This window comes from Vicia villosa, linkage group LG6, assembly GCF_029867415.1.
Source record: "Vicia villosa cultivar HV-30 ecotype Madison, WI linkage group LG6, Vvil1.0, whole genome shotgun sequence".
NCBI classification, from domain to species: Eukaryota; Viridiplantae; Streptophyta; class Magnoliopsida; order Fabales; family Fabaceae; genus Vicia; species Vicia villosa.
Window position 1 is genome coordinate 122,859,409 of NC_081185.1, and position 72,089 is coordinate 122,931,497.

Here is a 72,089-nt window from a genome sequence, read left to right on the forward strand (position 1 = left end):
AGTTGCAAAAACTTTATAAGACACACCTCCAAGACACACAATCACTCAATGCATAAAAGCTTATGAATGATTGGTAGAACTTACAACTCAAAAACATTGTCCTACTATTCTAGCAGGTATGATATTAGAGAGGCTCATAATTCACAAGACTTCACAAACCTTAACATAAGCTACAGTATAAGTTCCACACCACAGGTATGTATGTTGGTTTCTATTTAAAGAAATATTCTAGACTGGATTGGGCTTTCAAATTGCAATAGGGTATTGCAAAAAATACTCCAAAATCTTCTCCATGAAGATAGGGCTTCAATCATTAGTTTCCTAAATATTCTTTATATTTTGAAACTAATTATTCATCTTGAAAACAGAGAAAATATCTTATCCCTTAATCAAGAGCCACATCGGATTGCACAATATTCTAAAATATTCTTCAATTATAACTTGTAATGGACTTCAATAGATCCAGCTGTACCTAACAATCACGATGTCGGATGATCCTGCATAGGACATGTTCGGTTAAAGTGAATAAAACATCTTGTTCAACATGTTTCCATAAATTACTTTTACCAAACGTAATGCTAACCATATAAATTAGAGAATTAAAACAATCCATATTCAAGGTGATAGAATGATGTTGTCGACTTATTTGAGGAACAATACATCCCATATCAAAGGTTTGACGAAGACCCTATCGACCCATTCAAACTTCCTTTGACAACAAATTTCGGTTTGGTTTAAACGAAAGTGATGTTTTAATCGAAGAACTTACAACTTTTAATGCAACCGATCCACAGTCGATAAGAATTTATTTAATATTTCTGACCATACTTTTGAATGTCATAGTGGATCTATACAATATGGTTTATAGTCGATCAATACAGTATGGCTCATAGTCGACCAATACAATATGGTTCATAGTCGATGAAGACAGTATGGTTAATTGTGGATAAATACAATATGGTCGAAACAGGATCAACATATATAACATGGTTCATAGCTGATCAACACAACATGGTTCATATTTGATCAATAAAATATGGTTCATAGTGGATCAACACAACATGGTTCATAGTGGATCAATACAATATGGTTCATAGTCGACCAATATAATATGGCTCATAGTGGGTCAATACAACGTGGTTTATAGTTAATCAATACAATATGTATGGTTCATAGTTGATTAATACAATATGGTTCATAGTCGATCAATACAGTATGGTTCATAGTCGATCAATATAATATGGTTCATAGTCGATCAAGACAGTATGATTCATAGTGGATCAAAACAGTATGACTCATAGAGGATGAAGACAATATGGTTCATAATGTATGGTTCATCGTGGATTAATACAATATGGTTCATAGTCGATCAATACAATATGGTTCATAGTTGATCAATACAATACGGTTCATAGTCGATCAAGAAAATATGGTTCATAATGGATCAATACAGTATGGTTTAGAGTGGAGCAACACAACATGGTTCATAGTGGACCAATACGATACGGTTCATAGTTGATCAAGACAATATGGTTTATAGTAGATCTATACACTATGGTTCAGAGTGGATCAATATAAGAAGGTTCATAGTTGATTAATACAATATGGTTCATAGTCGATCAAGACTTTATGGTTCATAGTGGATCAATACAACATGGTTCATAGTCGATCAAGATAGTATGGTTCAAAGTGGTTAAACACAACATGGTTTATGGTGGATCAATATAGTATGATTCATAGTCAATCAACATAATATGGTTCAATATGGTTGATAGTCGACCAATACAATATGGTTCATAGTCGACAAATAGAGTATGGTTCAAAGTGGATAAATATAGTATAGTTTATAGCCTATCAACACAACATGGTTCATAATGGATCAATACACTATGGTTTATAGACGAACAATACTGTCATACCCCAAAATTTGCCCATCTTATTTCTCTTGAATCAAACTCCTATCAAAGTTCAAGACTCAAAGACATCCCACCTAAACAAAGGCTCAAGAAACTAGGGTTTGTGGTTTCCTGAAGAAAATTAATGAACCAAAGGCTCCAAAGCATCTCATATGGCTTATAATGTTTCAAACTACCTCTATGAAAAAATTCAGGCTTTAATTCATAGGATTGACCACTCAATTACTCAGAAAGTCAACAATCGACTAGTTTAACCTAAAAGTCAACTGTGGTCAAAGTACAGTCAAAACTCCTGATTTTTTGTCAACAACCTCATTTTGAAGTATCATTTATCATTTGATCAAGGATTGATCATGGTTCATCAAGAAAAGATCAGAAATCAACAAATTCAAAAGTTTCTAAATTAGGGTATTTATAGCAGAAAGTCAACTGAACTTTGACCAGCCATAACTCCTACATGGAACATCAGAAATTTCCCATCCAAAGCTCATTTTGAAGGAAATTGGATTATCTACAATTTTGTCTCTCACAAGCCAAGTCCAAAAATGCTTCATTTGAGAGATATGGATTAAAAGATTATAGGTCCTTTTTGAAAGTCGACCAAAAGCAGTTTTTTGTCAAAGCCAATATCATCAATATAAATTCTTCAAATGGAAAAAAGCTTCCAAAGTGGCTTGTATAGGACATCTTGAGGTTTCCAAAAAGTCCTAGAAATCTTCCATATCTTAAAAATTGAGGGAGATATGCCTTGTCAAAGTTGGTCGATTTTAAGAGAAAAAATGTGAAATAAAAGGCCTCAAAACGGATTTCTTTGCAAAGAGGCCCAACTTTTTATGGCCCAATCTTGTTTCCTAAGTCATCAAAGATACTCAATTTCAAAGCCACGAATTCATGGCATTTATTTGATTTTTTATTGATTTTTATTCATTAAAAATGATTTAAATCAAATAAAAGGACTAAATATCAAAGATTTGTGTTGATTTTATTTTTAAAATCAATTCCAATCATCAAATTGTCACAAAATAGGTCCAATTTCGTGCTAATAGAGATTGGGAAGAGAAATCAAAATTTTGCCAATTTTGGAAAGATTGAAGAATAAGTTATCATCAAATTTCAAGCTTTGATTCTATGGAGATTTGATACAAGTGGTTACTCTAATCCACTCTATTATATATACACAACATTACCAAATGCAGAAGAGATTTTTATAAGGATTATTGGCAGCCTCAAAAACTACAAACAAGCTTAAAAAAAACCGTATACTCAGGTGCCATTGCAGACCACGTTTTCAATCAATTCAAGCCGTTCCAGGGATTCTAACAGTCTAATCGGAGCTCTCTAAAGGATTCTAGTCCATCTTCACGCATCAAAAACTCTGGAAACGTAAACATAGGCTCACGTTTGAGCCATATATTTCTTGACTTCGATTGCATACATCCATGCATTTTTAATAAGATTTGATTGTGTAATTGTGTTTATAATGAAGTTTCTGTGCTTTCTGAATGATTTAATTGAAGATTAAGTACATGTTTTGAGATCAGCCATTGTTAGATTTCTTAAGATCCGATTTAGGGTTTTTCGCGTGAGGCAAAATTAGAACAAACCGAGGGCACCGTTGAGTTCAGGACGTTGATCCCAATCGTTTCATGTCCTTGTAACTTATTTATATTGTGTATATCTTGATGTTTGATTGGCAGGTTTTTGGCTACGGTGAGAATTCCGTCACTTTAGCCTTTGGCCACAGTTTTGACTGTAGGTAAAGGGCGTTTAATTCAGACCACGAATTGAGGAAGGAGATGGAGAGGTGGCAAGATGCGATTGGTTCAATTCAAAATACTCCCTGGGCGCGCGCTTTTTGGATCTATTTTTTTAACTTTATTTTATAACTATTTGCGTGCCATTTATTAACAGAAAAAGCGTGTTGTACCATTGGTAGGAGACCTTTGTTGGTGAGCAAAACGACCCCAATTCGATCCTTGGGTCCAACGTATTTTTTTTGGAATAATATGCTACCAGATTTCCTGCGTGTCACAAGAAGAAACTCTTGGTGCACCATCACACCAATGCTGTTGGATCCTCAGGTAGTTAGATCTGACGCTCCAGGAATACCCTCCCACAATGTACCCTCACCCAGCCTACCACACAGGATCAGCTAAGTGATCAGTGGTTTTTCCATATTTATTTACCGTTGATTTTAGTCGTCTTTGCTTTATATTGTCAAGTATTTTACTTCACTCTTCTACATTTTATGCTTTGGTTGTGTATTTTACTGTTTGCAGGCTCAAAGGAATAAATCGAGACAAATCAATGCGAAAAAGTACAAAAAGGGGAGTTTCGAAGGAAGTGAAAAATCAAGCTAAATGAGGTCTGACACGACCACCTGTGTCACCTGAAACTGGCCGTGTTAGGATGAAGCGTGGCCAAGAAAATGCAAAAGAGATTAAAGTCGCGGGGCTGACACGGCTCGTGTTAGCAAGTGTGAGATCTGGAAATTTTCAGCATGTTTCTCATCGTGACAGGCGTGTAGTATTTTGATCATAACTAGAGCTTCGTAACTCGGAATGACGCGGTTCCGGTGGTAAAATTTCGCTAACGAAAAGGGCTACAACTTTGCTGAAGAACTCAAAGCCAAATTCTGAAGTTAAGGGCTGACACAGCCCGTGTTACCTAACACGGGCACCCGTGTCAGCAGTGCTGGGAGTGATTTCGAGAATTTAAGTTCAGAGGGCCAACACGGCCAGCCGTGTTGCCTGACACGGGCAGTGTTGGCTAAAATGCTGATTTTACTGATTTTTGTGATTTTTTATAGTGTTGACCCAAGGGCATTTTGGGTACTTCCAACCAACCTAAGTGAGTCTGCAGTATTTAGAAGAGTTTTAACGTTGAATTAGAGGACTTTTTGGCGAGGAGAAGACACGATTGAAGATTGGAGAAAACAAGGGTTTGGGAGAGAAGAAGGTTTTCATGAACGGAAGCGATTGAAGATCAACTTTCATCTCAATTCTTGTAATGTCTCTATTTTATATTTTGTTTTCTTTGAACGATAGTAACTAAACCCTAATGCCAGGGGGTGTCCCTGATTTGATTATATAATGATTTTGAATTTCTGAGTTCATCAATAGATTTGTTTTCTTATTTAATTTAATTGTACAAGGTTCTTATGCTTTCTTTATCGAACCAACAAAATTGATTTACGGTTAACAACCAGCTGGACAGCGGTTGTTAAGGTTTTTGTACGATTAGACTATAGTAGATATCACCTAGGACTAGGGATACCCTATAGTTACCGATTAACTCTTGATAACATAAAGGCTTGATTTGATCATAATTCTCTAAGGACTTAGGATTTACGATGAATGTTCAAAGGTTTTCCCACTAAGGACTTAGGGGAAAATAATCTAAAGGGCGGTAATTAAAGGTTATGAACTTGTTGAAGAAATCAAAATTCAAGGTTATTAGAGGGCAAATCATACACTTTACCCTAGCATAATACTCATATTTGTCAAAAAGCCAATTTACTTTTCTGCTTATTTTAATTATTGTTTAGTTGCAATTTGCAAACACAACCCCAACATTAGTTTTTGTTTAATTGAACTATAATTTGAACTCGATATTACTACGCAGTCCTTGAGATCGACATTCGGGGAATTTCCCTATTATTACTACAGAGGCAAAATAGTACACTTGCTATTTTTCCGATCAAGATTTTGGCGCCGTTGCCGGGGATTGCCAAAATATAGAGTTTTAATTTTAGTTCAATTGAAATTTTGTTGCTCGTTAACTAAAATTTTGTTTTCAGTTTTTGTTTATTTGAATTTGATTTTATTATAAAAAAAAAAGAAAAAAAAGGTTGATAAATTTTGCTTCATGAATTCTTCTATACTTTGCTACTAACAAATTGTCTGAGTTTTGTAGCTATGTATTGTTTCGATATATTGCCACCTGTATCTCCTGCATGTTGGTCACCTGATTCAGGAGTCACCTTGGAAGAGGCGACTAAATTTTTTGAAGCATATAAGAGAGAGGTAAGAATCCTTATGAATGAATGTAAGGAAGCTAACTTTTATCCATATAGGTTTATTTGGAGAAAGTTAGAGTTGGAAGAAGAATATGTGGAACCAGAAGAAAAATGCATAATATCAGATGAAGAGGATGCAGTAAGAATAGAAGAATTTGAAGTAAAAAAGAAATATGGGGAAGAAGAAATAAGGAAACTTGAAGATGATCGAGTTTTGGATAAAACCACAAATTTAACAATTTGTGAAGATGTGGTCACCCAACAAGAAAATCTTCAACAAGAGAGTATCCCAAAAACTATTTTTACAACAAGGCAGATGAAAGACAAGAAATTGACAAAGTACTGGAAGACATTTATGCCTTGTTCAATAAAATCAAGCTAAAATGGATTTGGCAGCAACATCATCAATACTTTAAGTTCATGGGATTGCTACCAAACAAAAGAAAGAAAAAAGATGATGTGTTCTTTGTGTCATATATGCCACCCTAACAAGGGGAATGGATCGTCGAGCCATGCGACGTTAAACGAAGCGCTTCGTGGGAGGCAACCCATGCTTTTAACAACTTAGTTTTATTTTTGTATTTGCTTGTTTTTTGTTTCAGGAAATAAAAAGGGGGACTTTCTGGTGAATGCTAGGAAGCTGCAGTTAGAGTTGCACTACCCTCTGTGAGTCACCCCTCTCGGGCTTGTTCTGAAACATTGGGGCCAATGTTTAGTTCAAGTTTGGGGGAGGATTTAATCTTGCATTTTTCTTTTTATGTTTTTGTTATGATGTGTAAAACCAAACATTGAGTTCTTCCCAAATTTTGACCGAAATTTTAATTTTTGTTGAAGAGTTTTGATCTTAAAGAGCGATTGGAAATAGTATATAGAGATGAAGGGAGGATTGTTTGAGGACAAGAAGTTCGGAATAATGTGACAAGAAGAGGTTTGTTTAAACACCCTTGGTTCCCTAAAAGAAATACGAGTCTTACGTGTAGATTTGCACCATAGTACTTGTCTCCTAAGAAGTACTCCTCGAGTAGTTTATTAATACAGTCTGGCATAATTCAGATTCACATGCATGATGACTGGTTGAGAAAAAAATTGATAAAGTTGGCACCAGATGATGAAAAGGCGGTAAAAGGCAACCGACTCGCTAAGTTGGGTAACCCTCACCCGGTTATTCAGCCCAAAGGAGGTTGATCCCCAAACGTCGTCTAAAAAGGACAATATATAACTGCAAAGTTTGAAAATTTCATCGGTAATTAAAAGTAGCAAATGTTGCTCGTTTGGTGCCAGAAAAAGAAAATAAAAAGCCTTGATTCGCCTCATGCATGTGACGATCATTATAAGAAATGCAGTTCCTTAATGTGATTGTCCGAATGAAGAGGAGGAAAATCGGAAAGAGACTTAAGTTCAAAGCATAGTTGGAGAGGTATCCGAGAGGGGAGCTTAAGGTTTAATGTTTTAGCAGAAACTCGTCGCGTCATGTGAATACCGGACCAACTATTTCTTGATCAATACAAACGGATATCTCACGTATGAACACCGGTGTGTCTGGGAGGTCATTTTAACTTGTAATTGTCGCTTGAGGTCAAGCAACAGTTTAAGTTTGGGGGAGTTTGATCAGTGGTTTTTCCACGTTTATTTACCGTTGATTTTAGTCGTCTTTGCTTTATATTGTCAAGAGTTTTACTTCATTATTCTACATTTTATGCTTTGGTTGTGTATTTTACTGTTTGCAGGCTCAAAGGAATAAATCGAGACAAATCAATGCGAAAAAGTACAAAAAGGGGAGTTTCGAAGGAAGTGAAAAATCAAGCTACATGAGGTCTGACACGACCACCTATGTCACCTGAAACTGGCCGTGTTAGGATGAAGCGTGGCCAAGAAAATGCAAAAGAGATGAAAGTCACGGGGCTGACACGGCTCGTGTTAGCAAGTGTGAGATCTGGAAATTTTCAGCATGTTTCTCATCGTGACAGGCGTGTAGTATTTTGATCATAACTAGAGCTTCGTAACTCGGAATGACGCGGTTCCGGTGGCAAAATTTCGCTAACAAAAAGGGCTACAACTTTGCTGAAGAACTCAAAGCCAAATTCTGAAGTTAGGGGCTGACACGGCCCGCGTTACCTAACACGGGCACCCGTGTCAGCAGTGCTGGGAGTGATTTCGAGAATTTAAGTTCAGAGGGCCAACACGGCCACCCGTGTTACCTGACACGGGCAGTGTTGGCTAAAACGCTGATTTTGCTGATTTCAGTGTTGACCCAAGGGCATTTTGGGTACTTCCAACCAACCTAAGTGAGTCTGCAGTATTTAGAAGAGTTTTAACGATGAATTAGAGGACTTTTTGGCGAGGAGAAGACACGATTGAAGATTGGAGAAAACAAGGGTTTGGGAGAGAAGAAGGTTTTCATGAACGGAAGCGATTGAAGATCAACTTTCATCTCAATTCTTGTAATGTCTCTATTTTATATTTTGTTTTCTTTGAACGATGGTAACTAAACCCTAATGCCAGGGGGTGTCCCTGATTTGATTATGTAATGATTTTGAATTTCTGAGTTCATCAATAGATTTGTTTTCTTATTTAATTTAATTGTACAAGGTTCTTATGCTTTCTTTGTCGAATCAACAAGATTGATTTACGATTAACAACCAGCTGGACAGCGGTTGTTAAGGTTTTTGTACGATTAGACTATAGTAGAAATCACCTAGGACTAGGGATACCCTATAGTTACCGATTAACTCTTGATAACATAAAGGCTTATTTCATCATAATTCTCTAAGGACTTAGGATTTACGATGAATGTTCAAAGGTTTTCCCGCTAAGGACTTAGGGGAAAATAAACTAAAGGGCGGTAATTAAAGGTTATGAACTTGTTGAAGAAATCAAAATTCAAGGTTATTAGAGGGCAAATCATACACTTTACCCTAGCATGCTCTCATATTTGTTAAAACCACTTAGTCAATTTTCTGTCATTTTTATTTATTGTTAATTTATAATTGCAAATCAAAACTCCAAATATAGTTTTTGTTTAATTGAACCACTATTGAAACTCGATATTAACGTGCAGTCCTTGAGATCGACATTCGGGGAATTTCCCTATTATTACTACAAAGGAAAAATAGTACACTTGCTATTTTACCGATCACTAAGTTCTTCTTTTTTTTTCTAAAATTTTATTTATTTATTTAATTATATAACTTGTCTTTGTTGTTTTATTTTTATTATTAGTAAATCATTTTTAAAAAATCTTTTTAAATAACAAAACTTCTTTAAAATTTCTCTTTCTTCATAAAAGACATAAAAATAAAAACATTTATTTTAATTGTTAATAATAATGTTATTTAATTTAAATAATTAAATATTTTAAATTAATTTAATGGTTTAATTATTTAATTAATTATCAATTTTTTTATTAATTGATTAAAATACACAATAGGTTAGGATATTTAATCGAAATCTTATTTCTTGCCGATTTAATTAATTTGGTTTTTTTTATTATTCTATTAACCATAGCTAACTTGTTCCCGAATCAGGGTTTATCATTTGATCAGTCATACACTAAGAAATTTTCTTTTTCTTTGTGCAGTTTTTCAGGTTACCATTAGGGTTTGTCCGACTACACGCCATCTCAGATCAAAAGCTAAGTCCTGATTCTGTATTTATTTTAATATTTGTTATTTTGCCTCTTTTATTTAAAATTAGGGTTTACCTTCAAATGATAATGAACTCCGCCTACACTCATCCTTTTGTTTCTTTTTCCTTTTTCAATTTTCAGGGTTAGCCAGCCGGTCAAAGCTCGATTAGTCGGTAACCCTAAAACTCAATTTATTTTAATTTCTTTTTATTATTACTTATGTCATCCCTTATTGCTTTACTAGGGTTTTATTATTGCCTTTTTCCTCCATCCCCATGACTTATTATGTAACTGCTTCCTGGGTGTATTGTGTGGCCTTGAAGGCACTTAAATTGTGATATATTATATTATTACTACGTGGTTAGTAACTTAGGGAGTGTAACCTCGAATTGAAATAGAATCATTAATTTTACAAGATAAATTATTTTGAATCTGATCACGTGATTGTTGCACCCACACACCTTTTATGGTACCCCTCTTGTTGCATGTTGCCTGTTGCCTTATGTTTTTCAGTGCAGAATAGCCAAGTCCCTCGAATACGAGGATACCTCAACAATGTTGCCCTCAGTTCATTCAGATCATAAGTCCCTAATGATGCTGCCTTCAATTCGCTAATATGATCTCGTCCCTCGAAGTTGCCTATGAAGCGTTGAGGTATCCTCCAGTTGCCTAAAAGTAAATGGCTATTCTGATCCTTCCCTTAGACTACTTGCCCCTCTATGGCAGGGACAGTCTTGTGGCGAACGATGATTCGACGACCCTTCAACCTCCAAATAAAAGGACTTCCCTACCCTCCTATGGTATGGATAGCCCTGAAAGGCTAAAAGAACATTTTTCATCTAACCAGGTAATTTACCCCTAATTGCTTTGCTCTGGTTTAAAAATCTTTTTATTACACTTTTTCTTAAAAAAAAACTTCAATAAGGCTACGCTCATTTACGAGCTAAAGTCCTTATTTTTCTTCTTCTACATTTCTAAACTTTTGGTTTCAAAACTAAAGAGAAAAGCAATTAAGAGCCCATGGAAAACCATGGATGCAAAGGGTGCCTTACACCTTCCCTTTGCATAAATTACCCCCTGAACTCAGTTTTCATTTAAAAGGTTTTTTCTGTTCTTTTAGCCTTTCTGTTAATTTGGATAAATAAAAGTCGGTGGCGACTCATGCTTAACCGCGACATTTCGATAAAGTCAGTTCACCGTATTACAAATACAATTTGGTTCATATTCGATCAAGACATAATGGTTTATATTAGATCAATACAATATGTATAGGTCTTAGTTTATCAATACAAAATGGTTCATAGGGTATCAACACAACATGGTTCACAGTGGATAAATACAGTATGGTTCATAGTCGACCAATACATTATGGTTCATATTCTATCAATACATTATGGTTCATAGGGAATCAATACAACATGGTTCATATTAGATCAATAAAATATGGTTCATAGTGAATCAACACAACATGGTTCACAGTGGATCAATACAATATGGTTCATAGTGGATCAATACAATATGGTTCATAGTCGATTTATACACTATGTATGGTTCCTAATCGATCAATACAATATTCTTCATAGTCGATCAATTCAATATGGTTTTTAGTCGATCAAGACATTATGGTTCATATATAGTGGATCAACACAACATGGTTTATAGTGGATCAATACAATATGGTTCACAATGGATGAACACAACATGGTTCATCGTGGATCAATACAATTTAGTTCATCGTGGATCAATAGAGTATGGTTCATAATCGTTTAATACGATATGGTTCATAGTCGATCAATACAATATGGTTCATATTCAATTAATATGGTATGATTCATAGTCGATCAATATAGTATGGTTCAGAGTGGATCAATACAACATGGTTGATAGTGGATCAAGACAATATGGTTCATAGTGGATCAATACAATATGGTTCATAGTGGACCAATACATTATGGTTCATAATCGATCAATATATTATGATTCATAGTTAATCAAGACAATATGCTTCATAGTGGATCAATACAGTATGGTTCAGATTGGAGCAACACAATATGGTTCATAATCGATCAATACAATATGGTTCATAGTCGATCAAGACAATATGGTTCATAATCGACCAATACAAGATGGTTCATAGTCGATCAAGAAAATATGGTTCATAGTGATTAATACAATTTGGTTCATAGTCGATCAAGACAGTATGGTTCATAGTCGATCAAGACTATATGGTTCATACACCGCGAATGTAGGATAAATTGGATGCATGAGATAAATTTTGGCTTTCACCATACACCGCCCGATCAAGATCTACCAACTTTGATTTAAATTTCATAATTTTTTTATAAATTAAAAGTGTTTTTAATGATCCGCACAATTCAGATCAAACGGTCATCATTATTTTCACTTCGTGAATGTAGGATAAATTGAATGTAGGAGATTAAATCTGTCCATAACTAAATATGACTCAATAAACATAACTACACCATCTTTAATCATTCATTCGTTCCAGAAAAATACTCCATAATCTTTCATTTAAAAAAACTTCCACAAAAAATGTGTTTCTTAAATATCAGTGGAAATTCCGTGAGAGGTCCAAGCCAACTGCAATACATAAAGTTACTATGTTTTTGTAATAGAGTTGCAGTTCTCAAGATTTCCGGAACTAAGAAAAATCCTAGAAAATTTTACTACACATATAGGGACAATTGTTGCATCTTCTGGATATGGGCACTTCCAACAAATATTTCTACCAATGATTCATACATTACTTAAAGTTCTGACCACGGTGTTCAACATGCCACCTTTGAATCAATCAAGAGAGATCTCCAAAATACAAATAAGAAAGTCACTGTTGTAAAAAAAACTTCTTAAGTTTCTCAATTCATTTCTGTTGTCATTGTTGTAATTCTTAACTTTATCGTTAACTATTGATATGAACTTGGTTGTTTTAACTTTTAAATGAATGATTAAGTAATATTTATTTATTACTATTGAGAATGATCACTGAAACCTTCTCCATATATATATATATATATATATATATATATATATATATATATATATATATATATATATATATATATATATATATATATATATGAGGAGGATTATATTTACTCCAAAAGTAAGTTATAACTAGGGGTGGCAAAACGGGCCCGGTCCGTTGGGCATGCCCGTTTTACCCGCACTTTAGTGCGGGGCGGGCCAAAGTTTTAGGCCCTCACCCTCTAATGTGACCGCCCCGCCCCGCCCCGTTTTCAACGCGGGCTTTTGCGGGCATGTGCATTTTCATAAATTTTTATGTTTTTAGGCTTAAAAGGTGCAATGCCCGCGGGCTTTGCCCGCCCCGCCCTAATTTTTTTGCGGGGCGGGGCTAGGTTTTAGGCCCGCATCTTCAACTATGCCCGCCCCGTCCCGCCCCGTTTATTTGCGGGCTTTTGCGGGGCGGGCTAAACGGGCGCGGGCATGCCCGTTTGCCACCCCTAGTTATAACACTTACTCCCCATCTTGACCATTAATTATTTTCAATGTAATGGTTAAAATTAATGAGTAATTAAATATGGAGAGAGAAAATCAGTACTCATTAATTTTAACCATTAGATTGAGAAGAATTAATGGTCAAGATAGGGAGTAAGTGTTGATAACTTACTCTTGGAGTAAATATAACCCTCCTCATATATATATATATATATATATATATATATATATATATATATATATATATATATATATATATATATATATATATATATATATATATATATATACTCTTGGAGTAAATATAACCCTCCTCATATATATATATATATATATATATATATATATATATATATATATATATATATATATATATATATATATATATATATATATATATATATATATATATATATATATATATATATATATATATATATATATATATATATATATATATATATATATATATATATATATATATATATATATATATAACCGATTGATTCCACACCAACTCCATGATTATGATGTTGATGGATGTCTCATCACGTCCGAAAGATAATGTATCTTCACGTTTAGAACCCACTTCTCTGATGACCATCGAAATCTAAAGATGATGGGACAATAGTCTACACAAAAATCTACTAGTACTTGTATCCCTCATGTTGCATTGGTATATGAATTATCCACTCCCTAGATTTTTTTTTCCAATCAAATGAGCTTTTATTAATGTAAATGCATTTTTTTTTGTTTTTAATATATATAAGTACCATTTTTTATTCCAATCCGTGATGGTGTAGTATTTCCATACCATTTTTAACCTCATGGATTTTAAATGCAACACAACCTTTCCTAATTCCTAAATGTTCAAAAAAAGAAAACTGGATTTGAACTTAAATGCAACACAACCCTTCCAAATTCCTAAATACTTCAATTCAACTTATAGAAACCAATCGTCTATGCACAACTCTCTAGACATCTTTGGCTTTGAAATCATTTAAAACACCACCATAAAATGTCATTCGTATGTGAAAATTCTAATAACACACGCTCGATGTCTTACTGGATGTTATGACATCCAAAATTACACAACACATATAACTATAACAGAACAACATAAAAATAATAAAGAACACGTAGAATTGTTTACCCAGTTCGATTCAAACAACCTACTCTGGGGGCTACCAAGCCAAGGAAGGAATGCAATATAAGCATAATTAATTCGGAGTTAAACTCCCTAGTTTACAACTCCTCACTTAAAACCTACCCAATGCAATTCCAACCTATTCTTAGACCTGAGTATCTCCACTCACTCCCCCTCAATCACAGCAGTGATTACACACAAACATAAACAATTACTGAGAGAAGACACTCTTCAAAAACACACCTTGATCTGCTTAAAAGCTTCAATCAAGAGACACACACTCGTGCTTAAAAGCTTAGAGTGAAAACAAACACACACAACCTATTCCAACGCAATCATCAAGGACAATTGCTTGGATCACAAGAGACAGCTACAGAACAACAGTTCTTCATAATACACAAACACAGAGAAACTACTCCAAAGCAATCATCAATATGATAATTGTTTGGATCATAAAAAACACACACACAGTGGAAACACAGAGAGTTTAATAATCTTTCACGCTTAAAACTTTGCCTCTGAAAGTAGGATTTGCAGTCTTTATATAGTCAGCAGGCAGAAGGGCTTGGGCCATGGGCCTTCCATACAAACATTAGGGTTAACCATGTTAACCTAAATTTCACATCATCAGGATTTTCACATAAGTTGTAATTCGGGATATTTTAGCACAAATCAAATAGCACACAATATATAGTTTCCTAAAAAGATACCTGAGATAAAAAGGAAACCTCTCAACTAAAAGGTAACAACTACTACTGTCAGACACAGATGTCATGACATCGAGTATGACATCCATTGAATAATTGTACTAGCTCAAACATATAATCCTGCATAATTCCACACACATACACCGGGAATGTTTTACCACAAAATACAGCCAATTTAAAACATCTACAATCTCCCCCTTTGCCAAATTTTTGGCTAAAACATTTTGTTGCCATGACATCAGAGATTCTTTGCAACAGAGAAAGAACAGACACACATATAAACTAGCAGGAGTAGATTAAAACAGCTTACCAACACATACCAGTTAACTTATAAGCATAAGCTTCATTCCGAATAAACAAATTAGTTGTCCAAGACAAGCAAAACAAAACACAACAAAATACATTACCATTTACCATTACTCCCCCTTTTTACCATAAATGTTGCCAAAGCATTCTTAAAAAAAAAACAAAACACCACACTAGGAAAGATCACCATACACATCTGCTTCAGTCTTCAGACTCAGAGCTACTGAGTCCAACACTTTCATCAGTGCCATCATCAGGACCGGCTTCTTTATCAATATCACTGTCTGATCCACCATTATCTCCACCCTGTTCCTCCACATCAGTATCTGCAGACTTGACTCCTTCATTCGATTCAAGGGAGCTGATCAATTTTTCAAGAGCCAATTTTCCGGACTCCAGCTCCTTACATGTCTCTCTGAGCATTGAAATCATGGCAGCTTTACTCATAATTGTGCTCTCTTTGGATGGTACAGCTGATGTTGTGACAACATCATGAACATGTGTTCCTTGAAAAAGCTTATGATGAAAGAGTAAAGGACTTGCTCTTTTGCACACATCATCTTTGTCATTCAGAATATTGGGAAATTGAGTTAAGATGATTCCACAAATAAGGGAAGGGAAGGCAATGGGGCCTTTGACACTATAGCTACCAGCATGCTTTAAATTTTGCTCAAAAATATAGGTTCCATAATTAACTTTGGTCTTAGTACCAATAGCAAAGATGAATTTACCTAGGATAGCAGAAATTGTTGACTTGCGTTGAGTTGGCACCTCCAATCATGTGAAGTATATCATACTTCACACTTAGTTTGCTCGCAGTTAGTTTCCCTTTGACAGGCCATGTCTTTACTTGTCCAGCAGTAATTTCTTTGCACATTTGATTATCAGACACTTCCAGCTCTGGTTGAGCTTCATTTGCCCTTTCCAGAAATTTGTTGATCACAGTGGGAGAGAAGTTACCACATTTTCCCCTGACAAACACTTTTAAATACTCCTTAGTTTCCTTATTGCCACAGTCTTTATGTAGGTTCACAATGAACTCCTTCACAAGAACTTCATAACACTTAGAGAGTTGAGTCACAGTTTTCATCAGACCAGCCTCATGAATAAGATGCATAATGTCTTCATACTCAAGAGCATTCTGAGCAAGTTCTGTCTCTAAGGCCAGTCTTTTCTAATAGACAAATTTCCATCTGAGTACACTGGAGGGATAGTGAAAGGAAATGTTATCAATAGGTACTTCAGGGACACTAGCAGCAAGCTTGCTAGTAGATACCTTCTTCTTGGGATGAATGCCATTGACATCCTGTTTACGATGATTTCCGGTAAACAACCGATAGTCTTCCAAACTATAAAATATACTTTGGTTACTCGCAGGATCGACTAGATTGATCCTAGGACATAGTCAAACAATTGTCTTTTGATATGATTTGGTTCATATTTGTTTGTTCTTGCTTCGAAAGTTTGTTTGCGATGTGATCATATGACTACTCATGTGAAACAACACTTGTTATACATGTTAATATAACTTCGACAATGAAACATAGAAAGCGTGTAAATTGCAGAAATATAAAGTGCAAGAATATAAAGTGCAGAAATGTAAAATGCTTCGAATGAAAGTTAAACAAAAGATAAAGGAATTGAAAAGATACTTGAATAAAGAAAGATACAAAAGTATTTAAAATGGTGCTGGTGTCATACGTACATTTCTCAGCGAACTCGTTCTCTTAACGCTTGATACTTGAGTAATTTGTGAGTGATTTGTACAAAATGAACACCCAGAATCCTAACATTAAGACCCTTATTTATACTAATTTCGACCCTAACGGTCCTACACTAATATGATGCCACGTTGCTCACATGCATACGCTTCGAATCCCTGGGATGCCATCTGTCCTTGTTCGGTTACACAGACTATTTCGAAATTCAAATCCTCCCGCCTGAATCCTCTTCCGATACGTGGCAACATGATCAAAACCGAGAATGCTTACGGAAATGCGCCAAGCTTCAATACTCTTTGTGTTTCGTAAAAAACGTTTAAGTCTTAGAGACAATTTATTTCGAACTAGCTTCAATCTTCATCATCTTCACCTCAACTTAAACAACATCCTCGAAACATGGCCATCAGTAGGCATTTTTAATCTCAGAAATGGTCATCAGTAACCATCCTTCTTCAAACTCTAACTCTTCAAAGAATATTTTCTTCCAACGAAATCTCTAGCTAACACATCCACAACAACATCAGAATCTGACTCATTCTCTGCAATGCTTCTGGCTTTTCTTTTCTTAGGCACCACTTTACTCCATGGTTTTTTAGGTCCAACAGAAGCGGGCTTAGCCACTGCCCTTTTCTTTTGATAGTCCTCAGCTACAACTTGCTTTCCTTCCTCCTCATTAGCCTTCTGGCTATGCTTGGATTGATAGAAGCAACCAGGTCATCATCAGAGAGATCAGCAAGGTTGATTACTTTGTCAGCCTGAATCTTCTCTGGTTCTTTTTCTTCAGTTTGACCATCTTTAGTGTGGTTTATGCACTTATCAGCAGAAACATTGCTGGGTGCCTCTTCATTGTGCACAACACCACCAGGAATTTCAATGTGAGCAACACTAACATCATCCTGACCAACAGTGACTTTTACTCCATCATTTCTTTTATTTTCACTCACATGCACATTCATATTCACATCATCAATGCCTTCATTAACATTTGCATTCCTATCATTATTTGCTGGGACATAGGTGCCAGCATTGTCACTAACATGCCCAATGACATTTGACTCAGGAAGCACAGAATTCACAGGAGCAAGGATCCTAGATGTAACATTGTTCTCATTTAGGATTTGGGTAACAATTTTGGTAATGGCGTTGTGATTAGACCTTCAGCCTTCTTTAGTTGGTTCTTCCCTAAAGGGAGGAACAGACGATTACAAAAGGAAATTCAAAGCTCTGCAGCTGTCCAATGGAAGCTCTGATACAATTGATTACAAAAGGAAATTCAAAGCTCTGCAGCTGTCCAATGGAAGCTCTGAAGAGAAGCTCTGAATATTCTGAAGTTCTATTTTTACGTGAAAGTCTCAACTGAAATGGAAAAATACTCAGGGAAGTCTTTTATTTATAAATTCTTCTAGTATTAATTTCAGGGGGAGATTGTTAATCTCAGGGGGAGACATATTCACACACTCTAATTATATGCTTATGCTATATCTGTGTAATTGTTTTTGTTCATCTGATATTCTAAATACAAATTCATATCAATTATATATGTTTTTGTCATCATCAAAAAGGGGGAGATTGTTAGAACAAGATTTGTTCTGATCAATATTCTGTGTTTTGATGATAACATTATATATGAATTTTGTATAAGATAATGTGGTACTCTAATCCTTTGCATTTTCCATTTCAGGAAATATATAAACAGTATGCACAAATCAGCGCTCAGAAGCAACTGACTCAGAAGGTTCTGGATGGCTTCATCAGAACATGCTCTGGCAAGACATCAGAAGATGGTCAAGCAGAGTCAGAACATGAACTGAAAGCATCAGAAAAACAAAGTCAGAAGCAGAAGCACTGAAGTTCTGAATGGTATCACGCTCAAAGCTCTTCAAAGTCAGAAGACAAGAAGATGCTCTGCACCAAAGCTGTTGACTCTGATATTCAAACGTTTGTTTCATACAAAATATGAGTCCAGAAGAAATTACAAGATGAAAGGCTGAAACGTCTAATCTCTGACTGACAAAAGGAACGTTAGAAGCTACAAAAGGCAAAGTCAGTAAAAGCTGGAAAAGCAAGGCTCGAGGTAGTTGACAAAAGTGTGAAACATTAAATGCAACGCTGTACTATTCACGCAAAGCATTAAATGCTCCCAACGGTCATTTCCTCTCAACGCCTAAAAATAGAAGTTCTGATCAGAAGCAAAGTAGAACACTTGTGAAAAATACTGAAATGCTGTCAAAATCAAAGCTCACGAACTTCATCTTCAACCTCACAAACTCTTGTAATATTTAGTGAGTGTTAAGCTTAGAACTTAAGATAAATATCACTGTTGTGATTACAGATTTATTAGAAGCAGTCTATACTCTTGTAAACATTATTTTACATTGTTTGTAAAAGGTATCTAGAATGATCAAGTTGTGATCTGTAGACTCTAGAAGAATTTCTAGAGTGATCAAGTTGTGATCTGTATACTCTAGAAGACTTAGAAGGTTTCTATGTGGATAACCATTGTAATCAGTTGGATTAGTGGATTAAATCCTCAGTTGAGGTAAATCACTCTAAGGGGATGGACTGGAGTAGTTTCGTTAACAACGAACCAGGATAAAAATAATTGTGTTCATTGTTTTTATCTTCCAAGTTTGTGAAGTCACACTTATTCAATCTGCCCTTTCTAAGTGTTTTTCTATCCTTCAGCCTCCGCCTATATTGGTGTTATTTTTAGGTACCAAAACCAATAACAATGGCGTTAAAGCTTTTTCGGAAGGTTCAGCCACTGGGAAATGTTGTTTAGCGTAGCATAGGCAATGAATATTGTCATCTCCGTCGGGATTATCATGGCCAATAAACAACTCATGTCTAACAATGGCTATGTTTTCAGCTTTGGTCAGCTTCTCTCTTTATCTTTTTTGTATTTAGATCTTAGATATCTTATCTTTAGATTGATATTATTCATTGTTGATTTTATATTTTCAGCGAGCACGTTAACTGGATTCCATTTTACTGTTACTACTCTCGTTGGTACAGTGTCCAATGCTATTGGTTACTCGACATCAAAGCATGTTTCTATGTGGGAGCTTCTTTGGTTCTCTATGGTCGTCAATATGTTTATCACTGGCATGAATTTTAGCCTCATGCTCAACTCCGTTGGATTCTACCAAGTATTTTTTTTTAATCTCTCTCTATTGTTAACTGTTTATTCTCTCTATTTTTTAAGTCATAAGCAATGCATCTATATACATTAGAGTGCCGTCTGTCATATACTATGTAGCAATGAAACCTCTGATGAAAGACGTGACTGAGTCCATTTCTGTGTCAAACACATACACCAATACTTACGTTTAATATATTTTTAAAAAAAGAAAGGTACGAAATATAACAAAAAGAAATAATCAAATTTTATATATTAAACTACAATTTAAATTATTTATTTGTATATTTATTTTACTTTTGGATTTCAGACTTGCAGCATTTCAAGGCCCAGAGCTTAGCCTCATATCATGTGGGTGGAGCAATCTTGGAATATGGGGTTTGATTATTGCAACTCTGCTGTTTCACTATATGCCATGTTATCTCTTGCTAAGTATTCAGAAAATGTGGTGGTTCCAACTTCAGTTGTGCAATTTGGACCTTATCGCTGGGTGCGCCATCCAATATATTCATTAACAAAGCTTTTATTTATGACATATTGCTTTGCGCTTCGAGTACCGCTGAGTCTGCTATTCATTGTAGTTATTTGTTTGTTATATTATAAGCAAAAGGCAGATATGAAGGAGGTTTGATGGTTGAGTCTTTGGCCAGAGATACACCGAATATGCAAGCAAAGTTAGTACAAGTTTATTCCATTTATCTATTAGCCTGTCTCCAGAATTGTAGTTGTCAAAATTTCATTAGAATGTCTGGTATAGGCAAAAGATGTTGTAACTTATTGAAGTTTAAGATAGTGTATGCCGTTGTTTACTCTTTATATTGTAATCTTTGGTGTGTTAAACTTCGGTCCCAATACACTTGTGGTGAACTTGGTTTCCAATGTCTTATTTTCATTGTTTAACTTTATTAATTTTGAAAGTTTTTAATTTTTTATTACTTCTTAGTATATGAAATACAAAGATATGATTAAATGTGATAACTAAATATAATATAACTTGTTAATCATAAACAGTGTAAATTATATTTAAAAAGGGTGTAGCTAAGAACGTATTTACACCCGATTTTTATTAAAATAGGGTGTAGCTAAGAACGTATTTACACACGATTTTTATTAAAATAAGGTGTAATTAAGAACGTATTTACACCCAATTTTAAATAAAATAGGGTGTAATTAAGAACGTATTTACACCCAATTTTAATAAAACAAGGTGTAATTAAAAATGTATTTACACTCGATTTTTAATAAAATAGGGTGTAATTAAGAACGTATTTACTCCTGATTTTTAATAAAATAGGGTATAATTAAGAACATATTTACACCCGATTTTTAATAAAATAAGGTGTTATTAAGAATGTATTTACACCCGATTTTTAATAAAAATAAGGTGTAATTAAGAACATATTTACACCCGATTTTTATTAAAAAATGGTGTAATTAAGAACGTATTTGCATCCGATTTTTAATAAAAAAAGGGTGTAACATAGCATGTATTTACACTCGATTTTAAACGGGTGTAAATTTGTTAGACATTTCTCACCCGGTGGATATACACCCGTTTTTTATTTAAAAAAACGGGTGTAAATTTAATAAAAAAGGGTGTAAATTAACGTTTTTGTACTAGTGCCACGACCCATATGGGCTAGCCCTAATGGGTAGCGGGGTTTTCAGGGCTGGGCTAAAAAGGCTCTGAAAAATATGAGCTCTAATTTTAAGTCCCAAGCCCTATGATTTATCGGGCCTGGTGGACCGACCTATATGGACTAGCCCATTTTGACAGTTTTACTTCTTCCATTGGGGTCGTTGATAATATGCATTCAACAATTTCGCATGCTCCACATATGTTATAGATGCTCACTACTAGAATTTTATCTTTTAATATCACCACTTCAATTCAATAGCGCTTTTTAGTAAAGTGCTATTAAAAAATTGACAGAAAGACCTATAATAACAGTTTTTAGTCCCGCGTTATTATAGAGTTTGCGTTGATAAAAAAATTTAAAATTAATAAAGGGCTTTACTAGAACTTTTTGATAAAACGCTATTATAGGAATGCTGCTTTGTTAGTGTTTTCTATAAGTGCTATTATACTTATGTCCGACAAAAATTATAAAATACTCATGCATCAATTTTCATTCTACACCGTTCACGTAATTCACTCCTCTATCTTCTAATCTGAAACCTTCTCCATCAATAACTCACCATGAACACGAAGGAGTTTGCTTATGTTTTGTCTAGAAGCGTGGATGTTTTTGGTAATGAGGCGTGTTCGGAGACCTCTCTTGTTCCTGATTCGTTTGACTCTGCTATGGCAAAAGGACCTGCTTGTGTTTATGTAGCAGTAGTGGACGGTAGGACCAATAACGGGAAAGCGTCTTCTATTCAGATGTTACGAGGTAGGAGCTGCAACGGTATATCCCCGAAGACTCGGAAATGCAGGAACCGCAAATGTCCCATTTCTTCTGCTGGTTCTTTGAATCATTTTCTATTTAACTCTAAAAGGAGGAAGCTGGGTGTTTTCAAGAAAAAAGGAAAATGTGTTGGAGGAAAAGATAATTCTGCTCCTACCGTTTCTTTGGTTCTGGTGTGTCATACCCAAAAATTTTCCCTCCATATTTCAAGATATTTTGGCTCAAGCAGTCTCCTCAGACTCATATGATCTCCAGCTGCTCAAGGCCACACAAATATTGAGCACACCTATTTTTCTCCTAAGCAATGAGTCTCTAACCATGGTTTTGTTTCTTTTCAGGGAAATGGGACTTCTGATACCTCAAGTGGACTCCATGCTATCCCAGGTGCATCAAAGTATTCTCATACAAAGTTTCAAGCCTCACAATACAAGATTGCTCAGTCAAATGCCCAAATGATCAATAGTCGACTATGCTAGGTTAAAAGTCAAATGTGGTCAACATACAGTCAAAACTCTTGATTTTTGGTCAAAATCAACATTTTGAAGTTATATTCATCATTTGATCAAGGGTTGATCATGATTCATCAAGGAAAGTTCAGAAATCAACAAAACTCAAAGTTTCTAAATTAGGGTTTTTAACTAAAAGTCAACTAAACTTTGACCAGCCATAACTTTCATATGGCTCATCATAAATTTTCCAACGAAATCTTATTTTGAAGGATATTCAATTCTCTACAACTTTGTCTCTCATAGAGAAAGGCCAAAAATGCTTCATTTAGGAGATATGAGCCAAAATATTACAAGTATTTTTTGGAAGTCCACCAAAAGCTGTTTTTTTTTCAAAGCCAATATCATTAAGATAAAATCTCCAAATTTCCAAAAGCTGTCTTTTTTGGACATGCCATCAACATTTACTACAATGATTGATACGTTAGGCTTAATGAGATGGACAACATGGGTGATTATTACACCTGGTCCAATAAGCATACTGAAGGAACCATTTATTCTATAATTGATAGGCTTTTGTGTAATGTAGAGTGGTTTCAAAACCATATAGATAGTATTCTCAAAATTCTTCCCCCAAGTCTATCTGATCATGCTCTTTCGTATGTGACAAAGTAGAACATGGTTAAATGCAAGAAGTCTTATTTCAAGTTCATAATCTATGTTGTAGAAATGGATGGGCATGAAGAAAATGTTACTAGGAGTTGGGAGGAACCAATAGAGGGAAAACATATGTATGTTCTGTGGGAAAAGTTAAAATGGCTGCAACATGTGTTGAGGAAATTTAGAAAACCTGTGCTTCATTTGCATCAGAATGTTATGAAGGTGCTCAATTGAGCATGGAAGAAGTTAAAGTTTAATTGTCCCTGTTAGTGAAGATGAAATCACCAAGGTTCTAAATGGCATAGGTGATACGAAGTTCCCCAATATTTATGGATATGAAGCAAAGTTTTTCAAAGCAAGTTGGCAAACTGTCAAGAAGGATGTGGTACCTGCAACCAATGACTTTTTTTTGGGAAATTTAGATTGCATAAAGCTTTCAACAACACTGTTGTTACTCTTATCCCTAAGAGTGATGAGGCTATCTCTATGAAATACTGTAGAACCATTTTAGTCATTCTCTTCTGCTTTGTCATGTTTCTTTCTTGGTGGTGAAAGAGGTGGCCGATTGGATTGGTTTCGAGGGTTTTGAATCCAATAGTTTTATGGATAGTTTCTTGCGGTGGAACTGTTTTTGCAAGGGGAGAGGAGTGAAAAGTGGCAAGGAAGGTTGTATTTGGCTAGTGATTTGTTGGAATCTTTGGTTTCTTAGAAATGGTATTATTTTTAACAACTCCTCTTGAAATGTTTTGGATGTGGTGTGAAACATCAAGGTGTTGGTTTGGAGATGGTCTTTCATCGGAAAAAATACTCATCCAATTTGTAACTTTTACGAGTTTAAAATTTTGTTTTATTTATCGAAAATTTCAGCTGGATTGTAATCTTCTTTTTGTCCTAGCTTTGCCTCGATCCTTTTTGTATTCAGGTTTGAGAACCGTTAGTTCTCGTTTCAATATAGCTTGCTTACAATCTTACTTTAGTGTGGAAACCATATATATATATATATATATATATATATATATATATATATATATATATATATATATATATATATATATATATATATATATATATATATATATATATATATATATATATATATATATATATAAACTAGAATTTACGACATGTCAATTTATCAATGATTAATATTAGTAATACATGGATAGACGAATCATTACACGACATCTTTGTACTTTCCTGAAACACAAAAAAGAGAGACAAATGACGAGCATCTGTTTGCTTATGGTTTTTCCTCAACTGATTCTCCTAATGTCTTGAACTCTCTTCAGATAGATAGAAGAGATTATTTGCAAACATATGGTATATTGGTGATCATAGTCTATATATAAGATGATGTCCCATTAGAGTTCTCATTATTTCAAAATAGGTCATTATGACGTCCACTAATATTTTAGGTCATATCTAACTAATTAATCAATTAATTATTAAATTGACATCTAATTAATATTTTAACTCTATTTGACCACTCAGCTCTGATAAATAACTAACATAATTAATACAAATATACATGCCCAAATAGTAAGTATTAATAAATAAATATTATTTAAATATAAAATATTTCAACAGCATGTATCATGAACGTGTGCTATAGTGAGCGTTACATCATCTACATTAGTGAATGTATGGTTATATATTCTTAATCTTTATGGATTTTAATGACACTTAAACTTTGGGAACTTAAAAACTTTCTACTCCATGGGCAAAACATTTTTAAGAACTTAAAATAGGTTCCCACAAGTTACCCTACATAGGATGTTTGATGTTATGTATAGATATACTATTTTTAAAGAATTTATAAGATGAACATACTCTAGAAGAACAAGAGCAGGTTTTACAAGATGAATATTTCTTAAGCTCCCTTTAATAACTATACATGTCTCACAAATAGGTTGTTGCATAGAGGATTTTCATTTTGGTAATTTTTCTTTGAATCTTTACTTAATTTGTTGGATGAGAGTCAAATTTTAGTTTGAAATGTTCTTTCATCGTCAAAAATGCCATACTCCCTTTAAAATCTAATATTATTGATGAACATGTTGATTGACATGCTGGTAAGATGTAAACTTTGTAGTAATGATGTATAGAAGTATTCTGATGAAGGATGTTTTTCAATGTAAAATTAAGTGCTATTGAGATTGTATGCCCTAAACTGAATATGGATATTCTTGAAGATTTAGCTTTTGCACTTTCAAGGTTAAGAGAACAAACAATATCAATTTGCTGAAGATATTTTGCATGAAACTACTGTCATTAGCATTATAGATATACACGTTTCTTATTGGAAAAAAATTCAGAAATAGTTGGATTGCATTTCTTGAAAATTAAATCCTCAGACATAGGTTTGTTGAATCATTTAATTATTATTGATGTAATAAGCAGAAAATGGCAAGGTTCAAATAAAGATAAAAGAATAAAGAGGACCACTTGAGTCTGATGGATGAAACAATGACAATTTTTAAATCAAGAAATATATTGCAAAATACACTAAATATGAAGCATCTTTGCTTACAAAAAAAAAAATAGTGATCAAATTTGGTGTGGTTGCATGAGCTGATATGGGTGATGCAAATGTAAACATCCCTACATTAAAGGTATATAGAGAGTATGAGTGAGTTCACGAGATAATTTACTTTGTTAAATCATTTCATAGTTGACTCGTGAAACAATATTTCTCCCAGTACATCTAACTTGCTGACTATCACTTAAATTTCTATCTTTTTTCCTCTTCCATTTAGCCGGAAATGGACACAAGTTGAAGGAGATTCTTCTTGTGACCTTGTCTTAGAACTTTGCATCATGGATGACATTTCTGTTGGAATAAGGTTTAATAGGGTGAAGAATGATGGTTATCTTAAATTCGTTTGAATATTTCTATAACATGGTTATTTATTACTTTAACGTTAAGATCCGCATTTTCTTTTTTATTTAATTTAAAAAAATATATAAAAGAGATATCACTACTGATTTTTTATACAACTGTTGTGATATATATATATATATATATATATATATATATATATATATATATATATATATATATATATATATATATATATATATATATATATATATATATATATATATATATATATATAAGCGAATAAACTCTCGCTTTTTGACAGTATTATCCTAACATCTTTTTTTTCTCTTCTTTTCGTCATTAGCTTTTCTATTCTATATGAGTGTTTTTCAGATAAGTGATACCAATTTATCTTGTTCGTCATACATAAATATATTCTTCGTCTTCCTTGTTCTCTCATGATAACAATTTAAATTGTGATGCAATGAACTGAATCCTTCAATACATCGATATCTTCTCTTATATTTTAATTTGAATAAATCTAATTACTGATTGGGTCTACCTCATTGTCCTTTCTTATCATCTTGATTGTTATGATGATAAGTTATCATAACAGTCATGATGATAAGCGACGACAATGAGGTAGACTCAGCTAACAAAGGGATGTTGTTCAAATTAAACTAGAATCGAAGAAATCAATGCAATAAAGGAATAAAACTATTGACCCATATTTTATGTGTAAAAGAGCAGGAAATAAATGATGAGAGACATCCAATTCGGAAAACAATAGAACCTGTGACCTTTAGGTCTATCACCATGGTTGAGTTAACTAACCGTTGTGACATAACGGTTCCAGGATCGTGATTGTAAGTAACGCATTTACAGTAACACTCTACGTAACAACGCTTTGTCCTGCATGATTATATATATTTTCCAATCGTTGTTAAATGGATTTTCTGTTGTATTGCGATACTCAGTTAGAGGAGCCTTAGTTGCTGCTTGAGTTGGAGGACGAAGTAGTTGGTCTTTTTCATTGTTCATCATTTTTTAGTTTATTTAGTGTCTGTGTCCCTGTGATAATGTAACAGTGGGATAGGTTACCTTTCTATTTTGGGTTTGAGAGTTATTGAACTTATTATGTTATGATTTAAAATGAAGTTGTTTTTTAATTATGAGACAATTAAAGTGGAGTTGTTATTATCTAAATTCCGCTGCTATAATTTGATACTTGAGAAAATGTTAATGCTGAGAAAATGTGACACCTTTTTTTCAGTAAATTAAGTGTTTCAAGTTTAGGGTGTTATAGTGATTGGAAAAAAATTAAAAAAAGAATCAATACATGTTACTTTTAATTTTTTACCAATCACAGAAATAACCTTTTCCCTTAGTTTAATTAAAGAACCGAGGGGTATATTTACTCAGGTAACCAACAAAGAATTTATGCCCAACATTTACAAAGCAACAAGAGTCAAGACATATATTTTCAATACATCAATCTGCATGAAACCCACTACATCCAATAAGAACTTGAACACCAGCATTATATAACTTGGACACTATCTTATGAAACTCAAACATTGATGATGAAATAATTTTCCACCAAAACAGTGAAAATATTGGTAATTAAAAATTGGAACAGATTTGTAGGATGAATTGCTATTTCAAAAGAAAAAAAGTGTGTTCGAAAGTTGGTTTTCTAACATAATATCTTATCTTTTAACTGAAATTTTATATTGTGTATCTAACTTTTATTATGTTATATCAGAAATTGGATGCATGCAAAACTATTCCACTTGAAAAGCAATAGGTATGCAACAAAATACCGCTTCGTTGTTTTAAAAACTTGTAACTTGGTGTAAGGGTTGCACGCCTAGTGCGATTTCTTTTTCCATTATTCAATTGCCTATAAAAAAATGTTGATTTCTTATTCTCTAAAAATAACAGCGATGATGAATCAAGATTGTCAAAATCTGAATTTGTTGTTCTCCAATAATAAAAATCATAGTATTATAATAAAAAAAAGGATATTTGTAAACTATGTAATTTAATATTATGCGTAAACAAATTAATTTATATTTTAATATATATATATATATATATATATATATATATATATATATTTCACTTCGGTTTTTAATAGAAACCTTTTTAATACAACTTGCTTAAAAAAAAAAGAAACTGAGAGGTATGTTGCGTTAATTTTAAAAATATTAAAATATTATTGTTGGGGATCAAACTAGTAACCATTTCAACTATCTCCAAGTGGGAGGTGGCGTGGTTGGTTGGTATTCCATTAAGTACCGCTTATCCGGATTTATATGAGGCTTCCCTCCTTAAAGGGGTAGCGGTTGGGGCGATGGGAGGATGGATAGAAGGCAAATGGGTGTGGGGTGACCTCGGTCTTCCCGAAAATCTTTTGGTGGAAAGGGGTTTGGAGAGGAATTATTTGTTACTTCGGGAGTCTTTGTTGCACTCCGTAGGTCCGAAGGACTCTTTGGTGTCGGATGAAGTGTGGTGGAAGGGGGATGTCGAAGCGGAGTTCACGGTGGCATCTTAGTACGATTTTTATGAAAGGTGTTTAATACCTTTCGGTCCTTATGGCAAGCATGATGAGGCTTTTCGCTTGGTGTGGAAAGCGGATGTCCCTTACAATATAAAAGCCTTTGGATGGAGGCTTCTCCTTGATAGGCTTCCAACTAAAGAGTCTTTGGTTCGTAGAGGCATCCCTTTATCTTTTGAAAATTCTTGTTGTACTTTGTGTGATATTGAGGTTGAAAATAGAAAGCATTTCTTTTTTGGTTGTAAAGTGGTTAAAGAGATTTGGAATGAAATAGCTCTTTGGTTGGGTAAAGTGGGTGGAAAGGAAGAAGAGTGTCTTTCTAACTTTATGGATTGACACCATTTTTTTCGATCTCATAAGGTGAAGGAAAACAAACTAGATGTTGTGTGGCTTGCGACTAATTGGTCTTTATGGGGTGTTAGGAATGGTGTTTGCTTTTGGGAGGAGGAATGGAATTTCAACGATATAGTTTGGAATATTAAGACTTTAGTGTGGAAGTGGTCTTTTTGTGGGAAAATTACCCATGCCAATTATTCTTTTTATGAGTTTAGTAGAGATCCCATACTATTTCTCTCATAATCTTAATTGGTTTGTAATTTTTTTTTTGTGGGGTTTTGGTTTTGTGGCCCTTTTGTAAATAGGTTGGAGAACCCTTAGTTCTCCATCTTATTAATATATTACTATTCTCTTGCCTTTAAAAAAAAACTATCTCCAAGTGGGTAAAGATTAATTTTCATGACACCATTTGTTTCTCGCATGTGTAACTTCGCGCCAAAGATAAAATATATATTTTTGTAGTAATACTGCAAAATTAATGGAAGCCGAGGTGAAATATCCATAGGCCATTAAAGAGTTAGCATGTGTTGACTAAACCAAGTATTGTGAAATGACAAAACCAATTATTATGATTACAAATAAATCAGATTAGCAAAATCTGAAATATAATTGCTTATTTGTATTATTCAAATTCTTATTGAGTACATAAACAAAACACAATTTCATAAAAACTAAAATTAGAAACATAAAAAGATGTCTGATGCCTGTAGGACAATTACAAATGAATTCCTTAAACTAAAATGATGGTCTGAGGCAACTATTAATATCTAAATTTAATGCATTGAAACATGATGAGTTCATGGAGAAGAAGTGTTGGCTGATTCATTTTCATCCTCCATTATTGAATTAGTCACAACTCGAGTAGTAACTTTCTTCTTAGAGACTCGATATGCACCTAAATACGACATCTGCATTAAATTTGAGCTAAAAATTCAGTCACTATATTTTGCATAAAAGTAGCATGATTTTCAACTCCAGATACAAAAATAAATTATTATAATTAATTTAATGTTTTTTTTACCCTGTGAGGATGAAGAATTGGACTGATGCGAAACTCCTCCATCATCCATTTACTTTTCACAAGTTGTGTTCCCTCCATCTTCCAATACTCAAAAGTGAACTTACTCCCTATGAAGTAAATGCTTCTTCTGAGAGAAACTTCTTTTCGTTTTTCTATCACTCTCCATTCACCATTACCAGCTCTTCTTATTTCCGTGTTTTCAAACCTATAGTTCCTCAAATCAAAGAAATAGTACCTCCTATCACTGAAAGAGTTTCTAGTATCTGCAAAAACAAAGTTCGTTATCAAGATTCACAATAAAAGTCATAAAAAGTTGATTTAATTGCTCAAAGAACATAAAATATAAATAAAATGCTTTTTTACTCACCAAATGGCAGCATCCATGGTTCAGTTTGGAACACATCAAACTGAAGAATTCCATGACGTGGAAGAGGTTGCTTATAGATCTTCTTCCTCAGATAAAAGCTTATGAGATCATCATCTGTTGGATCGAACCTGTATCCAACAGGAAATTGAGAAGCACAATCTATCGAATCATAATCAACATATCCGTTCACAGCCATGGATATCTCCAAAAAGTCTAATTCTTAGCTTGTTGTGAGTAACTCTTTGGATATGAGTCTTTGTGAAGCAAAAGCATCTTCTTAGGACTTAAATTTATAGGTAGAAGAAGAAATATAGTGTCTTCCATATTATGTTGAATGCAAGAGAGAGATAATGGTGAAATTGAAACTGAAAAGGAAGAATCATAACTATAATACTAATATGTAAAGAAGTTTGAAATTCTAATTGACTTAAGTTTTTTTCTTTATTTTATTATTTTCCTAAGAAGGGCATGCAATTTTATAGGACAAGTACGGTGAATCATTATATCTAATATATGTTCAAAATTCAATTTTTGACTAGTCTATAGAAATATATTATAAATAATAAAGTTAAATTCGGAAATAAAAAAACTAATCTATTAATATATTCATCATAAAAATATTATTCTTCATTACATTATGATTTATATCAAAAATTGCATGTATAAGATTTTAAATTATAATTTTCAAAACATGCTTTTTTAAAACTTTTCTATGGATATTAAATACTTGATTAATATAAAATTTTATCAATACTTTTTCCTATTTATTCTAACATTTAAAATCACTATTATAGTAGTATTTAAATTTTGTTTAGAATAAAATTTTATTATGAACTTTTTCCTATTTACTTATCTTTTAAATTAAAATAATATTATATTAGTATTTAAGGTAATCAGCAACTTGAGAAAAAAGAAAAAAAATAAGGTAAGATTTTAGCTAGAATGAATTAAAGATTTCTTTTTACAAAGAATAAATTAATTTATATTATTAAAATATAAAATCTATTACAAATTTTTTATAATTAATTACCTAGTTATTGTTAATTTATTATCTGTTAACTAGCGGGATACTTGTGCGTCCGCACGGGTACTGTGGACCGCAGAATTGTCACCAGATTGTTATGAGAATTTAAACAAATTAAAAAAAATAATCAAAATATTATTAAAAAAAATTAAAAATAGACTGAAAGATAATTATATAAGTTATTAAAAATAACTATTGTTAAGATAAATTTTTAAGCACATACTTTGTAAAAACAATAATTAAAAAAAAAAAGTAAAATAAAGTTTAATAAATTAGACAAATATATAATTAGTTGAAAATCAATAGAAAAAAATCTTCAATTTAAGTACCATGGATTCTAAATCATTGAGAGAGGATCTAAGTTGAGAGATGAGAGAGGAGAGAGGAGAGAAGAGAGAGGTGGGGTTCGGGTACATGCAGACAAAGCAAATGATGAAGGTGGGTGGTCGTTGGTTACCAAAAGAAGTAAAAGGTCTAAGCCGTGGGACAATGCCGGTGAGAGGAGGGGTGTCAACGGTAAGAGGCGCATTTCTTCGTTTTTTGTTTCGTCTTTCCCAGAGAGTTTCATGGCCAAGGACCTGTATAAGGTGTTTGCAAAATACGGGGATATTGATGAGGTGGTGATTCTGCGGAAAAAGGATATCAGAGGGAATCGTTATGGTTTTGAACTTTTTTTCGACGTGGAAGATGAGAGGCTCTTGGCTATCAAATTGGATAGCATTTTCATTGAAGAGAAGAAGATTAGGGCTAACATCCCAAAGTTTAATAGAGGTGGGCGTGTCGATCCTGGAAGGTTGGTGGAGCAGGATTTGAGAAAGAAGCTGGGTAGAAAATCTTTGTTTGGGTGTGTGGGTGGAGGGCGTTCGAGGATGGAGGACCGAAAGATTGTCAAAAGACTCAAATTTGTTGTTATCAAAGGTGACGACAAATCCTACGTCCAAGCTGCGATGAGGGAAGTGCTGGACTCGAAATTATCGGTTTGTGGTGGCGGGAGTAATTCGTTGAGCAAGTTGGTCTTTGATGAGGTATGCGAGGATCGTTCAGCTATGTTGGCAAAGGCTATGGTGGGAGTGCTGAAGGAGGAATGGAAAATTGTTGACCTTGTTAATGTGATGCAAAGAGAAAGGTGTTTTCTTATTAGTGTGATCCCTTTGGGAGCAGAGAAATGCTTATTGTTAGAAAAGGAAAATGGGGCTTTAGAGGATTTGATGAAGGAGGGAGAGATGCCCTTTAAAGAGTGGTTCCATTGTCTCAAGCGTTGGGAACCAGGAGATGTTGATTCTAAACGGGTGGCTTGGATACGTTTCTATGGCATACCTTGTCACGTTTGGGGGGAGAAGTTTTTCAGGTTTGTGTCCTAGGAGGTGGGTGATTATGTTTCCATGGATGCTAATACCATGAACATGAAAACTCTGGAGGCTGCTCGTTTTTGTGTCAAAACAGATAGTTTAAGTCAGCTGAACCAAACGGTGGAGGTTTCAATCAAAGGCATTCTGTTTGCCATCAGCATGATTGAGGAGTTTAGATATGAAGCGGAACCGGTGGCAGACGTTGGTTCTGTGAGCGGGTCCGATGACTCCCTCGATTAGAGTGAGGATGAAGTCAATGAGCTTTTTGAGGAGGGGAAAAGTGGATGGTATGTTTGATAATAACGTGTCAAATTTTGGAGGTACTCTTTCATGCAAGTCAACCTCGGAGCCGGCGGAGGCAGTGGTGTCAGGGGATGATAGGGTGCTGGGTACTGTGCATGAAAAAGGTGATATTTTAGAGGATAAAGGTTGTGATGGTGACGGATCGTCTGCTGCCCTTGAGACACGCGCATATATGCTTTTAAACAAAGGGCACAAGGGGCAGAAATGTGTTGACCTCAATGTTTTGTCTTATACGGCAAAAAAAATCTTCTTTGTTTAATGGATAGCTGGCAACCAATTTAATGGGGTTTGAAGAAAAGGTTTTGGGCTAGAATGTGGGCCGAATGGTGGATGAAGGCCATAGCCCATTGGGGGTCACAGATTTCATTTCCAGTTTTCATGATAGGGAGGCCCAAGGTGAATTTGAAGATTCCTTTCGTGATGAGGAATCTAGGGATTCCATTTCTTCGTTCAGTCCCAATCCTAAAATTGCCGTTAAGCAGAAGAGTCAGGGGGAAATGGAGAAGTCCTTTGTTAGCGAAATGGCATGTTCTGGAGTTTTCGCGTCTGATTCAGATGTGGCTAGATGTAACAGAAGATTGAAGGGGAGCCCCAATTTGGATGTGGCGGCAGTGGTGTGGAACAAAGCTCAAGCTCTTGGTATCTCGGGAGGTGGGTCGGTATCACATCAGATTGAAGCAATCAGGAATTTGGAAGAGGCAGCTCATAGAGTCAGAATTTTGAAGGATGCTCCTAACAATATGGTGGCTCAATGATTGTTCTATCTTACAATCTGAGGGGGTGTGGAAGTGTAGTCAAGAGAAGGAGTCTTCGTGATCTTATTCGCTCTGTGCAGGTTGACATTTGTCTCATTCAAGAGTCAAAATTATGTAGCTTTGATTCTGTGAACGTTCGGTCCTTGTGGGGGGAGAAGGAATTGGGGTGGAGTGCTAAATGGGCTGTGGGAAGATCTGGTGGGATTATCACGATGTGGAAGGAGGGGTTGTTTGATGTGCTTTTCAGTTTTTCTGGTGATGGTCTTTTGGGGATTGCGGTGTCTTCGCAGGGGAAGCGCGTGTATGTCGTTAACGTCTATGCTCCTTGTACTCTGGACAAGAAGAAGGAGATTTGGAGGGTTTTGAGGGAGAAGCGCAATAGTTTTCGGGATGGTGATTGGTGTATCAGGGGTGATTTCAACGCTGTGAGTAATAGAAGGGAACGTATTGGCATCGGCACTCAATCTAACGTTGGACAAATTCAGGGGTTCAATGAGTTCATCTCCTCCATGGAGCTTATTGATCTCCCGGTTATTGCCAATCGTTTCACGTGGTTCAATTTGGCTGGTGATGCTTGTAGCAGGCTCGATAGGTTCTTGGTTTCTGAGGGGCTTTTGGAGCTTTGGGGTTGGGACAGGCAGGTGGTGGGTGAGAGAAGTGTTTCCGATCACTGTCCTATATGGATTAATGGGATGGTAAAGAACTGGGGTCCCAAGCCTTTCAAGTTGTTCAAGTGCTGGCTCAATCATGAAGGATTTAAACCGTTCTTGGAGGATAGTTGGAAATCTTTGTCCAACATTCGAGGCAGACCTGGTTTTATATTGAAAGAGAAGTTTTCTAAGCTGAAGAACATGATTAGGAGTTGGAACAGGGAGGTCTTTGGCATCTTAGATCTTGATGTCAACAAGGCTATTTGCAACCTGAACAAGTTGGATGCAGTGGTGGCTGACTTGGAGAGGGGTGTTGCTGTTGATGTTTGTGAAGTAAGGGGTGTGGCTTCTAAAGCTATGTGGGAAGCTGTAAATTACAAAGAGAGTATCTTAAGGCATAAGTCGAGATGCAAATGGGTATCGGAAGGTGATGTGAACTCCAAGTATTTTCACAGGGTAATGAAAGGTAGATGGAGGCGAAACAATATTGTTGGGCTCAATTCTATTGGTGGTATTCTGTCAGACGTGGACGAGATTAGAAATGAGATCCTTAATCATTTTGCTAATAAATTTGTGGAGTGTGATGATGTTCGTCTGGAGCTCGATGGCGTTTCCTTCAACAGTTTATCTGACAAGGATTGTGCATACTTAGAGGCTCCTTTTTCAACCGAGGAGATTAAGGAAGTTGTGTGGCTCGGGGACTGTGAGAAAAGTCCAGGTCCCGATGGCTTTCCGTTGGGGTTTCTGAAATCTTGTCGGAGTTTCTTAAGCAATGAGGTTGTTAATTTCGTCCATGACTTCCATAGAAGAGGCAAATTACCCAAGGCAATTACGGCCTCGTTCCTGGCCCTGATTCCATAAGTAAACAACCCCCAAAGAATGGATGAATTCAGGCCCATTTGTCTCATAGGTTGTTTATATCGTTTGCTGTCAAAATTATTGGTTGAAAGGTTGAAGAAGGTGATGGGAAAGCTGATTTCTTCTAATCAAACGACTTTTATTGAAGGAAGGCAAATGATGGACGGAGTGGTGGTGTTAAACGAGACTGTGGACTTCGCAAGGAGGAATAGAAGAGTTTGTATGATTTTGAAGATTGATTATAAAGAAGCTTACGATAGTGTCTCGTGGAATTACCTTAAATACATGTTCAGACGGATGGGTTTTCGGAACAAATAGTGTGGTTGGATGGAAGCAATGGTGTTCTCTAGTAATATCTCTGTTCTTGTGAATGCCTCTCCTACGGCGGAATTTGTTGCTTCTCGTGGTCTTCGGCAGGGGGATCCATTATCCCCGTTTATTTTCCTTATTGCTGCCGAGGGTTTAATAGGCTTGATGAGGAATGCTAGAGAGGTTGGGGGGTACCATGGGTTCCAGTTTAATCAACAGATCCAAGTTGACCTTTTGCAATTCGCGGATGATACGGTATTGTTGTGCGATGGAAAGGCTGAAAATCTGCGGTGCATCAAAGCAGTTTTAAGAGGCTTCAAACGTGTTTCTGGGCTGAGTGTTAACTTCAACAAAACTAGGCTGTTTGGCATCAATGTGGGGAACGAAGCACTTAGGGCATCTGCCAATTTCCTTTCGTGCTCAATTGGAAGCTTGTCGTTCAAGTTCTTGGGTTTACCGGTGGGAGCCAATCATCATAGGAAGGATACGTGGAGGCTAGTTTTCAACAACCTGAAAAATAGATTGAACTCTTGGCAGGGAAGGCATTTATCTCTTGGTGGCAAGGGAACTCTTTTAAACTCGGTCCTCAACAATATACCAATTTTCTGGTTATCTTTCTTCAAGGCTCCTAGGGTGGTGTGGGAGGAAATTACTAGAATTCAACGATCGTTTTTTTGGGGTAAACCGAAGGACGACAAAAGGAGGATGGCGTGGGTTAGTTGGGGCAAGGTTTGGTTGTCTAAGGAGGATGGAGGCTTGGGTGTAAAGAATGTTGAATTGTTCAATTTGGCTTTGATTAGCAAGTGGGGCTAGCGGTGTTTGGTGGATAGGTAGTGTGTTTGGTCTGATATTTTGTCCTTCAGATACGGCAGTAACAAGCAGCGTATTCATGACGACATTTCGAGTTATAGAATGCAAAAATCTTCTTTATGGTGGCGAGACATTGGGGCTGTTTGCAGGAGCAAAAGAAATGATCAGTTTTGGTTCTTAGACGATGTATCGCGCAATGATGAGGGTTCAGTGGTTTGGGGCAGCGGTAACGAGGTTTTTTGGTCAAAGACGCGTATAAACGGTTGTATTCAACGTTGAGTGATGTCATTTGCTTGGGGGAAGTTAAGGTGCAGGCTATTCATAGTGTTTGGAGGGCTAAGGTTCCTGAAAGAATAAATTGTTTCAGATGGCGGTTTATTCTTAATAGCATTCCTACTAGAGAGGAGTTATGGCGAATAGGGGTTCTTCTTGGAAGAGAGCAGTTGGTCTGTCCGTTATGCAACAGTGTTACGGAATCTAAAGAACATTTGTTCCTTTTGTGCGCTGAATCCGGTAATGTTTGGAAGTTGGTGTTGCATTGGCTTTTAAGAGAAGAGATGGACATTGGGGTAGGGAACATGGAGCTGGATATTATTGATCTTTTTGCTGGCTTTCTGGAAGTGTGTGTCCGTGCACCTTTTGTTTCCTTTTTCTAGCTGCTGATCTCGTGGAATATTTGGAGAGCTAGGAACGAGTTGATCTTCTCCAACAAAGAGTGGGATGTGTCGGGGTGGTGAATTGTATTAAATCCATGGGGTGTGAATGGTTTTCGTTTATAGCCAACAAAGGTCTCGAGTGTGATCGGGGCACTTGGTTAGCTAACCCGTCCTCTTTGGTGGGTTTTTAGGTAGATTCATCTTGGCTTGTTGTGTGTTTTCTTTTGTATTTGGGTTGGCACCCCTTGTGCTCTTTAATACAAAGTTGTTTATCAAAAAAAAAAAAGTAATTTTACATAAAAGTCCAAAAAGACAATGATCCAAAAGAGTTAACTCTAATATTTTATTTATAAATTTTAGACTATGGTTTAAAATATAAACAAAATAAAGAAAACTTAGTAGTACAACTAACACAATTTTTACTTATATTTTCTTTAATTATACAAAAAAAATATAATAACTTGTGCGTTCGCACAGATTTTGGTATAATTACCCGCGTTCGCACGAGTACTGGTGTCTTACTTGCAAGGTCGTCTCAAATTTTTAGAGATCCTTTGTTGGTTAGTTATAGTTTAACTATGGAAAAATAAATAGAGACCCTATTTAATAACAATTTAACTGAAAAATATTTTATGAGACCCTATTTAGCTATAATTTAACCTCGATAAATACGACATTGCTTACTTGTATATGGATTCACACGGATTCCAGTTTTATTACCCATGCAGTCATACGGGTATTGGTGTGTTAGACACATTTATTTCAAAGATATAATAAATATCATTAGCTTCATATCAGTAACATATCAATACCCGTGTATTCGCACGGACATTGGATACTCTCAGTTTGTCGAGATCTGGTGGATGTCCCGACCAAACTTCATCAGGTGTCTTCATACCTAACACTGTCGAAGGACATCTGTTTATCAGATATGTTGTTGTTGAAACAGCCTCATCCCAAAACACCTTCTTTAATCCAGTACTAGTCAACACGCACCTGAATCTCTCCAAAAGAGTTCGATTACACCTTTCAAATAAACCATTTTGTTGTGGAGTACCTGCAATAGTTTTATGCCTTGTAATACTAGAGGTAGCAACAAAAGTGTCGAATGCCTCATTGCAAAATTCAAGGTCATTATCGATTCTCAACCTCATGACCTTCTAGCCAGACTGATTTTCTACCAGAGTCTTCCAACTTCTGAAATTCTCAAAAGTTTCATCCTTAGTCTTCTGGATGAATACCCATAACTTCCTAGAATAATCATCAACTATGGATAGAAAATATCTTGTTCCTGAATGTGATGGACACCTTGCAGGCCCCCAAAGATCAACATGGATGTAATCAAGGGATCCACATGTTCTTTGTTTGCCTTTGTTGAACTTTACTCTACAATATTTTCCAAGTACACAGGGTTCACAAAACTTCAGCTTTTCGACTTTATCTCCACCAAGCAGATTTTGTTTCCCTAATTCGACCAGACCCCTTTCATTGGCATGGCCCAATCTCATGTGCCAGATTTCTGTCTTCGAAAATGGTTTCGTGGATGCAACATTTATCGAACCACTTACAACTTCAGCCTCAAGGGTATACAAGCCTTGTTTCTTCACGCCTCTCAAAACTTCCTTCGACCCCTTCATGACTCTTAGAATACTTTTCTCTCCTTGGAAAACATATCCTTTCTTGTCGAATTCACCAAGAGAAAGCAAATTTCTCTTCAAATTAGGAACATACCTGACTTCAGTCAACAACCTTATTGACTCATCTTGGAGCTTGAATCTCACACATCCAACACCTGCAATCTTGCAAGCTTTGTTGTTTCCCAGCAGTACTGATCCACCATCTTGATCACATAATTCCTCGAACAAGTCTTTGTTTGGAGTCATGTGCCAAGTGCAACCTGAATCCATAATCCACTCCTTCCTGGAGTCACTGCTCGAAACCACAAGGACATCAGATGATTCAAAATTATCTTGAACAATGGATGCATTGCCATTATCCTTACCTCCATGATCTTTCATGCGTTCAGGGCACACCTTTCTTGTGTGACCCTCCTTCTTGCAATGATAGCATCGAATGCCAGATGCTTCGCCGCTGTAAGACTTCGACTGGCTTTTACCCTTCTTCTTGTCGAACTTGCCATCCTTTCGTCGAGTATTAAAAACTAGGATGGATATTACGTCGAACTGGCCCTTTTCCATTAGTTTTTATTGTGAAAAAAGATTCAAAAGCGATTCGATGACATGGGAAAAGAAATTTGGTGTTGGCCAAGGGTTTTATTCGCATTGATTAAAAATGATTAGCGTGAAACGATTTTGAAAAGAGTTTGTTGTTGATCAAGCATTTGATTGACGTTTGTCAGAATTGATTTGAATGAATTTGAAAAAACAACTTGATGTTGATCAAGCGTTTTGAAATTTATTAAGATTGATTTTATTGCGCTTATATTTCATCTTATTAACAATATAAAAAGGTAAAAAAACATAAAATGACAATGGGTTCAAACATACATGGAAAAGTATTCGCAAACAACAAGACTTTTGAAATTGTCCTTGAGTAAAAGATCCATACTTTCTTATTTTGAAAATTGTCTTATTTTGAAGAATGAACTATTTCTAAGAGAAAGACTATTTTTATTTTACTTTCTACGTCATTTGATTAAAAGGAAAAAGATTTATGTGAAAGTTATTTAGTGGAATAAAAAAAGGAATAAATATTAATTGAAAATAATTCATTTTGAATATTAATTATACTTACTTGTTTTGTTTGAGGATGATTTATTAATTTTAAAAACTAAGCTAGCAATCACTCAATTAAATTAATTTTAATTAAATAAAATCAAACAAAAAAGTAAATCAAAAAAACAATTTAGAAAATAAAATAAAACAAAGAAAAGACAAACAAATGCCTAATGCTAACAGACTGGGGTTCACCAACAAATTGGGGGGCAAGCTCAAAGAGGCACCCCTCCAAGCCCAAATCAAAAAGCAAGTAAAAAGGGGACACAAGTTACATAAGCCATATTACAGAGAAAAAAAAAACATAATTCTCTGACTTGTAATCGGTTACACTATATCGGTAACCGGTTACAACTATTACAAAATAAAACCAGTTATACTAACTAGTTACGTCTATGATGAACTTTTAGTTTTTTTAGTTTAGAAGTGAATCTTGCCCAGCTGTAACCGGTTACACCCACGTGGTAATCGATTACAGCACTTGAGTTATCAATTTTTCACTTAACATTTATCTCATCTCTAATAGACAATTTTCCTATCATGTATAGGATTTTTAGTTGTCTCATTATCTCAAAATATATAAATTTATAATCTTAAATGAGTTCGGATTCTTCTCTCACACATTTGTACATGTGAAACTTCTGGATTAAAAGTTAAAAACATAAGAGAATTTGAGACTTTAGTTATGTAGGGGAAAGAATATGTTCAAGCTTATTTGTCTATGGTTCCTAAAATTATGAATCATATGAAATCCTTTGGTGACAAGGAAGAAGATTGTTGGAGTAAGTAGAAAGCTGCTCACAAGTCAGCTAATTTAACGGAAAATGTTGATACAAAATGTAAGTATTTTATTGCTTAATCATCCAATTCAAAGTCAGCTAATGAAATTTGGTATATCGACAATGGTTTCTCTAATCATATGTCCAGTTCAAGGTCTTTATTTAAGGATCTTGATGAGTCTGTAAAGAGTGAGGTCCGACTTAGTGATAAAAAGCAGATTCTAATTGAAGGGAAGGTAAAATATATATTTTTGTAGTAGTATTGCAAAATTAATGGAAACCGAGGTGAAATACACATAGGCCATTAAAGAGTTAGCATGTGTTGGAAAAACCAAGTATTGTGAAATGACAAAACCAATTATTATTATAATTACAAATAAATTAGATTAGAAAAAATCTGAAATATAAGTTGCTTATTTGTATTATTCAAATTCTTATTGAGTATATAAACAAAACACAATTTCATAAAAACTTAAATTAGAAAGATAAAAAGATGTCTGATGCATGATGCCTGTAGGACTTACAAGTGAATCCCTTAAACTAAAATGATGGTTTGAGGCAACTATTAATCTCTAAATTCAATGCATTGAAACATGATGAGTTCATGGATAAGAAGTGTTGGCTGATTCATTTTCATCCTCCATTATTGAATTAGTCCCAGCTGGAGTAGTAACTTTCTTCTTAGAGACTCGATATGCACCTAAATACGACATCTGCATTAAATTTGAGCTAAAAATTCAGTCACTATATTTTGCATAAAAGTAGCATGATTTTCAACTCCAGATACAAAAATAAATTATTATAATTAATTTAATGTTTTTTTTACCTTGTGAGGATGAAGAATTGGACTGATGCTAAACTCCTCCATCATCCATTCACTTTTCACAAGTTGTGTTCCCTCCATCTTCCAATACTCAAAAGTGAACTTACTCCCTACGAAGTAAATGCTTCTTCTGAGAGAAACTTCTTTTCTTTTTTCTACAACTCTCCATTCACCATTACCCGCTCCTCTTATTTCCATGTTCTCAAACCTAGCGTTCCTCAAATCAAAAAAATAGTACCTCCTATCAGCAAAAGAATTTCTAGTATCTGCAAAAACAAAATTTATTATCAAGATTCACAACAAAAAGTATAAAAAATTGATTAAGTTGCTCAAAGAACAATTAGAAAATTTCGAATGGATCATAGAAAAATTTTATTTTTTTTAACAAGACACAATGTTCATAAAAAATATTCAAGGGAAAAAGTAACATTGAATATAAATAAAGTGCTTTTTTACTTACCAAATGGTAGCATCCATGGTTCAGTTTGGAACACATCAAACTGAAGAATTCCATGAAGTGGAAGAGGTTGCTTGGAGATCTTCTTTCTCAGATAAAAGCTTATGAGATCATCATCTGTGGGATCAAACCTGTATCCAACAGGCAATTGAGAAACGCAATCTATTGAATCATAATCAACATATCTGTTCATAGCCATGGATATCACCAAAAAGTGTTATTCTTAGATTTAAGAGAAGAAAGAACTATTTGGATGTGAATATGTGTGAAGCAAAAGCTTCTTTCTAGGACTAAAATTTATAGGTAGAAGAAGGCATGTAGTGCCTTCAATATTGCAAATGCAACAGAAAAGGGAAAATCATAACTCTAATACTAATATGTAAAGAATTTTTAAATTCTAATTGACTATATTTGTTTTCTTCTTTATTTTATTTTTTACCTAGTTTACAGAAATATATTATAAATTGTATAGAGTTTAATTATAAAATAAAAAATTCATTTATTTAAATATTTACCATAAGCATATTTATTTCCATTGCATTGTGTATTATAGGAAAAAATTCAAGCATATAGAAAATTTATATTATTATATTCAAAAATTGTTTTACAAACTTTTTTAAAGATTTTTTTTTGTGTAAGCGAGATATATTGATCAAACGGAGAACTAAGGGTTCTCCAACCCAATTACACGAAGAGAACGGGGATTACCCGACAAAAAGAAAATTACAAACCAATTACAACTACGACAAAAAATGCAAAGATCCTTGCAAAACTCGTAGAGAGAATAATTGGGACGAGTAATTTTCCCGCAAAAAGACCACCTCCAAACCAAATGCTTAATATTCCACACGGTATTATTCACATTCCATTCTTCCTTCCGAAAACAAACACCATTCCTCACCAACCAAATAATCCAAGTGGTGGCAAGCCAAACCAAACCTAACTTCCTAACTTTAACTTTTTTACTTCTAAAAAACAAGTGCCAATCCATAAAATTCGACAAACACTCGACATCTACTCTATCCCCTTTACCAACCCAATTAGCTATCTCACTCCAAATATTTTTCACCACCAAACAACTAAAAAATAAATGGGAACTAGACTCCAATGAATTATCACAAAACGAGCACTTTAAATCATCCAAAGGAATAGAAATACCTCGGTTCTTCAACAAATCTTTCACCGGAAGTCTATCGCGAAAAAGTCTCCACCCGAAAGCCTTGATTTTGAGCGGAACTTTTTTAAAGATTTTAAATCATGATTAATGTATAAATTAAATATATTTTTTTTCCATTCCCTTGTTTTTATTTTAAAATAATTATTATATTCATATCTAAGAGAATTAACATCTTGAGTAAAAAGCAAAGTAAAAATAAGGAAACAGTTGAGCAAGAATTATATTATTAAAATATTAAATATATTATATTGTTAAAAAAATTCAATATAAGGAAACAGTTAGAAAAAATTCAATTAATTTAAAATTATTAAAATATTAAATATATTATCACGATGTAACGAGAAAAAAATAGTGTACAAGTGAACAACTTAATTACTAACAATACATTTACTCAAGAAAAAAAGAAGCCAATACCACTAGTTAAAGAAAACAACTTAATTACTAATCATTTTAATAGATAATTAAAATCATCTACATAATATAGGTTTAAGTAAAATATTGCAATCAATCAATATTTAAATTTTTTTAATCTTATTCGACTTTGCTTGGTTTATTTTTCTAACGAAATTTATTCAAATATCTAATACTTTTTTTAAAAAAACAATAAACTAAAGGTATTTTATCTATATAATTATAAATGTTGAAGAGAAATAGAAGCTAAAAATAAAATTTATTAAAGAAAAGTTATATTTTAAATACAAGTTGTGAGTGAATGTACTAGTAGATAAAAAATAATTGTTGTTGAACTCGAAGAAAATTAATAGCAAGAGAAAGAAATAAAAATTTATAATTTATGTTGAAAGGAATATTTTTAAGAGTTAAGAGAACTTGAGAATAAAATTAAAAGAGTGAGTATGTGAATATTTTAAAGTAATGACTTTAAAAATAAATGGTTAGATTATTGACTTTTTTTTATTTTTTTAAATAAGCAATGGAATTAAATGGAGCAAAAGGGATGCTCCACCCCGAAACAAAACGGAAAGCTCCTACCTCTCAAAACACTCAAGAGGTAGAATATTCCAATAATAAAAGTTACAAAGATTCACCTTCTTATAAGATTTTTGACTTGATAATTCAGATTCTGAATTTGATTTGTTGCTTCTTTAATATCTTCTTTCTGACGTTATTCGTTTGAATCAAAGGCTTCTAATAATAATGATGAAGCTTGTTCAGAGTTCAAAGTCAATCTCTTTTACATCTGACTATTGTTTGCTTTTGATGACGCCAATATTCAGACTTTACTAGTCTTGAGAGTTTGTTGGTCTCCAGATTCAACATGTGCATGGCTTCAGCTTCTGGTGCATATTAATTTGACTTCTTTTGAGTCAAAATTATTTTCTTTTAGATCTCCACACTGAACAACCATTAGAGAACAAAATTGTTTTTCATACAAATGTACTTGTTATCATCAAAACATCAAGGATTAGTTGACGAACCAACCTTGTTCCAACATTTTATTGATATATATAAATCTTTTGTGATAACCAGATGATACCTTGAGAATAATCTCTAAGTATCTAAATACATAATACAAAACTAATATGCTTAAGAACTTTCATCGCTAAATTTTTGTTAGAGATTTCTTGGTTTTGCACAACAACCATATATCATTGCTGACTAAATAAAATAAAAGCGACACATTTAATTAGGGACATAAACTTACTCCCACTGAACTTGTAAAACCCAATAATCTTTCATAATATACATCTCAAAACCAAATGAGACAATTACTTTATTAAATATTGTGGTATCACTAATGAGACAATCTTATTAACTCATAAATGGATTTTATTTGTTCACAAACCATAAACTTTGTATCTATTGACACAATATATTCTCCCGTTGCACCGTATTGTATATCTTAATGTCGCCATTAAAAAATACTAACTTGATATTCATCTTATGAAGCTCCAAAATTGTAACAAGTATCACAACTATCATAATGGAGTCCTTCAATAATATCGAATAAAATTTGTAACGCCCCATACATATCATTGCCTAGGATAATACGTATATCGCATTAATTGGTACATGAAAGTCATACATAAGCAATAGAAAATAGATAAGTATAGTACAAGTACAAATGCCGAAAGTATCATGGCCAAAATACACATATGAGGTACTAATACATAATCCCAAAAGATACATAGTCGAATGATACAAAAGAAGATACATTGCCAAGAAACATTGCTGCAAGAATAAGTCATTTTATCGTTGCCTTTGTCCTGCCTCGAACCACCTGAAAAATAATAATTAGAAAGGGGTGAGATTACTAAATCTCACTGAGTCTCCCTATCTTAAGGGTTCACTCGGTTCTATAGGGTGCATACAAGCAAACAGATCCACCGAGGATACGGAGTTTTCCTCACGGTCGGGTATAAGTACAAAAATGGGGTAATATCACCATTGGTAGTCCCATAAATAACCAATGAGGTTAACGAAAGAAAACCGGAATACAACCAACACAAACAAGTATGTAGTTGCTAATACAATAGCGTCACCGTGACTGTACCAACTGTTAGGTGCCAAAAAGTGTTCATATTTAGTTTAATTAATGGCACCTTTCGACCGTTTTTTATCGAATATTCGTACAATTCCCTGAAGTTTTAGATAATTATTTATAGTTTATAATTTTAAGCTTTCTTTTAATGATAATTTGTGTTTTAGTTGTGATCTTGTAGGTTTTAGCCATTTCTGGGAAGCTTGGAGCTTGTTTTGGCCTTAATTGGAGAATGCTGGGCAGAAGTGTGCGCGCGTCGCGCGGAGATATGGGCGCGTCGCGCCCTGGGCAAGATATTTTGGAGCTTCAAGCCAGAGAGTTGCACGCGTCGCGCGCATGGGCGGTTTATATTTCTTAAGTGTAATGGCGCGAAGCGCGCTGGAGGGCGCGACGCGCCCTGGACAGAAAACTGTTTATCTATTTAAGGAGTAATTGTTTCATTTGAGCTGCTTCTTGATTTTTTAGAGAGCTCATAAACCCTAAACAATGTAGCAAACTAAGATTTGAAGATTAGAAGCCTTGATCGTCGATTAATCGCCTTTGATGCTTGTTGATCTTCATCCTTTACTTCTTGAGCAAGCTACCATTCTCATGGATAGCTAAATCTCTTTTGTATCAAGATAAGATGTAATCTTCCTAGCTTTTTGTATGTTTTCTTGTGAATATATTATGTATGAACATGTGATGATCAATATAGATGGTTTAGTTTGTTAAGTAAAGATTTTCTTTGGTATAAGTGTTTGAGACATCAATATTTGTATCTAGATCTAACTTTATCATCTATCAAACTATAAATTGCAGACATGGATTTAGCGTTTGATGTTTACTTAGTATCGGTTTTAAAACGTTATTTGTATTGTTTAAAGGGTGGAGAAATCGTCGGTTAAACAATACGGTAAATCTAACTATATCATTGCGGACACAGATGATATAGGCGTCGATATGTAATTATGTTGATCGTTACCAAGTTCATATACGTATATTTATAAGGAGACATACAAATTTAGGTCGATGAAATCGAATCTTGATACATTTTCTTTAACTTAGAACTTTCATTACTTTACTCTTTGCTACTAAAAGTGTTGAATGATCTTTTGCAAACCCAAACTTAAAGTAACATTAACTCACGACAAAATAGGCTATAGAACGGCGGTGATATCGCAATAATCCCTGTGGATACGATATAAACGAAAAGTACACCACAATACTCTTTCAACAAAATGGAGCCGTTGCCGGGGATTGTTGTTTAGATATTGCAAGCATTGCAATAGTTTGTTTTGTATTGAGTCTTATAATTAATTTCTTGTTTCACAAATTATATTCCTTGTGTTTGTTAATTTGCTTGGTTAGTTTTTCAGATTACAGTTTATGCGAGGACGTATACCTGCAGATCAACTCCTTTTTGATCCTGAGATTGAGAGGACTGCTCGTAGAGAGAATAGCAAAACTCGTAGGAGGAGACAACTAGCTAGGGAAAGAAGACAACAACAAGAAGCATCTTCTTCTTCAACTCTAGTTGAAAACTTGGTTGAGGAAGAAATGGCTGCGGATCCTCCACCTCGAGGGCCATGTGTTAACAGCCCTCGTCTCAATGCACAATTTGCTCGTAATCAGGCCAATGGAAGAAACTCCGAAATGAAAACGGGGTTACTTCAATTATTATACCAAAATCCGTTCACAGGGGCAGATCACGAGGATCCATTTACTCATCTAACAAAGTTCTACGAGATCGCCGGAAGAATTGGTGCTCCGGAAGACCAAGAAGAACAGGTGTTTAGGAGACTCTTTCCTCATTCCTTAATTGGAAAAGCTAAGGAATGGTACCTTGATCAACCAAATAATGTCATGACAAATTGGAACGAGTTAGAAGAGAAGTTCTTGGATCGGTTCTTTCCTCACAATAGGTTCATGGAAGCGAAAACTTCTATTGCGGTGTTCTCTCAAGGTTCGAATGAATCTCTCAATGAAGCATGGGAGAGGTTCAAGTCCATGGTTAGAAAATGCAAAGGTCATTGGTTTGATGAATTGTCTCAAATCCATATCTTTAGAAATGGACTCCAACCTCAACCAAAAACTCTTTTAGATGCTACCGCGGGTGGTTCGTTGATGTCAAAAACTGCTGCAGAAGTGATTGCTATCATTGATAGAATGGCTTTGAATGATCATCAAGGGCAACACAACCGTAGTGCATTGCAAAGAAAACCGGGAGTTCTTGAATTGAATACTAGTGATGCAATACTTGCTCAAAACAAGTTATTGACACAACAAGTAGAATTGCTCACTCAACAAATGTCAAAACTCCCTCAACAAATCAAAGAGATAAATGGGAGCCCCTCTAAGAATCAACAGGTGATGTGTTGTGAATTGTGTAGGGGTGACCATCAAACTGGTTTTTGTCCTCCACCGGGTGAAGAGGTGAATTATGTGTCTAATCCTAATCAAGTTTATGGTGGGAGACAACAACAACAACCTTACAACAATAACCAAGGTTACCAACAAAGAGGTAATCAAGGTTATCAACAAGGATGGAGGCCGGATGCGGGTCCATCGAATCGTCAAAATCCTTATCAAGGTGGTTACAATCAACAACCTCAACAAACAAAGCTTTCAATCGAGGACACTCTTAGCCAATTCATGCAATTGCAAATTGCAAGCCAAAAGAGTACGGATGCCGCCATAAAGAATCTTGAAACTCAAGTCGGGCAATTGTCAAAGATACTTGCCGATCAAAACAAAGGTCCTTTTCCGGCTACTACACAAGAAAATCCTCGTGAGCATTGTAATTCAATTCTAACTCGTAGCGGTAGAAATATTGATATGGGTGTAGGAGAGATAGTTGAGGAAGAAATTGTTGAAAGTGAAAAAGATAGGGTGATTGAAGTAGAAAAAAATGTTGAGGGTAATTTAGTTGAAAATGAGAAAGAGAAAGAATTAGTGGAAAAAGAAACTCTTGAGAAAGTTGTAGAAAAAGAGAGGAAAAAATTGAGTGTGAGTGAAAAAGGGAAGATGAAAGATGATTCTATAAAAGTGAAGAAATTACCTTACCCTCCCGGTCCGTCAAAGAAAGAAGATGCAAAGCACTATGCTCGGTTCTTGGACATCTTTAGCAAGTTGCAAATCAATGTTCCTTTTTCCGAGGCATTAGAGCAAATGCCGATGTATGCAAAATTCATCAAAGACATCATCACTAAGAAGAGAAGATTCTTGGATCCGGAGGTAGTAACGGTGAGCTCTTGTTGTAATGCGTTAATTCAACGCACTACTCCGATAAAATCAAATGATCCTGGGCGGGTAACCTTACCGGTGTCTATTGGAAATGTTCACATAGGCAAAGGTTTGGTAGATACCGGTTCTAGCATTAATTTGATCCCATTGTCTATGGTGAGAAGATTAGGAATCAACGATTTGAAGCCGACAAGAATGACGTTATCATTAGCGGATAAATCCACAGCTCATCCTCATGGAGTTGCGGAAGACTTGCTTGTCAAGGTTGACAAATTTTGGTATCCTGTTGATTTTATTGTCATAGACATGGAAGAAGATCTTGAGATTCCATTGATCTTAGGAAGGCCTTTTATGAAGACGGCCCGAATGATGATAGATATTGATGATGGCTTAATGAAATTAAGGTACCAAGATGAAGAATTATGTCTTGATCTCTTTGAAGCCATCAAGCATCCGAGTGATGATGATGATTGTTTTAGAATCGATGCTACCGAAAGGGCTATTATGAAAGTGGAGAATCAAATGCACTTGTCGAATCCTCTTGAGAAGACTTTAATGGAAGCTCTTGAAGTTCTCACCAAAGATCAAGAGAAAGAGATTGAAGATTGCTTGAGAAATTTAGAGGCTTGTGATGAGATGAATCCATTTGAAACTCAAATTGAAGAGTTGAAGGATGAACCTAAAGTTGAAGAGCAAAAGGTTGAGTTGAATGTGTTACCATCTCACTTGAAATATGTGTTTCTCGGTGACAATTCTACTAAGCCGGTTATTATTAATAGTGGTTTGTCTAACAAGGAAGAGCATCGATTGAAAGAAGTTTTGATAAAGAATCAAGAAGCAATAGGTTGGGTTTTATCCGACTTGAAGGGCATTAGTCCGGCCTATTGTATGCATAAGATTATGTTAGAAGATGATTTTCGGCCCGTGGCACAACCTCAAAGGCGATTGAATCCAACCATGAAAGAAGTTGTTAGAAAAGAGGTTGTGAAGTTATTAGAGGCGGGGATGATTTATCCCATCTCCGATAGCGAATGGGTGAGCCCGGTGCATGTGGTTCCTAAGAAGGGTGGGTTGACGGTTGTGAGAAATGAGAAGAACGAGTTGATTCCTTCGAGAGCGGTGACCGGGTGGCGTATGTGTATTGATTATAGGAGGTTGAACCGAGCAACAAGAAAAGATCATTTTCCATTACCTTTTATGGATCAAATGTTAGAGAGGTTAGCCGGAAGAAATTTCTATTGTTTCTTGGATGGTTATTCGGGATACAATCAAATATCAGTGAATCCGGCGGACCACGAGAAAACTGCTTTTACATGTCCTTTTGGCGTTTTCGCATACCGAAGAATGCCATTTGGATTATGTAATGCTCCCGCAACATTTCAAAGGTGCATGCAAGCTATCTTCTCAGATTTGATCGAGAAAAGCATCGAGGTGTTCATGGATGATTTTTCTGTGTACGGGTCGTCATTTGACTTGTGCTTGAAAAATCTTGATGTGGTGATGGAAAGATGTATTGAAACAAATTTGGTTCTCAACTGGGAGAAGTGCACTCTCATGGTAACGGATGGGATTGTTCTTGGCCACAAGGTATCTTCAAAGGGGCTTGAGGTCGATCCGGCAAAAATCGAGGTTATTGAAAAGCTTCCCCCTCCGGTGAATGTGAAAGGCATAAGGAGCTTTTTGGGACATGCTGGGTTCTATAGAAGATTCATCAAGGATTTCTCCAAGGTCGCAAAGCCTTTGAGTAATTTGCTCAACAAAGGTATGGAATTTAATTTTGATGAATCATGTCTAAAAGCTTTCCTAGAACTTAAAGAAAATTTGACCACCACACCCATAATTGTCGCTCCTAATTGGTCGCTTGAGTTTGAACTCATGTGCGATGCTAGTGACTATGCGGTTGGTGCGGTCTTAGGCCAAAGGAAGAACAAACAATTTCATGCTATACATTATGCGAGCAAAGTTTTAAATGAGGCACAGGTTAACTATGCCACTACCGAAAAAGAATTGCTCGCAATTGTATTTGCATTGGAAAAGTTTCGTTCTTACCTCATTGGTTCTAAAGTGGTGTGTTATACAGATCATGCCGCAATCAAATATCTTCTCAGCAAGCCTGATTCAAAACAGAGGCTTATTCGGTGGATTCTTTTGCTTCAAGAATTTGATCTTGAAGTGAAAGATAAGAAAGGTACAGAAAATTTGATTGCGGATCATTTGTCTCGGTTAGTGAATACCGAGGTGACAAACAATGAAAAAGAAGTGAGGGAAGAATTCCCGGATGAAAAACTGTACATGGTACAAGAAGTTAGACCCTGGTTCGCAGATATGGCTAATCACAAAGCATCTGGCTGGATACCAGAGGATCTAACTTGGAATCAAAGAAAAAAGTTTTTGAACGATGCAAATTTTTATGTTTGGGATGAGCCTCACTTGTTTAAGTTGAGTAGTGACAATCTTTTGAGAAGATGTGTCACGGATGAGGAAACAAAAAGCATTTTGTGGCATTGCCACAATTCGCCTTATGGTGGTCATTTCAATGGTTTGCGTACGGCCACAAAAGTCCTTCAATCGGGATTTTGGTGGCCTACTTTGTTCAAAAATGCTTACCACCATGTTGCCTCATGCGACAGTTGTCAAAGAACTGGTGGAATTGGGAAAAGAGAGGAAATGCCCCTCCAAAGTATTGTAGAAGTAGAGGTATTTGATTGTTGGGGCATTGACTTTGTTGGACCATTCCCTTCCTCAATGTCAAATGAATACATCTTGGTAGCTGTGGATTATGTGTCTAAATGGGTGGAAGCGATTGCTTCACCCAAAGCGGATCGTAAGACCGTGATCAAATTTCTGAAGAAAAATATATTTTCGCGGTTTAGCTCGCCAAGAGTGATAATTAGTGATGGTGGATCTCATTTCTGTAATGCCCCGCTTGAAAAAGTATTGGAGCAATATGGAGTAAAGCACAAGGTAGCTACTCCATATCACCCACAAACTAATGGGCAAGTTGAGAGGACCAATAGAGAGATTAAGAGGATTCTTGAGAAAACTGTGTCTAGCTCTAGGAAGGATTGGTCAATGAAACTTGATGACACCTTGTGGGCATATCGGACCGCTTTCAAAGCACCGATCGGTCTTACACCGTTCCAAATGGTGTATGGTAAAAGTTGTCACCAACAAATTTGGGGTATGACAGCTAGCTGTCGCACGCTCGCGAAAAATGAACAGAGTCGCCACCAATATATTTATCCCATAAGGGAAAGGAATATCAGAAAACCTAACAAAGGAAGGAAGAGGGTCTTGCGACCAGAGAATCTAAGTGCGGGAGTCGGTTACGCGAGGGGAAGGTGCTAGCACCCCTCACGCCCATCGTACTCGATGGTATCCACCTATGTTTGTTTCTATCTAAAGGGTGTGTACTATGTCTATGTCTACATGCGAAATGAATGCAAAATGTAGGGAAAATAAAGAATTGTACTCGCACGGGCCCTACCCCGCTGCCTACGTATCCTTTTCAGGAATCAGAGTTACCGTAGTTCGGCTCACGATTTTCTGTTTGTTTTTTGTGTTTTTTAATTGGGCGGCGTTAACGCTCGCGCTCTTGCATAAGGGGACAGCCTAGGATGCAGTAGAGCGGAGATAACTTGCCCTTAAGAAAAGAGGGAAGAGAGATTGGTTTGTGTCTTTTAGGGTAATTCCATGATGACGAAAACCCACTACAAGGCTTCGCATCACTTCCTCACTTTGTTTTAAATCTGAACATTTATTAGTATTTTAAGTGTTTTTGGTTGGTGTTTTTTTTAGGGAATTTATTTGTGACTTAGATCATACCAAAAGAGTTTTGTTTTTTTGAATATTTAGAGAACGCACATCGAGGCCTACGCCACAATCGTTTCTCTAAATAGCGGTTAAGAAATACATCGAGGCTTCACACCTCAATCATTTCTTCTCCACTAAGTAAAGGAAATACAAAAAGGAGTTCTTTTGTGAATATTTAGAGAATACACATCGAGGCCTACGCCACAATCGTTTCTCTAAATAACGGTTAAGAAATACATCGAGGCTTCACACCTCAATCATTTCTTCTCCGCTAAGTAGGAAAGAACATACATCGGGGCCTACACCCCAATCATTTCTTTCCTACTATGAAATATAGTAACGGTATGATCTTCATCGGTATTTATTAAGTATTTTAAAGGTTGAAAAGAAAAATTAAATGACAAAGGGATTAGGGTTAAACCTCAGGGTCGATTCAACTTCTCTACCGCGCAATCCTTTCCGTCTCCCTCTCTCTCAGCGGCGGCGATCTTCTCCGATCATCTCTCTCTCATCTCCTCCGTGACAACAAACAACGAAACAACTCCCTCACTTGTCTCAACTCTCGGTTCTCTCATGCTCACTCTCTCCGCACAACTCTCACTCTTCGCTCCGCCCTCGCCTCTCTCGTCTTCGATTCAGACTCGCTTCATTCGCGAATCGATTAGTAAACGCATTGTGTTGTTGAGGATGTATGAAGAAGATGATGATTTGCGTTCTCGTTGTTGTTATGAAGGTTGAAGATGCGTTGTGATTTCAGAGAGGGTAAAGATGACGAGTTGATGATGACTTCTGAAGATTGCTGATTGAAGGTTGTGGAAGCTTCTTGAGGATGATGAAAGAAAGATGAAGATTGAAGATGGTATTGAATCGGATCCAGAGTTTGTTACAAGGTGAGTTTCCTTTTTTCTGAATTCTCTTCTTTTCTGTTACGCTCTTCTCTTCTGTTATGCTGCTATGCCGAGTTTGAATTGTTTTTGTGTGATGAAGATTGGTGGATGTGAAGATTGGAGGATGGTTGCAGAGGTGGTTTTGAAGATGATGAATGTTCAGAGATGATGAAGAAAATGGGGAGAATGAAATGAAGTAGATGGAATTGTGGAGAAATGGGGATGGTGATGAATGAATTGGAGGGAGAAGAATGAAGATCCAGAACCGTGAAGAGTGAAGGAGAGCTTGTTATATAGAGATGAAGAGGATTGGTTTTCTGAAGGTTAGTTTTCAACTTCCCATTCTGTTTTGATAGCTGTTAGTGTAACTGTTTTCTGTTAGTTAGTTAGGAGAGGTGGTTAGGACAGTTAGAAGGTTTGGAAATTAGTTATGTGACAGTTGGTTAGGTTTTGATTTCTGTTACAAAGTGGTTAGAAAGTTAGAAGTTTTGTAACTGTTTAGTGGTTAGTTTGTATAGTGAACTGTGTGGATTTTGTACGAAGTGAATGAATGTGAGTGAATATTAGAAATAAGACGTTGTGTATTGTTGGAATTCGAATGGCTTGAAACTGAGTTGATGGTGAACTGTGAGGTTATTTATTTTGGAAATTTCTGTTGGAGTTATAGCTACTGATAGTAGTTTGAATATGGCAGGTTTATGACTTATTTGATTTAGGAAGATGGCTTGGGTATTGGTTCTGGTGTGGGTTATGTTTTCATGGCAGGTTTGATCATGGTTTTGTATGGATGAAATTATTTGATATTTCTACTTTTCTGTTGCAGTATTTGTCTCTCATGGTGTGAACATGGTTTGTGGTTTGAACTGGACTAACTCAGGTGAATTGATAGTGGATTGTTTTTCTTTTTGAATGTATGTGTGTATGTCTTGTATGTATGGCTTTTGGTTCGAACCGCTTTTCTTTTAGTGAACCGAATTGATGCGGTTTATTTTGTTTTTTCTGCAGGAACCATTTTTCTATGGTGAAGTGCATGCTCCATTCGATCTTTGCAACAGGTTGTATGGCTGATTATACACATGAGTGTGGGTCCAAAGTATATGGAGCCAAATGGAATTGTAAGGCCGCTGCTAGAAGTCATTAAGCATAACCTTTTATTGAAGCTGACTTTTGTAATGTATTTGAATTTTGTTGTAATGGTTCACCTTGTAGTGGGACTTGAAATGAATGTATAGACACTTGAATTTTGTATTGACTGATACCTGAACCAAATGAAGATGAAGTTTTGCCTCTTTTCTTTCCAAATTTGAATTCTCTTCATGCTTCAATATTTACTATGAGTATAAAGTCTTTCAAAAGAAATTACCCATACTCCATCTTGAAATGAGGAGATCCACATGACTTAGTCAGCAGAAGTCAACCGCCCTAGGTTGACTTGTTGACCAAATGTCAACTTATACCAAATGGGTTTATCTTTAGATTTCTTTCCTTTTTCTGAATTTAAATGATCAATTGTCCTCTATTTCTCTCGATGCTTGATATCAAAAGAATTTGCACTTTAAACTTCAAATCTGCCATTAACCCAATATCTTGTCGTGGAAGAAACAAAACTCGAACAATGGTTGCCCACACGGAGATGAATCAATGCCCCAACTCAATTCATAGCATCGTAACTTAGGTCAAGCAATAAGTCATCTGAACAAATGCCTTCCAGAAGACATGTACCTATCACAATCTTGATTAAGTGTCAAACAACCCTTTTGAGAGAATGAATGACCTTTTGCCAAGGCTTAGATGAAATCCCACTTGTTTCGAGACCCTTAATCCTGTGCTTTTAGACATTTTATTTTATGAATGAATGTAAGGCCATGCAAATGCCCTGATGGGGGTATGCAGATGAGATGGGAAGTATAAGCCAGTTAAAATAAGGGGTAGGACAATTTTGGGGTATGACAGCTGCCCCTATTTAATCGTCTTAAACCTGAAGGTGAGATTGGCGCTAGCCTTTCGAACATTCAAGGTAGAAGAAGATTAAATATCAAGGCCTGAAATTTGTCCTGAAGAAAATATGGTGTAAGTGTTATCTTTATTTTTGATATCTGCTGGGGAAAGAGAAATTTTGTTTTTCCTGGTGGAAGAATTTACAGTGGGTAATGGGTTTGAATGGAGATAGCTTATAACGTGGTAGCGGTGCCGACACGGGGTTTTTAAAGAGAATGGTTGTATGAAACAATGATCGAAAGAAAAAGACCTCGTGCGATTTACGACTCAACGTCAGGACTGAAAGGAATAAGATCTCGTGGCGATCTATGACTCAACATCGAAAGAAGATCTCGTGGCGATCAACTCGTCAACAGAAGACAAGGGAATAAGATCTCGTGGCGATCTTATGACTCAACATCGAAAGAAGATCTCGTGGCGATCAACTCGTCAACAGAAGAAAAGGGAATAAGATCTCGTGGCGATCTTATGACTCAACATCGAAAGAAGATCTCGTGGCGATCAACTCGTCAACAGAAGAAAAGGGAATAAGATCTCGTGGCGATCTTATGACTCAACATCGAAAGAAGATCTCGTGGCGATCAACTCGTCAACAGAAGAAAAGGGAATAAGATCTCGTGGCGATCTTATGACTCAACATCGAAAGAAAGTCTCGTGCGACTTTCCACACTTTGGAAAGGAATAAGATCTCGTGGCGATCTAAGACTCAACATCGAAAGAAGATCTCGTGGCGATCAACTCGTCAACAGAAGAAAAGGGAATAAGATCTCGTGGCGATCTATGACTCAACATCGACTCGACATCGAGGGACAAAAGAAGACATTGTGTCAGACATTCATCAGAGATTGAAGATACCTCGCATCGGCACCGTGGTTGGAAGAGATTTGAAATGTAGTAGCAGATATCAATCGGAATTTGTAAGGACAACTTTTTGTGTGGGGATGTATTATTGTCTTGATTGAGTGATGATTTGTATTATCTGGCTTATGCTTTGTATGCATGTTTGAATTTTGATGCATGGCGTAATGATCCCCTTTGATGGATATGCTACGCTTTTGAGGATGCAATGTTATATGCAATGGAAACTATATGCAGAGTGCCAAATAAAGGCCTTAGTGAGATAAACACCAGGGTGAACCTCCTTAGTGTTAAGGACCATGTGGAGGTGCCAATAGATGTTGGACTTTGATTTGTAAGATGCACTTTTCTTTGACTTGAAGAATGATTTCTGACTTCTCACCATGTGCCACTGCTTGGAGGATTTTTAGCTTAAGGAGATTCCCTTGATTCACCATGTTGGAGATGAGAAATCCAGATAAGGAGCCTTGATTAGGGAAGTAGGACGACTCCTAGGAGAAATAAACTCCTATGCTTGAGGAATGGAACAAACTCTCGGGAGAAATAAACTCCATGCTTGGGGAGATACCAGGGTTCCAGGAGAAATAAACTCCTATGATTAGGGAGAGGACAATAAAACTCAGAATTGTGCCCCAAGCTTCGTGACTTATGGAGGAATTTGCCCCAAAGGATCCTTGGAGAGATTTGTCGAATCTCGACGTAACTGCCCCAGATTGGTTGAACTTGAGGGGATTTATCGACATGATTGCCCCAGATTGATCAAAGCTTGAAGAGATTTATCGACATGATTTCCCCAGATATGCCAAACTTGAGAGGTCACACCTTGATTCAATTGCCCCTGATTAGGTGCATCTTACTAGAATCCTCAAGCTTTCTTTGTTTTGAAGTCAAACAAACATGGAAACAACTTTACCACGCTCAACGGAGTCTTCAAACTCTTCCCCTCAAGGTAATCAAGGAAAGCATTAACTGTTCATGCTCGACGGAGTTCTTTAGAGAACCTTCCCCTTGATGGTCAATATTAGCTTTTACTCCTCGGAGTTCTCAAGTCTCTTGTATTTTGACATGATCAAGCTCTTGACTGATTCTCATCCTTGAAAATTTCCTTGATGTTAAGCACATATTTCGCATGCAAAAGAATGTTAATTCTAAGAATGATAATTCTAATGCAAAGCCTATGTTAATCTTGAAGTTGTAAAACTTTTTATGATATGAGGTTGCGACCTCTTGTGACTGAATCACTAGTTGACACAACCTCGATTTTTTGCATGTGAAAGATAAAGCAAACATACGATACCAACATGGATATGAGTCTCGCTTCATTGGGAGTCAGTTAAACGCTATCTCATTGGAGTGCGTCTTCGAAATAAACCCTACTTCAATTAGGACTTTTAAGGGTTGTAACTTGGCCGGGTTCGCGGTTTTTTAGAAAACAAAGGATTTTAGGCTCAAAATTATTTGGTACCCACCCCCTTCGTGATGTTCTCCAATCCTAGGTTCAATTAACTCGACATGAGTGTTCATTCCTCACAAGGCATTTGGAATGGTTGAGGAATCAATGAGGTTTTTTGGACATGGCAGTCACTCACTTTCTTATTCTTCTGATTGATCATCACACGAATTTGTTCCTTTGATAAGGATTTTTATTTTGTAATCCTTGTTTTTCGCTTCTGCTTTCCCTAACTTTTGTCTGGACAAATTCTCTTGAATTTTATTTTGGAGTCCAGCGGGATGCCCTAACTTTTTGCCTAAGTCACTTGTTTTCAAGTTTTTGACTTAGCGGGCTCTCTTTTTTTTTTATTCACTTTTTGAACAAGTCGTGTGATCTTGCGTTGCTCTCGATTTGTTTGAAATATTGTGACTACCTCATTCTTTGATTGATGAGGGATGACCATTGCGGTATTATCATCTTTTGACCTCTTGATGGAATAAGGATAATCATCGCGGTTTTGACATTCCTCAACCTTTTGAAGGATAGCCATTGTTGTATCCTTAGATGCATACTCTTTTGGTGAGTTTTGAACACTCGAGCAAGTTAAATGAACACTACCCTGCCCCAAGGTTAGAATCAGGGATTTTTTCTAATGAGAAAAGAAACTCCTACATCAAGGCTCAAAGGGGTTATCGAGGGTCTATCTCCCTTATATCTCCAGTGTTTGGGGATTTGAAAAAATGCCTGTACATCCTCAGTAGGGTTTTTTATTCAAAAACACATGATTAGAGATTTTTGCGTTTTTATTTTTCATCATTCTCCCTCGGCTCTTTGCCTAAGCAAGTGATTAGTAAAGTTGGTATCGTAATGCCAAAAACATTTTATGAGTGAAAACGAATGGATTACTTCAAGAAAAACATAAACAATGTATTATGATTTTCATTCAGAAATTAACAAGCTTTTACATGCGATCAGTGCTTAAACAAACAATGAAATGTTACAAATGAGAATGCAATAAAGAAACTAAATGGCCGCCATTGTTGAGGAGACTTGACTCCGTCTGGACTTATTGCTCTCAAATACTTTCTGCAGTTCCTTCCAAACTCAAACTCTTCAGATTACTTCAAAAGAAAACCTCAACAAGTCACCCATGAGTTGTAAACTTTTGCCTTGCTTTAGGGATTCGAGCAATGCGAGTGATGCAATGCTCAAGATAAGAGTACGTCTTGCTTATCCCTCAATCGGGAGCCCCAAGCATAGATGTTAGAGAAGTATCCGCCTTCATAAAATGGAATAGCCTTGTATCGTCATCAGATTGAGGAGATCTATTTGTGGTGAAGAAGACCCAAAACACGAATCTTAACCAACTGAAATTCTGACAAACGAGGAAGCAACTGGGCATAAGGCCATCAATTTGTTTCTTATATTTTTCTCTCTGTTAACAAGCAAGGGCCACTGAGAAGGAAATCATGAGAAAAGGCAACTGAGATATGAAGTAGAACCTTGAGGATGAGAAGCATTATGAAGAACACTCTTGATTACCACACGGAAGAAGATTCTGACGAAGTCACATAGGAATTTGTAATGCTTTTAGGGATTCGAGCAATGCAAATGGCGCAATGCTCAAGATAAGAGTACGTCTTGCTTATCCCTCGTGCGGGAGCCCCAAGCATAGTCGTTAGAGTAGTAATTGCCATCCTAAATGGAAGAACCTTGCAAGTTCATTAAACTTGGAGAAGCCATCTGTTGTAAGGAAAGACCAAAACATCAACTGAAACACCAATCTCCACGGATACAACTGAGCACAAGAACCTTGAGAATGAGAGATGCTTCTACATAATATCTTGATTACTACTTGAAAGAGATTCTGACAAAGTTGCTCGAGAATTTGTGGTGTTTTTATTATTATTATACCAACGAGTTCAAGGAAGCAGCTTTCTACAAAACAGGAAATACTTGAAATGAGAACACAGAAAGGAAATGATGATTGCCATAGTTGAGGAGACTTGACTCCTTCTGGGCTTATTTCTTTTTGTGACACTTCATGGAATACGGACATTCACTTGGGCACGGGCATTCCGTTCACCCACATGTTTCCTCCTTGAAGGGTTATATGTCTCTCGTCGATCAACTGTTGCACCTTGGCTTTGAAAGCGTTGCAGTCCTCGGTTGAGTGCCCTGCTGATCCAGCGTGGTACCCACATTGCACATTAGGGTCATGCCCAGGTGGAAACGGGCGTGGTGGAGGTTTCAGAGATTTGGGGACCACCAATGAGCTTTGCACTAGATATGGCAGAAGTTTAGTGTATGTCATAGGAATCTGGTCCAGAGGAGCATTTCTTCGTCCCAAATTACTTCTAGGTGGGTATTCATTCAGATGACCTTGTTGATGATTCTGTTCAGGTGTCTTCTCCCTTTGATTTGGTTGTGAAACAATCGGAGACTGATGAAGTGGGAAACCTGGAACCCAAGATGGTGCATTTGAAGTAGATCCGACATAGAAGCATGAATCAACCTTTCTTTCCACCACATGTGGAACCCTGTTTCCTTGAACAATCATACCCTCGGGGGTGAACAAAATCACTTTTGAATCAATGAGATCTTGAACTTGATGTTTCATCGCCTTACAATTCTCAATGTCATGGCCAGGTGCCCCAGAATGGAACTCGCATCGAGCATTGGCATCAAAATTGGGAGGAAGCTTTTCAGGCGTAGCCAAATCTCGTAGCTCAATCAACTGAAGTTCCAGCAAGCGAGGAAGTAACTGAGCATAAGGCAACGGGATAGGATTGAGAACCCTCTGAGGTATCTTAGACTTTTTCCCACGCATTTGGCCCCCTTGATTCATTCTGGGGACATGAACAGATTGACGTGGAGGTAATGGCACTTGAAATTGAGGGAGAGCTCCCTGAGGCATTCCATGAGTGGAAAGGAATCCTATTGGGAAGAAAGAGTCAACATTTTCTGTTGCAGCAGCAGGGACGACATCACATTCTTTTCTTAGTACCGTCTTCAGAACTTCCATGACCAGGCTCAACTGAGTCTTCAACTGACTATTCTCCTCTTTTAGTGCATCCTGATTACGGACCAAGTCTCGCATCTCCAACATAAGATGACCCATTTGTTCCTTCATCTCATCCATTTCCTCACGGAGTTGTTCCATAGTTGATCTTGGAGTTGTGGCGGTGAGAAGTCAAATCTGTTGTTGATCTTGGAATCTGGATAGAAATGGTCCCATAAGTCTTTGAAAGAACCATGAAATGCATGATAGTATGAATGCATGTTTCATTTATGAGAGATCCTAAAGTCTTTTCACACACTTTCATTCTTCTTTTTTGGAATTAAAGCTTCTTTTTTTTGGTATAGAATATCTTTTCTTTTCTTTTTTGTTTTTCTATTTCCTTTTCTTTTACATATCTTTTCTTTTCTTTTCTTTTCTCTTTTTTTTTGGAAATAGACTTTAGGATCTTTCATAAATGGAGTGGACAAAGCAATGATGTTATGCAATGCAAAAGCATGGGATCAACGGTCCATATAATCTTAGTAACCACTGTACAGTCCTCTGAATAACTGATACAGGTCAAATATCACAGAATCAAAGGTCCGACACCTTTTTGAATACCAGGAAGACCAATAGTCACCAACAGTACCTGTCATGTATATCCCTCCCCACTCACAGGTGAATCTAGGTCAGGGTAGGTCAAAAAAGCCAACAGAGGATTGAAAGTAGGCGTAATCATACGATATTGCCTCTTTCAACCAAGCTCTGTCCGTGGATACATGATCGGATCAATCAGACATACGTCTTCTGTCCGTCATGGCCACTCTATTCCTAGTTCCTAAGGTATCACTCATGGCCTGGGTATTGGGCCTTTTACCTCATAGAACATCCCACCCAACCTGCAAAACAGAACAGAAGACCCCAAGGAACACAGAATATAATCCATATGCATGATGTGCAAACAGAAATAAACATGATATGCAAGCAGAAAAATAAACATGTAAACATATATACAAGGTATAGACATAAAAACAAATAAACACCCAGTAAATAAACAAACAAACGCAGGCTAGGATCGACTCGCTATGGATGGACCAGCAACAGGTCTAGCAACATCCCCAGCAGAGTCGCCAGCTGTCGCACGCTCGCGAAAAATGAACAGAGTCGCCACCAATATATTTATCCCATAAGGGAAAGGAATATCAGAAAACCTAACAAAGGAAGGAACAGGGTCTTGCGACCAGAGAATCTAAGTGCGGGAGTCGGTTACGCGAGGGGAAGGTGCTAGCACCCCTCACGCCCATCGTACTCGATGGTATCCACCTATGTTTGTTTCTATCTAAAGGGTGTGTACTATGTCTATGTCTACATGCGAAATGAATGCAAAATGTAGGGAAAATAAATAATTGTACTCGCACGGGCCCTGCCCCGCTGCCTACGTATCCTTTTCAGGAATCAGAGTTACCGTAGCTCGGCTCACGATTTTCTGTTTGTTTTTTGTGTTTTTTAATTGGGCGGCGTTAACGCTCGCGCTCTTGCATAAGGGGACAGCCTAGGATGCAGTGGAGCGGAGATAACTTGCCCTTAAGAAAAGAGGGAAGAGAGATTGGTTTGTGTCTTTTAGGGTAATTCCATGATGACGAAAACCCACTACAAGGCTTCACATCACTTCCTCACTTTGTTTTAAATCTGAACATTTATTAGTATTTTAAGTGTTTTTGGTTGGTGTTTTTTTAGGGAATTTATTTGTGACTTAGATCATACCAAAAGAGTTTTGTTTTTTTGAATATTTAGAGAACGCACATCGAGGCCTACGCCACAATCGTTTCTCTAAATAGCGGTTAAGAAATACATCGAGGCTTCACACCTCAATCATTTCTTCTCCACTAAGTAAAGGAAATACAAAAAGGAGTTCTTTTGTGAATATTTAGAGAATACACATCGAGGCCTACGCCACAATCGTTTCTCTAAATAACGGTTAAGAAATACATCGAGGCTTCACACCTCAATCATTTCTTCTCCGCTAAGTAGGAAAGAACATACATCGGGGCCTACACCCCAATCATTTCTTTCCTACTATGAAATATAGTAACGGTATGATCTTCATCGGTATTTATTAAGTATTTTAAAGGTTGAAAAGAAAAATTAAATGACAACGGGAACTAAACCTATTTTCTATCTAATGTTGTTTAATCTAAGTCTAATAACCAATATGTTAACATGGGATAGATTCTAACAGAAGCAATAAAATGGTACTAACAAAATAGGCCTAAAATAAGGCCAAAAGCTAAGCAACAAAGTCACACAACAATTATACAAAAATAACATGGAACTGATACAAAAGCAATTCAAACAATAGTGCAAAATTAAACAAAATACTACTATTTTTATGGGTTTTTATAAAAGATCTTAAATGTCAAAACTAACCTAAGAAAATCTACTATTTTTTTATAAGCTTTTTAAGTGTTAAGGGAATCAATTAAAAGTCAAAATTATACTAACATCTATTAATCCTAAAACTAACATTTTTATTGTTTTCTAAGTCATTTATTACCTAGAAATCAAACAAAAATTATGACTCTAACTATTGTTATTACCTAAAAATCTAATAAGAAATTATAAATTTTTTCATGTTTTTTTTTTATCATCTAAAAATGTGGTAAAAACTAAAAAGATCTAAAAAAAACTACCAATTAAGTGTGAATCAGAGGGGTGAATTATTGAAACTAGGTGTAATCAGGAATTCTGGGCGCAGGCCCACAGCATTTAGCCCAAGGGAACATTTTTGTAGAGTTTTCAGGTTTGTCAAAAACGGGTCATGGGCTTAGGGGGGTGTATGTAAGCAATTCGGTGAGGAAGCCCAAGATGATCCATATTCAGATTTTCAGATTTTATTTATTATTTTCAGTATTGAATTTATTGTATTATAGTTTATACAATTAGGATGTAACATAACATGCAGCAACCTCACCTCAATTGGTCACGTTGGAATTTAAGTCAAATAAGACAAGAAAAAGGCCTTGGCCAATTACAATGCGCCAACCACTCATTCTAATCATATGCAAGAGGACAAAGTAGCATTATAATGACAATAACAGCTAGTACATGCAAGCCACGTAAGCACCTGAGGGAAGAAAAGAAATAAATACACTCAGACGCCGGAACCACTGTTCCGGTCGTCTTCTCCGACCTCACCCGCGGCGGTGGCACCCGAAACCTTCAGAAAATAGTAAAAGCTAACACCTTTCCACTCCATTTTCCGTGCTGAGTTCAAATCTACCATTTGTTTTTCTTAATTCTCCTTCTATCTCTAAAACCGAGCCGGTTTTGTAAGCCCTAACATGAACTACATTCATCAAAACTTAATCTAATACACACCTGCACATTCACAAGCATTCATAGAACTCCAATACACAATCCAGACATCTTAACGCGCATTATTTCATGGATAACGAAACACCTTCAAGAATCAAAGATTTATGTGCGTTCCTAGTGTGTTGAGAGAGATTCAGAAACGTACCCGTTTCGATCTTGATTCAACATTGCCAAGAAAAGCTATTCTCCTTGATGTTGTCGTCCAAGATGAACCAATGCTGAATATATTGATAGCGCAATGGTGGTGATGATAGAGATCCAAGTTAGAGGCGCTGCGGTGATGGTGATGATTGGAGATGAGAGAAGAAAACAGTGATGAACCCGGTTATAGTGGTGGAAGGTTGAATGTTGTTGTAGTGGTGGTGATTGAAACCCTTGAAACGTTGAAGAATATGATGATGATGAAGAGAGTATGATTAGAACGATGGTGCAGTGGTGGTGGAGGGTTGAGGAAGAAGATGAAGGTTGTTAGAGTTGGTTACAAAACGGTTAGAGTTTGTTATGATGGAGGGGGAGTGACTGTGATGAGATGAAGGAGATGGAGAGAGAATAGAGAGTAGAGAGGAGAGTAAGACGAGGAAAGAAATGAGATGAATGAAGTGTCTTTTGTGAAACTGAGAAAAGTGAATTATCATGTCTTGAATTTGTGAAGGGTTTTATCTTATATAGCATGAAGGTGCATGTGGTTTATGATGGTGTGTGTTGCATGGGGGGTTACGTATGGTGTGGCTGCATGGAGTTTTAGAGCAGCATTTTCACGGGTTGGCTGCCGAATATTGAGGTGCTTTGTTAAAAATAATGCTCATGGTACTTACTTTAAGCCCATATATCTTTGGCTATGATTCTCCAATCAATTCAAATTTGTGCTCAAAATGAAGAGGGTATAAGGTAGATTAAAATTCATGTTGGGACTCTTTTGAAACGAAGCCTGGAAACATGAGAAAATCGCTCACAAACATGGTGACACACAATAGGTTTGAGGCACGCATGTGACTTATCCTGACTTCCTATTTGTAGCCAATATGTGACTTAGTTAAAGCACAACTTTAGGGCTTTGTATCTCATTGATCATGCCACCAAAACTAATCTACATTAGCTTGTTGGATAGAGAGCATAGTAAGGAAGAGTTTGGCACCAAGATTGATTTCAATGGAAATTTGTAGACCTATAAAATTGGCTTCAAAGTCAGCACACCATGTGTTTGATCAAATGCATGCGTGTGACTTGGGATTCTGACTCAGCTTTGTGCTACGAGGCGTTTTGTGTCATCACCACTTTGAGGCCTTGTAATTTGTTCCACACTCATTCAAATGTATTGATTCTTGCTTCAATAAGTATAGGACATAGAAAAGAGTGGATACATACCAAGTTTTCATTTTTAGGGTTCTTGAATTGCTCTAGAATTGGTTTCAAATATGGCACATCACGTGTTTGATGAAATGCTTCACGTATGCCCAGAAATCTGCCCTGCCTTATGACTTGATTTGAATGAAAATCTCCCACTTCAAACATTAATAGCTCTTCAACCATGCTTCATATGAAAAAGTGTCCAACTAAAAAGTTGTTCTCCTCTATGAGAGGAACAACTTTGATGTTGGAAATTTCTCCAGAAAATGCCATTTGCCACGTGTAAATTGGTGATGAAGTGAGCTGTCCATTAGACTTTTTAAGGACCAAAAATTTTTCTAAGTATAAAACTTCCCTTTTTTTGATATTTTTCTATTTTTGGCAAATTTTGTCGAACTCTCGATTTTATTCATTCTTCGACTTTTCTTGACCGATTTTCCACCAAAAGTCAATATTTGAATAATTCTTCTGATTTTGACCCAAAAGTCAACTGTTTTGATTTTTCCGACTATTGATGGAATTCCCGATTAAATCTCTTCCAGTCAAATCCAGTCAAACAAACACATCCACATAGTCATTATGAGAGCTTCTCATTCATAGAATCCATTCCTGATTGAATGTTGACCAGAAAGTCAACTGGTTGACTTTGGTCAAAGAAACCTTGATTTAAAGAACCGGATGATTTGCAAGCCAGTATCCTTCAACCAATGCCTTTAATTGAGGCTGAGAAACCCCAATCCAGGAGGACTTCATAGAACCACATGATTATACCTCAGTCTCCTTATTCTCTGATCAAAATTCTTTGCAACGGAGCCTTTTCTTGCTAGCCCTTGAATAACACCTATGATATGAATGCATGGGTATGGATTATGACCTAAGTGATGTATGTATATGAATGCAAAGCCTAAGCCAGTTAGAAGTTAGGGGTAGGACAAATTTGGGGTATGACATTGGGGCATTGACTTTGTTGGACCATTCCCTTCCTCAATGTCAAATGAATACATCTTGGTAGCTGTGGATTATGTGTCTAAATAGGTGGAAGCGATTGCATCACCCAAAGCGGATCGTAAGACCGTGATCAAATTTCTGAAGAAAAATATATTTTCGCGGTTTGGCTCGCCAAGAGTGATAATTAGTGATGGTGGATCTCATTTCTGTAATGCCCCGCTTGAAAAAGTATTGGAGCAATATGGAGTAAAGCACAAGGTAGCTACTCCATATCACCCACAAACTAATGGGCAAGATGAGAGGACCAATAGAGAGATTAAGAGGATTCTTGAGAAAACTGTGTCTAGCTCTAGGAAGGATTGGTCAATGAAACTTGATGACACCTTGTGGGCATATCGGACCGCTTTCAAAGCACCGATCGGTCTTACACCGTTCCAAATGGTGTATGGTAAAAGTTGTCACCTTCCCGTAGAATTAGAACATAAGGCATATTGGGCCTTGAAACTTTTGAATTTTGACCACAATTTGTGTGGTGACCAAAGAAAAATCCAACTTCAAGAGTTGGAAGAAATGAGATTGCATGCCTACAAGTCTAATTCTATCTACAAAGAAAAGACCAAATTCTATCATGATAGTAAGATTAGAATGAAAGACTTTAAGGTAGGACAATTAGTATTACTCTTCAATTCCCGGTTAAGACTTTTTCCGGGAAAGTTGAAGTCGAAGTGGTCCGGACCGTTTTTGGTCAAAGATGTGAGAAGCCAAGGGGCTATTGTGATAGAGGACCAAAAATCAAACCAAGAGTGGGTAGTTAATGGTCAGAGGTTGAAGGTTTATCGAGGAAGCGATTTTAATCGTGAAACTTGTGTTTTATCGTTTGGCGATCCTTGATTGCCTTTGACCGTCGAGCTGACCGACGTTAAACAAAGCGCTCTTGGGAGGCACCCCAAGTTGTATATATTCACTTGTATTTGTCTTCTTTTTGCAGGTGGGATTTTTGAGTTGTCGTCGAGCTAGAAACGATCTACCGGTATTTTTGGGCGTGCTGAAACAATGCAGTTTTTCTGCTGTTTCTGGTGTAGCGCGCGCCGCACCCATATGCGCGCGTCGCGCGCTAGGTAATTCAAGAACCCCTTCCTGGCAGAGATGAGGGCGCGTCGCGCCGGTTCTTCGCGCGTCGCGCGATGTATATATTTTTGAAAAAAATAATAATTTTGTTTGGGCCCACCCATGCTGGGCCCGACCCAGTGCGCGTTTAGAAGGGGGAGTTAGGGTTTTTGGAGGTCTTTGCCTCCATTGTTACCCTTTTCCTCTTTGCTTCAAGAAAAGAAAACAACACACACTTGCTCTTTTAACTCTTGCATTTTCCTCACTTAATTTCGTCTCTCTACCATCATCAATCATCAAGGTTTGTTCTTCTTCTCTTATCTTTTCATTAAATTAAGTTTTAGAAGTTTAGGTTTTAGATTTAGGATTTTTTTGATAGATTTTGAAAAACTAGGGTAGCAAACAGTAGTATGATGTATATATTGCTTGCTGGAACCTTTAGAAGGGAGGAGAAGCTTGTCTCCTCGTCTGCTTTGCAGTTTTATTGAAGAAATTTTCTGGGTTTCGCAGAGCGCGCGTCGCGGCCTGTTCAGCGCGCGTCGCGCCCTGGGTTCAACTTTGAATATTTTTTTATGCATTCTGAGTAGTTGTATAGGGTCTGTTTTGTGATTGATGATGAATGTGGATTGATATGTTCTGTTAATTAAGAGGATATGCTAACTTTGTTTCAATTGTGCTTGTTTTGTTTGAATTACAATTGTGCAGGAATGGCACCTTTTTTGAAAAGGAAGAAGACTGGTTCTGGTGAGGGATCTTCCTCACAATCTGGCAGGTTTGATCGGACGAAGTTTCAAGGTCCGGAGCAAGAGGCGAGGTACCATGAGCTCGAAAGCCGAGTTGTGTAGAGTGAACGCACTGTGGTTCCTATTGACCACGGCCACTTCCAAATAGCGTGGACTGCTTTGTCTGAAACATGCTGGGACAAGTTGTTCACTCCACCAAAATTCTATCAGGTGGAGATTGTCAGAGAGTTCTATGCAAATGCCTTGTCTCCGAGCAGTTGGGTAGGTACTGAAGCTTACCCGTTTAGAACGTGGGTGAGAGGTAAGACCATTGACTTTAGCAAAGAAGCAATTTTTGATTTTCTGGATAACCCTCTTGCTTTGGTAGAAGAGTGTGAGTACCATCCCAGGTTGAATAGAGGAAACTGGGACGTGGAGAGTATTAGGGAGAAGATTTGCAGGGCTGGTTTCACCTATACTCTAACTAAAGCTGGGCTGCCAAAGACTTTTACTCGTAGTCAGTTAACGGAGGAGGCTCAGTTGGTGACTTCGGTGGTCCTTTACAACATTAGGCCACGGAGTCACACTTCCTCCCTCACCATTGATACGGCAGGTCTGGTTCAGGGTATCTTGAATGGTGATAACATTGATGTGTCTCGGATCGTGGCAAATGAGCTTAAAAGAGTCGCCCTGAATGGGACTCTTCATGGTGATGGGGTCAAATGTAGGTTGATTTTTCCTGGATTAATTATGGGTTTATGCAGGAAGGCTGGTGTCCGGTTTCCATCTGGGGGTATGATTCCCATGGATGGTGTTATCGATGCATATGGCGCATCAGAGAGCATTTATGTTTTTGCAGGATTCTATCCGGCAGCTTTCTCTGCAGCAGCCTGTTGGTTCCAGGGATGATTTATCTGCTTATGCTCCATGGCCTGAGGACAGGCCAGATCCTGAGGAGGGGATGGATGATGATGAGGAGACTTCTGATGAGGAGTAGATTTTTTTTTTCTCGTTTTCTTGTTTTTATGTTTTATTGTTTTTAGTTTTATGTTAGAACTTGTTAGTTATTTGTTTTTTTTTATTTTGTTCCATCCTTTGGATAAGGTACTTTGAAAGGCTAAGTTTAAGCCTTTGGATAGTTAACACCGGTTTGGTGTGGTTTCTTTTTATATATATAAGTTCAGTTTACTTTATTTATCGCATTTATTTTTTTTTAGTATTTATATTTAAGATATAATTAATTTTGATAAGTTGTCCTGATGATTAATTAGTTGGAACCTGAATTTTTGTGTCACGATGAATTTGGGTGATGCAACGCAATTTGAGCGGTGATGATATAAGTTGAAAACTGTACATGTAAGGTACATCCTTTATCGTTTTGTTTATCAAGTACCGTTGATTCTGATGCTTTTAATTGTACAAATTAGTTGTCATTAATTTCTGTTGATAAAATTAGTTCAATTGTGAATCATTTTAGCCTAGCTGTAGTTGTGAGGAGACTTTCCACTGTGTAGATATATAATAATTGTGCTTAATACCAGCAATGTGTGTTTTAACTCGTTTTTATTATGATTAATCTTGCATTTACTATTAAATTGTGTTAAGCATGAAAGTGATCAACGCATTTTGTTCTGCACTATGAGAAAAACTTCCAATCCAAATGTAACCTACCCGGTGAGTGTGTGAGTATTTGATAACCACTTTGAGCCGTTTTAGCCAAGATTCAATCGGTATCAATTCCTTGTCTATATTTGCCGATTTTTGATCTGAATCTTGATGATTTTCTTTCAACCTTGAAGAGTACCATTAAATGTGGTTAGGAATGATTCCTTTTCGCCTTAGAATAGAGAGCATTCGTGATTATGCGGTGGTAATATTCAAGTTGGGGAGAATAAAAAATTTTGGTTGTATTAGTGATGTGAAGAAAATAAGTGATTGCTCAAGAGAAAAAGAGAAAGAAAAAGAAATAGAAAAAAAAAAGAAAAAAAAAGATTTGTATATAGCTAGTTTTCTTATAATTACAAAGGTGAACTCTTGAGCAATAAAGTTGTGTGATCTGTTGATAAGGAGGTGTGGATGTAAGTGTATTTGAATGCTCTCTTAGGTATTGACCCTTTCGATTCAATGGCCGTGAGATATGACACTTCGTTGTTAACCAAGCCAAGCTACAACCCGAAAGTCCTTAGTGATTCATGCTTATATACTTTTTATTTATTATGTGCTTAGATGAGTTCATAATTAATTCGGTATGTTTGCGTCATTGTCTGGTGAGTGTTAGGATCCTCCATTTTTGTTCTCTCAAGAGGAAAGTGCGTAGGTGTGATTCATTTTTGAACTTCTTTTGCTTGTGGAATTTTTGACATAAAATTTGTATATAGGATTAGCATTGTTATCATGGTACTTCGATGGAAACTGGTAAGGATTGATCTTTCTGTACTGTTGGAATTTGAACCACTCAATTGTTCTTGTTTCTTCCTGGTTGTTTCATTTGTGAAATTTTGTGTTCTTGGTAATTTATCATTGTTTTGTTTGAGGACAAACAAGAGTTTAAGTTGGGGAGAGTTGTTAGGTGCCAAAAAGTGTTCATATTTAGTTTAATTAATGGCACCTTTCGACCATTTTTTATCGAATATTCGTACAATTCCCTGAAGTTTTAGATAATTATTTATAGTTTATAATTTAAGCTTTCTTTTAATGATAATTTGTGTTTTAGTTGTGATCTTGTAGGTTTTAGCCATTTCTGGGAAGCTTGGAGCTTGTTTTGGCCTTAATTGGAGAATGCTGGGCAGAAGTGTGCGCGCGTCGCGCGGAGATATGGGCGCGTCGCGCCCTGGGCAAGATATTTTGGAGCTTCAAGCCAGAGAGTTGCACGCGTCGCGCGCATGGGCGGTTTATATTTCTTAAGTGTAATGGCGCGAAGCGCGCTGGAGGGCGCGACGCGCCGTGGACAGAAAACTGTTTTTCTATTTAAGGAGTAATTGTTTCATTTGAGCTGCTTCTTGATTTTTTAGAGAGCTCATAAACCCTAAACACTGTAGCAAACTAAGAGTTGAAGATTAGAAGCCTTGATCGTCGATTAATCGCCTTTGATGCTTGTTGATCTTCATCCTTTACTTCTTGAGCAAGCTACCATTCTCATGGATAGCTAAACCTCTTTTGTATCAAGATAAGATGTAATCTTCCTAGCTTTTTGTATGTTTTCTTTTGAATATATTATGTATGAACATGTGATGATCAATATAGATGGTTTAGTTTGTTAAGTAAAGATTTTCTTTGGTATAAGTGTTTGAGACATCAATATTTGTATCTAGATCTAACTTTATCATCTATCAAACTATAAATTGCAGACATGGATTTAGCGTTTGATGTTTACTTAGTATCGGTTTTAAAACGTTATTTGTATTGTTTAAAGGATGGAGAAATCGTCGGTTAAACAATACGGTAAATCTAACTATATCATTGCGGACACGGATGATATAGGCGTCGATATGTAATTATGTTGATCGTTACCAAGTT

The 72,089-nt window shown here is 36.2% G+C and overlaps 3 protein-coding genes across 3 annotated transcripts; all 3 read right to left on the bottom strand.

The window, feature by feature from the left end:
* Positions 1 to 15,397: 15,397 nt before the first annotated feature.
* Positions 15,398 to 21,848, bottom strand: LOC131614568 (uncharacterized). Its single transcript, XM_058886136.1, has 6 exons — positions 21,808 to 21,848; positions 17,862 to 18,006; positions 17,664 to 17,813; positions 17,407 to 17,607; positions 15,928 to 16,370; positions 15,398 to 15,842 (listed from the first exon to the last, which is right to left on the bottom strand). The coding sequence occupies exons 1-6, from the start codon at positions 21,846 to 21,848 to the stop codon at positions 15,398 to 15,400; spliced, it is 1,425 nt and encodes a 474-aa protein (XP_058742119.1).
* Positions 21,849 to 30,084: 8,236 nt separating this feature from the next.
* LOC131614569 (NAC transcription factor 47-like) lies at positions 30,085 to 30,871 on the bottom strand. The gene is made up of 3 exons (XM_058886137.1): positions 30,676 to 30,871; positions 30,309 to 30,571; positions 30,085 to 30,195 (listed from the first exon to the last, which is right to left on the bottom strand). The coding sequence occupies exons 1-3, from the start codon at positions 30,869 to 30,871 to the stop codon at positions 30,085 to 30,087; spliced, it is 570 nt and encodes a 189-aa protein (XP_058742120.1).
* Positions 30,872 to 41,505: 10,634 nt separating this feature from the next.
* On the bottom strand, positions 41,506 to 42,382 carry LOC131614570 (NAC transcription factor 47-like). Its single transcript, XM_058886138.1, has 3 exons — positions 42,187 to 42,382; positions 41,730 to 41,992; positions 41,506 to 41,616 (listed from the first exon to the last, which is right to left on the bottom strand). The coding sequence occupies exons 1-3, from the start codon at positions 42,380 to 42,382 to the stop codon at positions 41,506 to 41,508; spliced, it is 570 nt and encodes a 189-aa protein (XP_058742121.1).
* Positions 42,383 to 72,089: the final 29,707 nt, after the last annotated feature.

Coding starts and splice junctions, on each gene's coding strand:
- LOC131614568 (XM_058886136.1), bottom strand. CDS start 21,848: ATGGAAGAAGTAAAACTGTCAAAATGGGCTAGTCCATATAG. Junction 18,007..21,807: donor AAATGGGCTAGTCCATATAG/GTCGGTCCACCA, acceptor TGTTACATCTAG/GATCCTTGCTCCTGTGAATT. Junction 17,608..17,663: donor AGAAGATTCAGGCTGACAAA/GTAATCAACCTT, acceptor TATCAATCCAAG/CATAGCCAGAAGGCTAATGA.
- LOC131614569 (XM_058886137.1), bottom strand. CDS start 30,871: ATGGCTGTGAACGGATATGTTGATTATGATTCGATAGATTGTGCTTCT. Junction 30,572..30,675: donor ACCATGGATGCTGCCATTTG/GTGAGTAAAAAA, acceptor TTGTTTTTGCAG/ATACTAGAAACTCTTTCAGT. Junction 30,196..30,308: donor CAATTCTTCATCCTCACAGG/GTAAAAAAAACA, acceptor AATTTAATGCAG/ATGTCGTATTTAGGTGCATA.
- LOC131614570 (XM_058886138.1), bottom strand. CDS start 42,382: ATGGCTATGAACAGATATGTTGATTATGATTCAATAGATTGCGTTTCT. Junction 41,993..42,186: donor ACCATGGATGCTACCATTTG/GTAAGTAAAAAA, acceptor TTGTTTTTGCAG/ATACTAGAAATTCTTTTGCT. Junction 41,617..41,729: donor CAATTCTTCATCCTCACAAG/GTAAAAAAAACA, acceptor AATTTAATGCAG/ATGTCGTATTTAGGTGCATA.